This window comes from Monodon monoceros, unplaced genomic scaffold (assembly GCF_005190385.1).
Source record: "Monodon monoceros isolate NGI ecotype Baffin Bay Population unplaced genomic scaffold, NGI_Narwhal_1 Super_Scaffold_21, whole genome shotgun sequence".
In the NCBI taxonomy this organism is placed as follows: domain Eukaryota; kingdom Metazoa; phylum Chordata; class Mammalia; order Artiodactyla; family Monodontidae; genus Monodon; species Monodon monoceros.
Genome location: NW_021703778.1, coordinates 61581026 through 61653114, shown reverse-complemented (window position 1 = coordinate 61653114; position 72089 = coordinate 61581026). Strand labels below are relative to the sequence as shown.

The 72089-nt window shown below is 40.5% G+C and overlaps 1 protein-coding gene across 1 annotated transcript; it reads right to left on the bottom strand.

Annotated features, from left to right (window-relative positions):
• Positions 1 to 13751: 13751 nt before the first annotated feature.
• On the bottom strand, positions 13752 to 49043 carry AQP9 (aquaporin 9). The gene is made up of 6 exons (XM_029239111.1): positions 48566 to 49043; positions 28773 to 28899; positions 23461 to 23598; positions 21947 to 22065; positions 19724 to 19941; positions 13752 to 14749 (listed from the first exon to the last, which is right to left on the bottom strand). The coding sequence occupies exons 1-6, from the start codon at positions 48674 to 48676 to the stop codon at positions 14575 to 14577; spliced, it is 888 nt and encodes a 295-aa protein (XP_029094944.1). The 5' UTR covers positions 48677 to 49043; the 3' UTR covers positions 13752 to 14574.
• Between the last annotated feature and the right edge of the window lie 23046 nt (positions 49044 to 72089).

Below are 72089 nucleotides of genomic sequence, written 5' to 3'. Positions count from 1 at the left end.
ACAATATATCCTCCCATGTTTTTCTCGAAAAGCTTAATAGTTTTAGCTTTTATTCTGAAGTCTATGATCCATCTTGAATTATTTTTTGTGCATTGTGTTATCCTGAAGTAGGAGTCAAGGTTTCCTTTTTTCTAGTTGTTCAGTACCATTTGCTGAAAATAGTTTCCTTTCTCTATAGGATTGCATGGGCTCCTTTACTGAAAATCAGTTTACTGCATAAGCATGGGTCAAAGTCTGATTTCTCTCTTCTGTTCCATTTATCTATTTGTCCCTCCTTATGCCAATAGCATACTGTCTTGATTACCATGGCTTTATAGAAAGTCTTAATATTATATAGTATAAGTCCTCTAACTTTGTTCCTCTTTTTCAAGGTTGTTTTGGCTCTTCTGGCTCCTTTGTATTTACACATACATTTTATTTTTTTTACACATCTTTATTGGGGTATAATTGCTTTACAATGGTGTGTTAGTTTCTGCTGTATGACAAAGTGAATCAGCTATACATATACATATATCCCCATATCTCCTCCCTCTGGCGTCCCCCTCCCACCCTCCCTATCCCACCCCTCTAGGTGGACACAAAACACCGAGCTGATCTCCCTGTGCTTTGTGACTGCTTCCCACTAGCTATCTATTTTACATTTGGTAGTGCATATAGGTCCATGCCACTCTCTCACTTCGTCCCAGCTTACCCTTCCGCCTCCCCATGTCCTCAAGTCTATATCCTATGTCTGCATCTTTATTCCTGTCCTGCTCCTATGTTCTTCAGAACCTTTTTTTTTTTTTAGATTCCATATATATGTGTTAGCATACAGTATTTGTTTTTCTCTTTTTGACTTACTTCACTACGTATGAATCTCTATGTCCATCCACCTCACTACAAATAACTCAATTTCGTTTCTTTTTATGGCTGAGTAATATTCCATTGTATAAATGTGCCACATCTTCTTTATCCATTCATCTGTTGATGGACACTTAGGTTGCTTCCATGTCCTGGCTATTATAAATAGAGTTGCAATGAACATCGTGGTATGTGACTCTTTTTGAATTATGGTTTTCTCAGGATATACTCCCAGTAGTGGGATTGCTGGGTAGTATGGTAGTTCTATTTTTAGTTTTTTAAGGAACCTCCATACTGTTCTCCATAGTGGCTGTATCAGTTTACATTCCCACCAACAGTGCAAGAGGGTTCCCTTTTCTCCACACCCTCTCCAGCATTTATTGTTTGTAAGTTTTTGTTTTTTTTTTCTGTACGTGGGCCTCTCACTATTGTGGCCTCTCCCGTTGCGGAGCACAGGCTCCTGACGCGCAGGATCAGCAGCCGTGGCTCACGGGCGCAGCCTCGGCGGCATGTGGGATCTTCCCAGACCGGGGCACGAACCCATGTCCCCTGAATCGGCAGGCGGACTCTCGACCACTGCGCCACCAGGGAAGCCGTGTTTGTAGACTTTTTGATGATGGCTGTTCTGACTGGTGTGAGGTGATACCTCATTGTACTTTTGATTTGTGTTTCTCTAATGATTAGTGATGTTGAGCATCCTTTCATGTGTTTGTTGGCAATCTGTATATCTTCTTTGGAGAAATGTCTATATAGGTCTTCTGCCCATTTTTTAGATTGGGTTGTTTGTTTTTTTGATATTGAGCTGCATGAGCTGCTTGTATATTTTGGAGATTAATCCTTTGTCATTTGCCTCGTCTGCAAATATTTTCTCCCATTCTGAGGGTTGTCTTTTCATCTTGTTTATGGTTTCCTTTGCTGTGCAAAAGCTTTGAAGTTTCATTAGGTCCCATTTGTTTATTTTTGTTTTTATTTCCCTTTCTATAGGAGATGGGTCAAAAAGGATCTTGCTGTGATTTATGCCATAGAGTATTCTTCCTATGTTTTCCTCTAAGAGTTTGATAGTGTCTGGCCTTCCATTTAGGTCTTTAATCCATTTGGAGTCTATTTTTGTGTATGGTGTTAGGGAGTATTCTAATTTCATTCTTTTACTTGTAGCTGTCCAGTTTTCCCAGCACCACTTATTGAAGTGGCTGTCTTTTCTCCATTGTATATTCTTGCCCCCTTTATCAAAGATAAGGTGACCATAAGTGCGTGGGTTTATCTCTGGGCTTTCTATCCTGTTCCACTGATCTATATTTCTGTTTTTGTGCCAGTACCACACTGTCTTGATTACTGTAGCTTTGTAGTATAGTGTGAAGTCAGGGAGCCTGATTCCTTCAGCTCTGTTTTTCTTTCTCAAGATTGCTTTGGCTATTCGGGGTCTTTTGTGTTTCCATACAGATGGTGAAATTTTTTGTTCTAGTTTTGTGAAAAATGCCATTGGTAGTTTGATAGGGATTGCATTGAATCTGTAGACTGCTTTGGGTAGTATAGTCATTTTCACAATATTGATTCTTCCAATCCAAGAACATGGTACGTCTCTCCATCTGTTTGTATCATCTTTAATTTTTTTCATCAGTGTCTTATAGTTTTCTGCATACAGGTCTTTTGTCTCCTTAGGTAGGTTTATTCCTAGATATTTTATTCTTTTTGTTGCAATGGTAAATGGGAGTGTTTCCTTAATTTCCCTTTCAGATTTTTCGTCATTAGTGTATAGGAATGCAAGAGATTTCTGTGCATTAATTTTGTATCCTGCTACTTTACCAAATTCATTGATTAGCTCTGGTAGTTTTCTGGTAGCATCTTTAGGATTCTCCCAGTATAGTATCATGTCATCTGCAAACAGTGATAGTTTTACTTCTTTTCTGATTTGCATTCCTTTTGTTTTTTTCTTCTCTGATTGTTGTGGCGAAAACGTCCAAAACTGTTGAATAATAGTGGTGAGAGTGGGCAACCTTGTCTTGTTCCTGATCTTAGTGGAAATGGTTTCTGTTTTTCACCATTGAGGATGATGTTGGCTGTGCCTTTGTCATATATGGCCTTTATTATGTTGAGATAAGTTCCCTCTATGCCTACTTTCTGGAGGGTTTTTTAAATTATTAATGGTGTTGAATTTTATCAAAAGCTTTTTCTGCATCTATTGAGATGATCATATGGTTTTTCCCCTTCAGTTTGTTAGTATGATGTATCACATTGATTGGTTTGTGTATATTGAAGAATCCTTGCATTCCTGGGATAAACCCCACTTGATCATGGTGTATTATCCTTTGAATGTGCTGTTGGATTCTGTTTGCTAGTATTTTGTTGAGGATTTTTGCATCTATGTTCATGCATGATATTGGCCTGTAGTTTTTTTTTTCGTGGCATTTTGGCTGGTTTTGGTATCAGGGTGATGGTGGCCTTATAGAATGAGTTTGGGAGTGTTCCTCCCTCTGCTATATTTTGGAAGAGCTTGAGAAGGATAGGTGTTAGCTCTTCTCTAGACGTTTCATAGAATTCGCCAGTGAAGCCATCGGGTCCTGGGCTTTTGTTTGTTGGGAGATTTTTAATCACAGTCTCAATTTCAGTGCTTGTGATTGGTCTGTTCCTATTTTCTATTTCTTCTTGGTTCAGTCTTGGAAGGTTGTGCTTTTCTAAGAATTTGTCCATTTTATTGGCATATAGTTGCTTGTAGTAATCTCTCATTATCCTTTGTATTTCTACAGTGTCAGTTGTTACTTCTCCTTTTTCATTTCTAATTCTATTGATTTGAGTCTTCTCCCTTTTTTTCTTGATGAGTCTGGCTAATGGTTTATCACTTTGTTTATCTTCTCAAAGAACCAGCTTTTAGTTTTTTTGATTTGCTAGTGTTTCCTTCATTTCTTTTTCATTTATTTCTGATCTGATCTTTATGATTTCTTTCCCTCTGCTAACTTTGGGGTTTTTTTGTACTTCTTTCTCTAATTGCCTTAGGTGTAAGGTTAGGTTGTTTACTTGAGATGTTTCTTGAGGAAGGTTTGTCTTGCTATAAACTTCCCTCTTAGAACTGCTTTTGCTGCATCCCATAGGTTTTGGGTCATTGTGTTTTCATTGTCACTTGTTTCTAGGTATTTTTTTATTTCCTCTTCGATTTCTTCAGTGTTTTTTTTGTTATTAGTAGTGTATTGTTTAGCCTCTATGTGTTTGTATTCTTGAATGTTTTTTCCCTGTAATTGATATCTAGTCTCATAGCATTGCTGTCGGAAAAGATACTTGATACAACTTCAATTTTCTTAAATTTACCAAGGCTTGATTTGTGACCCAAGATATAATCTATCCTGGAGAATGTTCTATGAGCACTTGAGAATAAAGTGTAATCTGCTGTTTTTTGAATGGAATGTCCTATAAATATCAATTAAGTGCATCTTGTTTAATGTATCATTTAAAGCTTGTGTTTCCTTATTTATTTTCATTATGGAAGATCTGTCCATTGGTGAAAGTGGGGTGTTAAAGTTCCCTACTATGATTGTATTGCTGTCGATTTCCCCTTTTATGGCTGTAAACATTTGCCTTATGTTTTGAGGTGCTCCTATGTTGGGTGCATAAATATTTATAATTGTTATATCTTTTTCTTGGATTGATCCCTTTATCATTATGTAGTGTCCTTCTTTGTCTCTTGTAATAGTCTTTATTTTAAAGTCTATCTTGTCTGATATGAGAATTGCTAATCCAGATATCTTTTGATTTCAATTCACATGAAATATCTTTTTCCATCCCCTCACTTTCAGTCTGTATGTGTCCCTAGGTCTGAAGTGGTTCTCTTGTAGACAGCATATGATCGGGTCTTGTTTTTGTATCCATTCAGCCAGTTTATGTCTTTTGGTTGGAGCATTTAATCCATTTACATTTAAGATAGTTATCAGTATGTATGTTCCTATTACCATTTTCTTAATTGTTTTGGGTTTCTTATTTTAAGCCTTTTCCTTCTCTTGTGTTTCCTGCCTAGAGAAGTTCCTTTAGCATTTGTTGTAAAGCTGGTTTGGTGGTGCTGAATTCTCTTAGCTTTTGCTTCTCTGTAAAGGTTTTAATTTCTCCGTCGAATCTGAATGAAATCCTTGCTGGGTAGAGTAATCTTGGTTGTAGGTTTCTCCCTTTCATCACTTTAAATATGTCCTGCCACTCCCTTCTGGCTTGCAGAGTTTCTGCTGAAAGATCAGCTGTTAACCTTTTGGGGATTCCCTTGTATGTTAATTGTTGCTTTTCCCTTGCTGCTTTTAACATTTTTTCTTTGTATTTAATTTTTAATACTTTGATTAATATATGTCTTGGTGTGTTTCTCCTTGGATTTATCCTGTGTGGGACTCTCTGTGCTTCCTGCACTTGGTTGACTATGTCCTTACCCATATTAGGGAAGTTTTCAAGCATAATGTTTTCAGATATTTTCTCGGTCCCTTTTTTATTTCTCTTCTTCTTCTGGGGCCCCTATAATTTGAAAGTTGGTGCATTTAATGTTGTCCCAGAGGTCTCTGAGCTTGTCCTCAATTCTTTTCTTTCTTTTTTCTGTATTGTGCTCTGTGGTAGTTATTTCCACTATTCTATCTTCCAGGTCACTTATCCGTTCTTCTGCCTCAGTTATTCTGCTATTGATTCCTTCTAGAGAATTTTAAATTTCATTTATTGTGTTGTTCATCATTGTTTGTTTGCTCTTTAGTTTTTCCAGGTCCTTGTTAAATGTTTCTTGTATTTTCGCCATTCTATTTCCAAGATTTTGGATCATCTTTACTATCATTATTACTCTGAATTCTTTTCTGCCTATTTCCTGTTCATTTGTTTGGTCTGGTGGGTTTTTACATTGCTCCTTCATCTGCTGTGTATTTCTCTGTCTTCTCATTTTGCTTAACTTCCTGTGTTTGGGGTCTCCATTTCGCAGCCTGCAGGTTCGTAGTTCCCATTGTTTTTGGTGTCTGCTCCCAGTGGATAAAGTTGGTTCAGTGGGTTGTGTAGGCTTCCTGTTGGACGGGGCTGCTGCCTGTGTTCTGGTGAATGTGGCTGGATCTTGTCTTTCTGGTGGGCAGGACCACGTCTGGTGGTGTGTTTTGGGGTGTCTGTGAACTCATTATGATTTTATGCAGCCTCTATGCTAATGGGTGGGTTTGTCTTCCTGTCTTGCTAGTTGTTTGTCATAGGGTGTCCAGCACTGTAGCTTGCTGGTCGTTGAGTGGAGCTGGGTCTTAGCGTTGAGATGGAGATATCTGGGAGAGCTTTCGCTGTTTGATGTTACATGGGGCCAAGAGGTCGCTGGTGGACCAATGTCCTGAACTCAGCTCTCCCACCTCAGAGGCTCAGGCCTGACACCTGGCCATAGCACCAAGACACTGTCAGCCAGAAGGCTCAGAGGAAAAGGGAGGAAAAAAAAAAAAAGAAAGGAAGAAGGAAGGAAGGAAGGAAGGCAGAAAGGAAGGAAAAGAAAGTTTTTGAAATAGAAAAAAATGTTAAAAATAAAAAAGTAATAAAAAAAAAGAAAGAAGAGAGCAACCAAAGCAAAAAACAAATCCACCAAAATAACAAGCAGTAAAAGCTATACTAAAAAAAAAAAAAAAAAAAAATACAGTCAGGACCCTAGGACGAATGGCAAAAACAGAACTATACAGACAAAATCACACAAAGAAGCATACACATACACACTCACAAAAAGAGAAAAAGAAAAAATATATATATATATAAATTAAAAAAGGAAGCGAGCAACCAAATCAGTAAACAAATCTACCAGTGATAATAAGCTCTCAATACTAAACTAAGATAAACATAAAACCAGAAACAAATTAGGTGCAGAAAGCCAACCCCAAGTCCACAGTGGCTGCCAGTGTCCACTGCCTCAATTTTGGATGATTCGTTGTCTATTCAGGTATTCCATAGATGCAGGGTACATCAGGTTGATTGTGGAGATTTAATCCACTGCTCCTGAGGCTGCTGGGAGAGATTTCCCTTTCTCTTCTTTATTCGCACAGCTCCCGGGGTTTAGCTTTGGATTTGACCAAATCCTTGCGTGTAGGTCACCTGAGCACATCTGTTCTTTGCTCAGACAGGCCGGGGTTAAAGGAGCAGGTGATTAGGGGGCTCTGGCTCACTCAGGCCGGGGGGAGGGAGGGGTACAGAATGCAGGGTGAGCCTGTGGCGACAGAGGCTGGCATGACGTTGCAACAGCCTGAGGCGTGCCTTTTGTCCTCCCGGGAAAGTTGTCCCTGGATCATGGGACCCTGGCAGTGGTAGGCTGCACAGGCTCCCTGGAGGGGAGGTGTGGATAGTGACCTGTGCTTGCACACAGGCTTCTTGCTGGCTGCAGCAGCAGCCTTAGCGTCTCATGCCTGTCTCTGGGGTCCGTGCTGATAGCCGCGGCTCGCATCCGTCTCTGGAGCTCATTTAGGCGGTGCTCTGAATCCCCTCTCCTCGTGCACCCCGAAACAATCGTCTCTTGCCTCTTAGGCAGCTCCAAACTTTTTCCCGGACTCCCTCCCGGCTAGCTGTGGCGCACTAGCTCCCTTCAGGCTGTGTTCATGCAGCCAACCCCAGTCTTCTCCCTGGGATCTGACCTCCGAAGCCTGAGCCTCAGCTCCCAGCCTCTACCCGCCCCGGCGGGTGAGCAATCAAGCCTCTCATGCTGGTGAGTGCTGGTTGGCACCGATCCTCTGTGCAGGAATTCTCCGCTTTGCCCTCTGCACCCCTGTTGCTGCGCTCTCCTCCGTTGCGCCGAAGCTTCCCTGCCGCTCTCCCCCATCTCTGCCAGTGAAGGGGCTTCCTAGTGTGTGGAAACTTTTCCTCCTTCACAGCTCCCTCCCAGAGATGCAGGTCCCATCCCTATTCTTTTGTCTTTTGTTTTTTCTTTTTCCTTTTGCCCTACCCAGGTACATGGGGAGTTTCTTGCCTTTTGGGAAGTCTGAGGTCTTCTGCCAGCGTTCAGTAGGTGTTCTGTAGGATTTGTTCCACATATAGATGTATTTCTGGTATATTTGTAGGGAGGAAGGTGATCTCTATGTCTTACTCCTCTGCCATCTTGAAGGTGCCCCCCTGCACATACATTTTAGAACCAGCTTGTAAATTTCTACAAAAAAAGCATGCTGAAACTTTGATGGGAATTTCATTAAATATGTAAATCATTTTTATTTTTGATAGATTTTTGGATAAATTTGGTAGCTCTATTAGGCAATTAAGTAGTTTGGTTAGCTTCTTTATTGAAGCTAGACTCTTGTAATTCATGAACTAAGCATGGCCCTGTGCAAGTTCTTTGCACCTGAGTATATGAAGAAAAGTGTCAAATCTAAGTCAGTCATATGACTTGGATTATTTAAGTGTCAGCAAATTTACTCTCCTGGAGATTTTTCTTCAGCGTTTTTTTATGTTAGGAAAGCAAATATACAGCTGAATTTGTAAATGTGAAATAGTAATAGAATCAGCTGACACGAAGAGGAAAGTAAATTCCAGGCTCTGTGTTAAATGTTTCACAGGCATTTTCTAAATACTTCCAATAACACATAGAAAGCAAGTGCTAGTATCATTCCCATTTTATGGATAAAGAGGCTGAGGTTTAGAGGGTCACACAGCTCTTCAGCGGTGGATCAGAATTCAGTCTGGTTGTCTGTAAAGCCTGACCTCTTGAGAACTAGCCACTCAGCCACCAGCCTGTGATTGCACAGACTCCTTCCGTGGTCTTGTTCCAGAGGTTGTGATTCAGCAACAAAACATCTATTCCCTGCCCTTGGCCCCAGGCTAAGAGCAGGCTCCTGGATCATCTTCTGTGGTGCATGGTCCTCTTTGCTCCTCGATCCACAGATGTCTTTTTGGCTATAAATATGTCATCTGTTAAATTAGAATCTAATTCTCTGTATATCAGCAGATGAGATCTGCCAGCTGAGGGCCATCAGAACCTCCTTTGGTAGAGGTAATTTCCTTCATGCAAAAGTTGGGAAGTATTGTGCTGCTTTTTATTAGCTTTTATTTCTAAAGGTCTGAAGTCATTGGGCAAAAAGTATAAACAAAAACAAACAATAAACAGAAAGTATCAAATAAACACCACTACTCCAGGTAGAGAAGCTTAGGAATTTTTAGGTTTTCACTTCCCTTAATCAGTCACTGTGACTCTCTTGCATAGGGCTGCATGGATGTTAAATATTTGGATTTCTTTCTACAGTTTTACCTTTTAAAGTATAAGCATTTTATGGAGTGTGCATTTTTTGATGTAACAAAAGTCACTAAAGACCTTTTCTGCAATTCAGGTAAATTCAAGACTTCCTCTCTTTCTAAAAATAATTTCACTCCTGGCAGATGGCTACTTTTAGTAATAGTAGACAAACACATAAAATGAAAATATTTTGCAAAAATCTTACAGAAGACTCTGATACAAGGGTACAGAATATGGAGAGAAACAGTGGTAGACCTGGTCAGGTTTACTGACTCTCTAAGTCTCTATAAAAATAAATAGGTACATAGCTGAGGTAAACAGAACTGAGGTAAACTTGTGCTACAAACTGAGGTAAACTTGTGCCCCATGTTCTCCTGAACAGTTAGACATCAGAGTAAATCCTGTTTTCAGTTTTCACAGATTCCACATTATTAACTGGGGTTGAAGGACAGTCTCACTAGAAATGTGAACTGTGACTAGATATTTGATGATATTAAGAAATTATTGATAATTATTTTTATGTGTGATAATGGTATTTTGTTTTTGTTTCTGTTTTTAAAAAGAATCCTTATCTTTTAGATATACATATTAAATATCCATGAATACAATTATATCATGTCTGGGATTTGCTTCAAAAAATAATCCTAGGGAGAGTAGTGAGAAACAGAGAGGGGGGTATTGATGAAAGCATGTTGACTATGTGTTGGCAACTGTTGAAGCTGGTGGGGAGTCTATTATACTATTGTACTAGCATGATACTCTTTCCTACTATGGTATATTTAAAAAATCTTCCGTAATAAAAAAAAATGAAGGCAATTCCACTGACTTCTGTTAAAGAGTGGAAAATAAAACTGGATCGTTAAGTATTTGAAAGATAGTTTCTGAAAGATACATGTACCGGAGAATTATTAAACTACAGAGAGTAAGAGAAGAGCTTGTGACCAGATTCTGATTTCCTCACTCTATGTCATCAAACTACAGCACATTAGAATGCCATTAATAATAGTAACAATAGCTGCTGCTACAGCAGCAACAGTTCATATTCATTGGCTCAATATGAACCTTGAGCCTGGAACTGTTTTAAGAACTTGGCATTGATTATCTCACTATTTTTAGCCCCACTTAATAGATGACTAAACTGAGGCTAAGTAACTCGGCTACTGTCCTAGTAGTAAAATCCTGAGAAACCAGGATTTGAACCCAAAGAGTCTCACTCTACAATCCATTCTTTCATTCATTCTCCAAACACCTATTGAGCAGCTACCATGTTCCAGGCACTGGAGCAGCAGTGGTGAATAAAAGAGCAAAAAGTCCTGCAAGCGTGGGGCTTCTATTCCAGTGGGAGGAGCAGACAAAACCCAACATGCTTAATAAGGAATATGTGTGTTTTACTTATTTATTTATGTTTTTAAAATATATTTTTTAAAAATTAATTTTTATTTATTTTTTGGCTGCGTTGGGTCTTTGTTGCTGTGTGCAGGCTTTCTTTAGTTGTGGTGAGCGGGGGCTACTCTTCGTTGTGGTGTGCGGGCTTCTCATTGCAGTGGCTTCTCTTGTTCCGGAGCGTGGGCTGTAGGTGCGCAGGCTTCAGCAGTTGTGGCACGTGGGCCCAGTAGTTGTGGCTCGTGGGCTCTAGAGCGCAGGCTTAGTAGTTGTGGCTCACCGGCTTAGTTGCTCCGCAGCATGTGAGATCTTCCCAGACCAGGGATCGAACCCATGTCCCCTGCATTGGCAGGTGGATTCTTAACAACTGCTCCACCAGGGAAGTCCAGGAATATGTGTGTTTTAGAGATGGTAGTAAGTGCTGTGGAAAAAGATTAAGAAGGGAAGAGGATAGGGAGTGAAACGGTTGTCAGACCTGAAAAATGTGACATTTGAGAAGTCCTGGACAGGTGGTATAGGGAATTTCAGGCAAGAGAAACATCAAGTGCAAAGGTCCTGTGGCAGGAGCTTGTGTGGTGGGTTCAAGGATCAGGACAGAGGCTTGTATGGCTGCAGCTGAGGATAGACAAGGAGTACAATAAAGGCAAGACCAGGGAGACCCACGTATTACAGGGTCTCTGGAGCTTATGGCGCCCCAGGACCTCCCTGGTTCCTTCTCAGAAGGTCAAGAAGGCCCTTTCCTGCTCAGTGCTTGAGAAGGAGAGGGAAGGGCCAAGATGTGGATGGTCCCCATGGTCTCAGGCCTCAGACCTGGCCTCCAGAGTATCCTCACAACTTCTAGGACTTCCAAGGCTCTCCTCTGTTTCCATCCTTCCTCTTCCCTTGGCCGTGTTTCCTGAGACCCCACAGGCAGGGTGTTGAGGACCACAAGGAGGAAGAGGCTGCAGTATGACTGAGCTCTGGGACACCAGGGGGTGTGCTAGAGCCCAAGATGTTTTTAGCAGACCAGGAAAATGTTTTAGTGTCTTCTAACATGATATAAAACATAATAATGTAGTCTAGCTTGCCACCAGTGCAGTCATAAAACATAATTTAAGCAATAAAATTTTCTGTGAGGAAAGGGGCCCATGAGGGCAAACATGCCTAAAGTCTACAAAAGACATAATGTAACCCTGGAGAGGAGATAGAGTCAAACTATGCTTGGACAACATGTCCATCCTCACACAGTTCTGTGGATTCTCTCAGCTAACTCAGTTCACTTATTCATGTTCAGTTTTATGAGGGCCTTCCTTTATTAATCTTGAGACTACGTTTCTTGATAGAGCTACTCCATTTCCAGCAACAAAAAAGAAGTTGGGGCTTGGTGGATCAGTCTGTCTACCTGTCTGTCTGTCTGTCTATCTATCTATGTCTATCTATCTATCTAAATATCATTTATCTATCTATATTTATCTATCATCAGCTATGTACCTATTTATTTTTATAGAGACTTAGAGAGTCAGTAAACCTGACCAGGTCTACCACTGTTTCTCTCCATATACTGTGATAAGTAAACATGTTGTCTCAGAGAACTTAAATTCTCAGTTTGAGAATTGATAAACAACTTGATATAAAAAATTTCTTTGTGGGTGGTATTTGGTAGGTTGAGTAATTCTGTTTAACTTATCTAAATACACTTACCAAGAAGTCTTTGACAAATTACCTGAGATTGAACTAACATCGCTTTTTGTAGGTTCTACACTTGAAACTTTTATAAAAATTTTTAGCAACAACTTGTCCCAAATTCTTTATCAATGGTTTTCAATTGGTGTCCCCCACCACACACACAGAGCTTCTCTTCATATACCCTTCAGTGGCTGCATTGGGGGTGGTGTGTGAGAGGATATCACAGGCAGGATGAAACTCACATCCTCTTCCCTGCCCTCTTTCTATTTATAGCAGCTCTGGTTTACTTGTGGATACCATATAAAATTTTATTTGAACAATAGCTTCTGTGGCTAAACAAAACTTGTAAACCATTCTCCATAAGTGGAAGTTGTAATTCTTTTTCCATGATGACATTTTTGAACACTGACATACCTTTAAATAAGGCAAGTGTGTGTGTGTGTGTGTGTGTGTGTAAGCAATTTAAAGGAAATAATAATTTATATCTTAAAGATTGGATTTTTAAGTGTAACATTTTTACCCCACATATTCTGTTCAACAGCTGAGTGTTAACTTTGGCTCTTAAAGGTTAGAAAAGTCCTACAACCTTTGGCATGCTCTGAGATCTCAACTGGTTGGGGAATCATAGAGAAATTCCGTCTTTGACATTAAAATAAATGCTTCTATTACGTTTTGTGATTGACAAGGAAGAGAGGAGGGAAGATGTTGCAATTCTACCTCCTAAAGAATCTATTTTTTAAAGGTATGTATTTGGCTCTGACTTCTGACACATGTCATTCAACCCTATAGAAATTCTCTTGGATAAGAACCTGACCCAGGCAAACCCACTTGTAAACTGGGGAAGGGGGAGGATTTGAGTGTAAGCACCTTGAACCAGAGGACTTTTTTTTTCCATTTAGAAAAACCTTCCTGGGGTTGATTTCCATAAGTGTACATTTCCTCTTCATAATTCTAGTCATTAATCACCAGGTAGTGTTTAAGAGCACCTGCGTGGATCACAGATTCCACAATCCAACCTGAAAACTCGAATTTGGGATTACTTCTTTCTCTAAGAAGTATAATCCATCCCCCGGGTCTGCCCCCGGCTCATCTGGCATCTCTGCTTTTGAAAGAACTTGGATCAGGGCACAGGATTTCAGTGTCTTCACTTACTCCTCTCTTCTTGAATCCAGGGTCTCTTAACCTCTGCACTATAGACATTTGGGGATGGATACTTCTTTACTGCAGGGGAGGGCTGTCCTATGCATGGTAGGATGGTTAGCAGCATCTCTGACTTCTACCCACTAGGTGCTAGAAATGCTCCTACCCCAGTTGTGACAACCAAAAATGTCCCCAGACATAGCCAAACGTCCCCTTGCAGAGGTAGTAGGTAGGACTGTGAAGGAGCAAACTGTCTCCTACTGAGAACCACTGCTCTCTAATCCCTGAGGATCCCAAAACTGAGAATCCTACCAGGAATTACCCGGTCACCACTAGACATGGTTCTCAAGGATACCCATGTACTTTAACCAAGTCAGTGTTCTCAACACTGGCTGCACATTAGAATCACCTGAGATGTTTACCAATGACCAACTGAGCATTAGCATTTTTTAAAAAGCTCCCCAGAGATCTCAATTTGTAGACAGGACAGACAACCTCTGAACTAAGTGTACTTAGCAATCTTAATACTTATTAAAACTCCAAAATAAAACCTCACCCCAAATTTATTTCAAATAGGAAATGACAAGTAGTTTCAGAGAAACAAAAAAATCCATATATCAATCTATTACAGTCTATTATAGGCCCCTGGAGACATTCACATGTGCTTTTTGTTTTGTTATCATCACAAAGCAGTTGAGAAACTGGATAACTCTGGGAATTCTGAGCTTTATAACAGTTTGACTGAAGGTGAAGGTGCATCACTTGATGTAGAGCAGTTTCTCTGGTGCTTGTAACTCACAGACTTCTTTGACCAAAGTGACAGGGAGGAGCCTGACCAAGAGGAAATTCCTGGAATGTACAGTGTTAGAATTGGCAGAGAAGGAAGATCAAGACTTTAGCAAGACTAAGCGTGGCCTAGGAAGGGAGGCCTGTGATAATGTTCTTCAGCAGATGAAAAGTATGATCTAATGGCTACCGCTTTCCTTTGTTAGTGCTTCAGTAACAGTGGGAATAAAACCAGACAGTGGCGGTCTTCGTAACTTAGGATCCAAAAGAATGATGCCCAGAAGGTGTACATGTTCTGGCAGCTGCCAGTCCCACTTCTGGCCGGCCAGGAGGGGCTGGCCAAGGTTTTCATCCAGTTACTAATCTTCTGAAAGGTATAGGATGCATTCAGTGATGTTCAACTTTCCATGTGACCTTAGGCAGCTCAACTTCCCTGAGATTTTGTTTTCTTATCTGAAAGATGAGCAGCATGATATTTACCCCAGACAGTGACTATAAGGATTCAATTAGATAATATGTGTGAAAGTGCTTTGTGAAGTGTAAAGCCCAGTAGGTAGCCAATTGTAAACCCGGAACTGAGCATGCTATTACATTAGCACATTAAGTTCATGTTTCTCTGGTTTGTCCTCTGGCTGTTCTTCCTTGCAGTCTGGGTTAGGATCCGGGTGGTGGATTTCAATGACAAGAACATAGATGAGGCCTCCAGCCATAGCACCAACAAAAGGGCCCACTACAGGAATCCACCAGAAGTTATTTCCAGCTCTGAAATCAAACAAAGAAATTAGTGATACACCACTTGGCCTTCTTCCTGGTATTACTGCTAGTTATTCACTAAACAGCTAGTCATTTCTCATGCTCATGACTCCCTTTTAAATCAGCAAGAGCTAAGTATAAGGGCACTCACTGTAGCTTGGCAACCATCATCCTAGATTTTGCAGTATACCTGATTTCAGATGATCTATTCCATTGTCCTATTAGTACTTGTGAGAGAAATGTCCCATTTATTTTCCTTTCAGAAAACATAGTCCCCGAACCCATGGCTACAATTGAGGGCATTTAGGGAAAGTTCAGGTTGATTATTCAGGAGTTGCCTTCCCCTCATCCTGAAATAATGAGTCCTGGGGATTGCGAATGGTTGGGAGATGTGGAGAGATTCCTGGACATGATTGGTATATGAGGGCACTTACAAAATAAACAATCAGGAAACATTTGTCAATACGTGAATTAAAAAAAATTAAAGGTAGAGATATGAATTACCTACTAAATATAATTGAATTCAGTACTTATATTTTGAGGTCACAGCTTACTTAAACTTACTCTCTGATAAGGACTTTCTGCCATGTTTCCCTCTCCCCTCCAGAAATCCTCAATGCCAGCACATTGTATTGGAGGTATAGTTGTGAGAGAAAGCAGGTGCCTTTGCGAATTGTCACCATCTCTTTTGGAGATAGAAAATCCACTTAAATAATTCCGTAGAAAGGACCATGAGTGGTCAGAAGCAAGTGAAACTATACAATGTTGTTTAAGGATATGTACGTTTGAGATAAAACTTTTTAAAAGCAGGATAATTATGAACAAAATATTCAGAGTAATGCAGAGGAGGCAGAGGAAACAAGAGGAACACAACTACGCATGGGAATTTCAGTGTTCTATTTGGGGGAAGGATTCATGGCTGCTATTTTTAGTTTTATTCGTAACAACTATACATATTTCCATGGGACCTTTTGTTTGTATTAGTTTTTTATTAGAAAGGGTAATAAAGGAAATAAGCACAAAACAGGGGGCCTGTCCTAGAATTCATGAGATTTAGTTCTAATCTCAGGAGGGTCCAGATGGTCTTTGGGCAAAGTCTCCTCATCCCTGAGCTTCATTCTTCCATCTGAACAGTGGTCCCTTCCACCTGCATCATCCAAGCACTCTCTTAGATCCTGAATCTTAGATCATCAGTGCAGGCTCACAATAAGATAATAAGTCTTAGAGCATAAACGCAAGCTCTGGGGAAGAGCACCATCATTAAGCACAGTGGCCAGCAGATGTCACTCTTACCGCACTGGAACGAGGTCACTGCATTCAGCTGTTCTCACAGCGCCCTTTCCCATGCCTCCAAATCCAGGTGGAATTTTCTATGAGAGGCACCTGAGCTTTAAAGAACTAGGAGCCTTCTCTTCAGGTAAGCACATGAAGCAAGTTTAAGCCACCTTATTTGGTCCATCACTTCCTTTCTTCCATCACTGGTTTGTGGCACATCTCTTACTGTCATTTAACAGATTAGGGTCCAAGATATCTGCCAGCACACATGTCCTCCTTTCACTGGCTGGACCCTCTTGAGCTGGATGTGTTGCACCAGGGTCACAAGGCTTAAATGGAGGAGCTCTGATACGGTTCCCTGCCTGGCCTCACAGGTAAACAAGGTTATTTGCACACAATGATTTGGGGGATGCCAGAAATATGTCTGTGTTAATTGCTTACGGTACCATCATGAGGGATTCATTCCTTTGGTTAAACTATTTTAAAAATTAACAATACCCCTGAGATCTTTCATCCACTAAGTTATCAACACTTTAAAGTGAATTAGTGAAGACCACTTGCTTACATCCTAATACTTAAGGGAAAAGTAAGAGTCAGCCAGGGTCTGTCTTGCCCTTGTCAGACCTGCTGTAGCCCCACTCCCGCTGTCATCCTCACTCCGTGCCACACAGGGGCAAGTGAGGATCCAAGGCAGTCTCGGTTTTATCTGAGACCTTGGGTGTGGATCCAAAGTAGAAAGTCCCCTGAGATGCTTAGCTTGGATGTAGAACCCTGAAAGGATGGGACACTTTAAGGACACTTTGGAGTCCTGTTATACCTCAGCGGTTTCCTTGGGAACTTTTTGGTTGAGGATTGTCAGTCAGTCTAGCTATTTCCTAACTGGTTTCTGCCCCCTCTACTCATTTTTAATCTGTTCTGTATAATAATGTCGGATCAGTTTTGCCAAATTGAAATTCTAAACATGTCAAACTTCTGCCCTAAATCTTTTGTTGCTTCCTATAACCTACAGAAGAGGGAGCAGCAAAAACCCCAAAGTCTCATTCTGGGAATCTAGGTCCTCTAATGGTCTGAAACAATTGCCCTTCCAAGCTTCTTCATGCACCCTTCCAACTAAACTAGATCATGTGTTATTTTAACATTCTGTCTTGGGATACAGAATCCTCTCTGCCTGAAATATCCTCTCTGTCCGCTGTCTAAGCATGTCCAAATACTACAAAATGCCCCTACTTCCACCCCCATAATTCTAAAATTTGGAGCTACAAACCTTCTCTCAACTCTTGGAGTTAATTAGTCAAATCTCTTTAATGGCACTTGACAGCTCCAACCTGTGTAAGAGCCTATGCTCACTACTGTGAAATAGAATGTAAATAAAGCAGTGAAGGGCAACAATGGTGAGGGGCATCTTTAGCACAGGGCCTTGAGTAAGAAATCAGGTAGCTGCATGGATGAATGAATGCATAAAGGAGGGGAAAAGACCCTGATGCTAACAAGGGACATGGTGCTCAGAGTTTGGCATTAGGTGATTTCAGCATTCTCCCACAGACATGGTCTCCTGCCATATACTCAACAAAGCAAAGAAAAGAGGCAAGATCTCTACCTCTTTAGAACCACCATCACTCTTAGAACTTTGGGTGAATCACCAAGCAGGGCTCAAATAGAGGTCACATCACTGTGGGGCACCTTTGTTCTCAGGGTCTGTGTGAAGCTCACAGAGGTGTCTTGATGGTAGGGGCAGTGGTCTCCTGGAGTGAACCTCAGGAAATTGGGATTAAAGGAAACTCATGGGCCAATTCTGGGCTTTGGAAATAAGGAGATCTTTAACGTATGCTTTTGACAGTACATTGGAAGAATACAAATGATCTTCTTAGTTGGCATTTTGTTCAACCTTTTCACGTTCTAGTATGATCATTCTGGAAGAGAGCTCCTCAACTGTGGCACTTTTAACGTATTTGGCTGAATAATTCTTAGTTGTGGCGATCTGTCCTGGATACTGTAAGATGCTTAGCAGTATCCCTCTACTGGCCTCTACCCACTAGATGCTGGTGACAACATCTGCCCCCACCCTCCCCAGTTGTGACAACCCACAGTGTCTCCAGGCATTGCCAAATGTCCCTGAGGGCAATATCACCTCTGGCTGAGAACCACTGCTCTATAAATTCACTGCATTGTTCGTTTCTTAAAGATAGGGAATGTTTCTTGATTCTTTTTTATCCCTCATCTCCTAGGACATGTGTGTCACATAGCATTTATCCATACTTTTATTCAATAGCTTTTATTGAGGCTTTCTATGTGCCAGACCACATCCTAGTCACAGCGGACACAGCAGTGAAAACATGGTCAAGGTCTCTGTCCTCATGATGCTTACGCTATAGCAGCTCTCATGCTGTCTGTGGTGGTTATCAGAATGGTGTCAGTGATTTCAGTAGCTTGTGTTTCATGATGGTGAAGGCAACCCAAACTCTTAAATGAATTCATCACTTGTGTACAGCTATATATAGGTCAGCATTAGGGACACTCAAGTGTTTTGTTCCCACAGCAGACATTAAACTAAAATTTGCTCACACATGTTTTCCCTGCTTCTCTTTCTCCATGTTAGAGCCCTGTTTCCTGGGGAACAAAGGTGGGTGCCTTTCCCAGAGAGAGGTGTGATGAGTGGTTGGGGACTGGCCACCATGACTTTAGCGGGGGACGGTGGGAAGGAATTAACGGGCAAAGTTTGTCCTGGGAGCTTGGTACCAGCAGTTGGCATGTTTCATCAGCACAGTCTGAGGTGTAAGGCACGGGGTCTTGCCACTTCCTGTGCACAGGCTCTCTTTGATGCCTGTTCCGCTAGGAATTTCTTATGCTTCAAGAATTCAAGGACCAGTGATTAGGACTCCGCACTTTCACTGCCGAAGGCAAGGGTTCGATCTCTGATTGGGGAACTAAGACCCCGCAAGCCACATGGCATGGCCAAAAAAAAAAGAAAAAAAGAATAAGCTCAGCACTCACTTCTTCTGTGGTGCCTCCCCCAGCTTCCTCGGGTAGAGGTAGTCACTCCCTCGTCTGTGTTCCCTTAGCACTTTGTTTCAGGGGTTACCAGAGCACTTGTTACATTGCTCAAGGCCAGTGTCTTATCTGATTTTGAAATTTCCTTGCCTAGCACAGTGACCACAGCATAGGTGGTGATTAAGGTAGATCTGTTGAATGAATGAATGAAGTGAAGCTAGCATGGTCTCCTAGAAAGAGCCCTATAGTAGTATCAGAAGATAGAAATTCTACCCCTTCGTCACAAAGTGAGTACGTAGACAAGTTCTACATCCAAAATAGTCACATAAAGCCATATACCAGTTGAGAAATTATTATTATACAGGACAAACGTATCTCTTTGAATCTATCTAGAGCCTCTCTATCTTTCTCTGTCTCTTTGTCCCTCTCTGTCTCTTATTATGTCTCTGTGTCTATCTCTCCCTCCCCCTTCTCTTTCTCTCTCTCTCTCTCTCTCTCTCCCCCTCTCTCCTACACACACACACACACACACACACACACACACACACACACACACCCCGTATCATAAATCACCAGTGATACGTTCCACACTTATGATGAGGATGCACTTAACCTCACCCTCCCATCTGCACTCTCTTGGATCTCCAGGTCAAAGCACAGCCCTCCCCATTGAGGCACAGTGTGAATCTTCCTCCCTCCTCCCTGACCGTTGTTACTTACGTGAAGACCTCAAACCCCCAACCTGCCAAGGCAGTGAAAAGCCTGGGACTCAGGTCTCGAGCTGGGTTCATGGCACAGCCACTGTTCATTCCCAGAGAGGAAGAAATTACAACAATCAGGAAGCCAATGACAATGGGCTGTAGGCCTTTGGGGACTCCCAAGTTTCTTGAGTCAAAAATGGCAAAGATGACAATGAGGAGAAACATGGTGGCCACTACCTGGGGAGGGAGAAAATATACAAGGGATTTAGCTTATATTCTTCCCCCTTGCCCACCTCAAAATTCACCCACTCTCATTAAAAACAAACCTAGTAATAAGTAACATATGCTGGGTGAGCACTCTGTGCCAGACCCTTATCGCAGCAATCCTAGACGTGGGTGCTGATATCATTCTCCTTTACAGATTAGTTACCTGCCCAAGGCAACACAGTCAGTGACAGGCAGGTGTGGATCCAGAGAGTTCAGCTCTAGAGACTGTTATCTTTACTACACTATCCTGCTGAGCTACTACCAGCTAAATGGAGAGCAAGCTACAGGCTGGAAAAATGAACAAAGGGGCTCATTCAAATTGGTGAGAAAAACAGTGTGAGACATCAATAGATGAATGGGCAAAGGAAATGAAAAGAAAATTCATAAAAGAAAAATAGATTTAAGAAACAAATAAGAGGGAAAAACTGATTCACAATGAAAAAAAAGTGCAAACAGTACCAAGTGTTAGGGAACGGATACCACTTCTCTCAGGCTTTCCTAATTAAACTAAGCACATACTACACTTTTGAAAGGCAATTTATCAGTAATTTAGCAACATGCATTAAAAATAATCCGTAAGATTATGTACTGAATTTGACCCAGTTGGATACTTTGAGAACCACATCATGGAAATAATCTAAAATATGGAAACATCATAAAGCAAATATGCAAATAAATAGTTAAACATCATTTATAGTATGGAAAAAGTGGAGTCCACATCAATAGGGAAAGGGCTAACTATATTATGAAGTGCCCATTCTATAGTCTATTATACAGCCATCAAAAACAAATACAAGGGCTTCCCTGGTGGTGCAGTGGTTGAGAGTCCGCCTGCCGATGCAGGGGACATGGGTTCATGCCCCGGTCTGGGAAGATTCCACATGCCGCAGAGCGGCTGGGCCCTTGAGCCATGGCCGCTGAGCCTGCGCGTCCGGAGCCTGTGCTCCGCAGGGGGAGAGGCCACAACAGTGAGAGGCCCGCGTACCGCAAAAAAAACAAAACAAAAAAACAAATATAAGAGCTATCTGGTAACATTTTTAAATGCTTATGATATTAAGAAAAATATGTGCATTATATTTTATACTTGAAAACAACATAAAAACAAGTTGTAAGAGATTATACAAACAATGAGAGCAGGTATTCTGAAGTGGTGTGGTACAGTGGGTGTTTTCCCCACTCTCTAGTTTCTAAAATTTCCAAACTATTATTTTACTTTAACAGCTAAATCATAGCTTCTATTTACCAGACACTTATTATGTGCCAGGTACTTCATATGCTTTTTCTCATTAGAACTTCACACCAATCGGTGAGATAAATCCTATTTATTCACAGTTTACAGATGAGGAAATGTAGATAGAAGGAGGTTAAGAAACTTGCCCAAGGGCACACAGCTCATAAGCAGAAGAATCAGGATGAGAACCAGACAAGTGATTTTAGACCAGAATAGTTGTGCTATTGGCTACACGACAGATGCTTGGATGCAGCTTGTTTAAATGTCATTAAGGCAGAGACACTTCTAGCTGCCTAGAGAGTCTGGATAAACCTATGCACGTGGGGAGACACAGAAGACCTGGGATACTCTAAGCTCAACTACTACACTTCACAGTCCTTGAACTGAGATCACAGTGTCTTTTCTTGAGGCCTCTACGTTTAGATCATGTGCACAAAAGAGACAGTTAGGTGGAACAAACCCCATTTGCCCCTACAGGGGTTGAAATGTCCAGTCGTGCACTTTTCTCTGAAACTTGACTGATGTGGAAGAAGTGTATGTATTAAAGAGGAGGCAGAAAACCCGTAGTGGTATCAACTTTGGCAAGGGCAGAAATTTGTCAACAAAGCTTGGGTTATGCGTAGGGACCTCTGGCTTCGGAAACATAGGCTTTCTTTTCTCATAGGCCTATAATGTTCCTATGCATCCCCCTTATTAGATTATGTCTTTTCACAAAAGTTAGGTCTTTGTTGAATGTACACTTACTTGGTCTGCAAATGCATTCACCAGAGACAGATACGGAGCTGGGTATGTTGCGAAAATGTGTGCTGTTGCGTTTTCTCCCACGACGAGCAGTTTTCCACCAGCAAAAGACAGAAATGCATCTATGGAAGACAGAGCTCTGGCATGTTAGTGTCCTCTGGGCAGGGGGGGACGTAGGCCTATGTCAGGTCTTGTGCTGAACAAGTACAGGCGAACCCTCAGGTTCAGCTAGGAAGATCCATATCATTTGCCTCTTTTCACTTCACAGTATGGTAGCTTTAGAGATACCCAGAGAACTCCCAGGATAGCGGGTCAGAGAGAGAAAGCCCCGGCTGCCCTTGATGGTTCACTCCACGTTTGAGCCAAATCCTTATCCAGTGGGTCTTGGGAACCATTTTTCTTTGAGGGGAATTCTTGGAATTTTCAAGATTGACTAAAAGTGAAAGTGAAGCTTGGACTTGCTCTATGCAGAGCTCATGATTCCCAGAGGGTTCTCAGTAACCCCTAATAGCAGTCCAGAATTTGAGGGCATCAAGGTACAGTGAAGATGCCCTTAGAACAAGGAACACAGCAGTCCCCGACATAGCCAGCACCACCCCCAGGCCTCTCTGGCCACAGCAGCTGGTGCTCTAGGTTTCTGGTCTGGTCTTGAGTAATTCTTTAGTCTTCTTACACTCTAATTCTTAGGATACTCTGTGGGAAGAGGTCCCTTTCCACAATGTACCTCTCAGGCTTGGCTCATAAATTCTAGTTCCTAAGGGCTTCAGTTTGAGAGTCATAAAGTATTAAGACTTACCTTGGGTTAGAGAGAAGGAACTACTTTAACACTTGATTTTATGGAACCCCGAGATTTTTTAGTTTGAAGGGCCTAAGAAGTCACCTACTAGTTCAATTCCTTTATTTTCCAGAGGAGGAAACTGAGACCAATAAGGTCAGATGACTTACTGAAGTCACACAGCTACGTACATAGTTCACATGGAACTACAGTCTGGGTCTTTGATCGTCAGTACTGTGGTTCCCCCAGGACTGTTGCAGAATGGAAGCCCTGGCTACTGGATGGAAGGGAGAAGAGGTTCCCCACCCAGCCCATTTCTCTGCTATGCTTCTTCCTTCAAAGACTTTGTTCCAGATTCCTTCTTTAAGTACTTACTCATCATTCTCCTTGCCACAAGTCAACGGCTCCCTTCCCAGCCAAATCAGAGAAAGCCATGGAGAAGCCAGTGGCCTATTGCTTACTTTGGCATTGTTCACAGTGTAGTGCAGGTTGGGTCTAAAAATATACTTCCTTTAAGTCCTGTCCTCCATTTAAGTTGTGACCATTTTCATTAAGAGACTTCCTGAACGTGCCCTGATGATAATGTTGGCCCCATTATTTAGAACTTAGGACTCTTAGAACTGCGTGTCAAGTGGAGAACGTTTCCTGTTCTTACCTCATCTCACCTCTTCCTACCAAGTTATTCTGACTTTCAACTTATAGCCAGTTCTCCCTAATCTCTGGACTCAGGGGTCCTACTCACCATAATAAATGCCAAAGAGGGTTGCAGCCCCTAAAAAGGCTCCCAAGAGCTGGGCCCCCACATAAAAGGGGAATTTGAACCACTTCGTCCGTCCAAAAAGACACATTGCAAAAGTCACAGCTGGGTTGATGTGGCCACCTGCAAGGAAGATAAGGTGATTAGGAAAGTCAGAGGGCAGGCCAGGGAGAATTATTGTGAAGGAAACCTTATCTAGGGACTGCAGGCAGAATTCAGTCTTCTAGGTGAGGAACTGTATGTGAGGAGACAGAGGTGTGTGTGTGTGTGTGTGTGTGTGTGTGTGTTTGAGTGGAGAGGAAGAGAGGACTAATAATCCTCATGGCATCATTAGACACTGTTTAGGAAGTTTAGCTTTCTCAAAAGAAAGTCAAATATATAAAGAAACTTGTACTCAAGTGGCTCATTTTCTCTCTCTCTCTCTCTCATCTCTCTATCTATCTATATCATCTATCTACTGGGTTTTGCCTAACTATAAAGCAATAACCCCAAAGAGATTGATATAAACAGTTAACTTCAGTATATTTGTAAGTCAATATACTTATACTTGTAAGATCTAAATCTATATCTAGTCATTTCTAAGTCCATGTCCAGAGGATATAGAAACAATCTTAGGACTGAAAAGAGATATCTCTTTAAGGGGAAATGGCCCTTCCTTTGTGGGCTGTGCCTCTCACTGAGGTAAGGGGCTCAGTTTATTTTGAGGTAGTCACAGTGTCTGAGTGGATTTTCTGTAGTTTCTCTGCATAAACGATGTATATCTCACACACACAAATGGAGCAACACTTCCTCCTCCACTCCAGCCTAAAGTCTGACTAGAGAAATCAGCCTCTTTGATTCTAACCCAGTTGCAAGGTCAGGTAGAGGGCTTGCTCTGGGGTAGGTTACTGATAGCCCCAGCTGGCTTTGCTAGTAACAACAGTAACAACAATGCATATTGAACACTTGCCAGATGCTGTCATAGGCGTATTACATGCACTTGATCCTCCTAAGAACCCGGTGAGGTGGGTACTAGTCCAGTTAACTGCTGAGAAAACTGAGGCACAGAAGTAAAGTAACATTTTAAGGTCACATGGCTAATAAGTGGTAGGTCTAGGATTCAAATTCAGGTTTATTTGAACTCTTGGGCCTATGTTCTTTTCTAGACCTTCTTCACCAAGTTTATAAAGGTTTCTCCGCCTTAGAAAGCAGGGAAAAAATTTTCAAAGATCATCTTTGAGCATATGGGCTTGATTCCTAGGGATGAAGGACACTCATATGAAGAGTGCCAATGACATTTGATGTGGAGGGGGGAATTAGAGTAACTGTCAATGTGACCACACTGAAATGTGGACCTCTGGGTTGTGGAAATAGTTGTAAACAAAGGAGTGATGATGATGATGATGGTGACGACACTTTGCCATTTGACCCCCCACAGAACCTATTGGTGAGCTTGTTTTGGGAAGCCTTCCCTCCTCTCCCCAGTGCGTGAAGAAAGCTATGCTTTTCCTGAGTCTCTAAGCCAAAGTGGGCTTGCAGTGGGGAGGGGTTCTGACTGCTGACTACACCGTGAGGGTCCTTTCTTCACCTGCCTCTGCCACTCTGGGGCTAATATGAACAAGAAAATGCCAATATATCAAAGCACAGGTGACTTCCTGAAGGCTTACACACATATCACCTGTTTTGTTTTACTTTTAAATCTAAGAGAGTCATAATTCTGGAGACTGGCAGGAGTACAGCTTCCTAGGGGTTAGAAGAGGGGAGCACCCAGGGCAGTGGAAAGTTCCTGGAGCCAGCCCTGTTCCTCTTCTCCCAGAGCTGGTTGGAGGGTAGCCGCCACCCAGCCAGCCTGGAGGAACCCATTGTGAAAGGACAAGGGGATGTAAGAAATCACCTCCAATCAAAAATGTCTCCCCTCAGATGAGTCCACCAATGGGACAGTTACTGTTTAGCAAGCTCCTCTTCCAAAATAAGACTTGCTGTAGGTAGGTTTATGCTTTTAGCCCCTCAAAAGCACCCTGAGGCAGGAACTATTGTTCACCTTGACCTTGACATGCAGCAAGGCACTTAGTAGGTTTTCAAGATATGAAAGTTGATGTATGTGGAATCTAAAATATGGCACAAATGAACCTATCTATAAAGCAGAAACAGACTCATAGACATAGAGAACAGACTGGTGGTTGCCAAGGGGGAAGTGGGGAGGGAGAGGGATGGACTGGGAGTTTGGGGCTGGTAGATGCCAACTATATTACATTCAGAATGGATGAACAGCAAGTCCTAATGTATAGCATGGGGAACTATATCCAATCTCCTGAGATAAACCATAATGAAAAAGAATATAAAAAGAATGTCTCTATGTGTATAACTGAGTCACTTTGCTGCACAGCAGAGACTGGCACAACATTGTAAATCAACTCTACTTCAGTTTAAAAAATTGAAGAAAAAAAAGATATGAAAGTTGAAGAAATAGTCAGAGGTCTTTATTCAGATAGCTCAGACTACAAAGATCTACAGAGGGAAAGTTGTTTAGGAGTCAGAGAGGGTGTGCCCAGGAGGGTGCTTTGCAAAGCAATGAGGAGAGTTTCTCCTTGGAGAGATGCGTGATCACTTGGCTTACCCGAAGGACAAAGCAGAGCAGTGTAGTGGAAAGAACATGAGTGCTCGAGTCAGAGAAGGCCACACTCACATCTTGGCCCTGCCAAGGTGGTTGTGATGATCAGATTATTCACATAAAGAGCCCAGGGGGATAGCTGGATTCTCCGAGGCCTGAGATGAAAGTCTTACGTGAGCAAGGTGAGCTCTTTCAAGGTTCTGTCCTAGACGAGTCTCCTGCCCCCCACCCACAGACAACTCTGTGATAGAGATCATCTTAACATTTTATTTGTCATTAAGCAAAGCTATTTTGATTTTTCAGTGAATTTTTATTGCTTATAAAAAAAACTACATCAAAAACAACCGCCATAGTCTAGGTACAAGCTGGCAGTGTAAACGCTTTGTGGGGGATGGTGCATAATTAGGGCTTTATGAGTTCTGATTGGCCAGATTGGATTGCCAGACTACTGGCAAGTTCACAAGGGAGCAGGGTGTGGTAACTGCCGTGCAGTAAAGTAATGCTTTATGTTCCACAACCAGATGTCAGCTGACCTTACCAGTCTGGACCACAAAGTGGGATCCCATTTATGTTTATGCGTAATATACATTGGTTATTTTTGGAATTCCCAAAGAGGGCCTCACATATGCCCTCAAACCAGCATGTTAGCTGCAGCCACTGTGAGAAAGTCACCTCCCCTATGTAGTCTTCCTCTCCTGTTCCTGGGCTGCTGAAGCCAATACTGAGTCTGCACTGATGTCATCAGTGGGCCAGTGTGTTGTCTGTGCATGTTCCCCCAGTTCTCAGGGAGCTTGAACATCATTTCCAAACAGAGATGGGGAGATAAGCTCCTTTTCCAACTCAGTGCTACCTTATATCAGCCAGCCTCAGAAACTGCTCTCCTTGCATTTTTTTTTTTTAATTTTTATTTATTTATTTTTGCGGTACGCGAGCCTCTCACTGCTGTGGCCTCTCCCGTTGCGGAGCACAGGCTCCGGACACGCAGGCTCAGAGGCCATGGCTCACGGGCCCAGCCGCTCCGCGGCATGTGGGATCTTCCCGGATCGGGGCACGAACCCATGTCCCCTGCATCGGCAGGCGGACTCTCAACCACTGCGCCACCAGGGAAGCCCTCTCCTTGCATTTTGAGATCTCACAGCCTCTCATAAACAATGTGGACAGCTCCCAAGCCTCACCCAGAAGCAGCCTCTAGTGAAAACAGTCCCATCAGTTCTGGCCCTTACTCTGAGCGCAGGGGCTTAATCCCAGTGTAAAGGCCGGATGGGAAGACTCCACACCATCCTTTACTCCCTCTTCCCCTTCCTGCTGGTCCCTGTCCCTTCTCCTCCTATTGTGACTCCAAATATATCAGTGGATGCAAACAGACATTGACAGTGCTGGTGGTAAAGGGTGTTAGCTACATTGGTAGGGTCTGGGACCAATTTATCCTAAGTAAATATTTGATGAAGTTTAATTCAGGGTGTTATGCAGGTGAAATACTGCAAAACCACATCTCCACTTTAAAAAAATCGCTGAAAACATGCCTACATTTATATTGCATGGTTTGTGGAAACAACACCTGTGTGAATGTAGATGGGAGCGTGAGGGGAGGCAGTGGAGCATCCTGCATGCTTATTTGAAGCCAGGAGTGTGTTGTGTGTCTGGTGTCAAGGCCTGCAACTGTAATTAAGCCTTGGCACATTCAGGGTGTTCCCCTGGTTATTCTTGTGTCTTAGGTAGGTAGTACAGTGCTGGGATCCAGCTGGACCGTACTGCCCATAGGCGCTGCCTGTACTGTCCTTCCCATAGTAGACAGCTGGAAATGTTGTATAATAATGGGGACCTGTGCTTTGCTGTCGTATAGACCTGGGTCAAATCTTTGATCTGTCTCTTTGCCAGCTGTGGGGCTTCTGGCAATTTACTCAATCCCTTGGAGCTCCAGTTTTCTCTGTAGAATGGACAATAATACTGGCCTCAGAGTGCTGCTATAGAAGTGAGAGGAGATAAAGTATGTACAGCACCCAGTACAGTGCCCAGCATGCAGGGGGTCCCTTCTTCCGTTGTCACCAACAGTCTTGCCTTAGTTCTCTGAGCCCCCAGACAAGGCTGCTGAGGATTCTGCAAGCCTTTGGGAAGTGGATCATTTCCACAGTTCCTTCCTAAGGTCCCAGGCTGTATTAAATATCATTTCATTTTGCTCCTCAGAACCTTGAGAATGGCTTCTAATTAACCTACCACTCAGAACAGAATTGGACCAAGACCATCTGACTAGCCCTGCAGCTCCATGAACACACTAGCTATTTTGCAAATGACCTAGGCTCTCCCTGATTGCTGTGGATAAAGGTCCAGGGAATTGCCTCTGTTGGAGTGATATTCACTGGGCTATTCACAGCATATCTGGGAAGTGGTTTCCAAGCGTGGGGAAGAGCTAGTAAAAGACTCTATTGATAGATGAAGAATACTATTCCGTAGCCAGATTTAGGAATCAGTCAGTTCTGAGTTCCAACCCTCATCTCTGTCTTTTGCTAAATGTTGCCTTTGTGCCAGTCACTTAGCATTTGCTGGCCATTTAAATTTTGTCATCTATAAAAATAGAATCAAATACATATTCTTGCAGGACCGTTGAGATCTAAAAAAATTAAGGTCTGTAGAGTACCCAGAACTGTGCTAGTACATTGGAATGGTTGAGTTAATAGTAGCTGTTATTATTATTATTTCTATTACTTACCAGAGACACCTCCAGCAACATAAATGGCCATTACTATTGCCAATGAAAGTCCAGTATTGATAGTGATGATTCCTCCATGACGTCCTCGACTGAGGACAGCTTGGGCAACACAGCCACATCCAAGGACCTGGAATGAAAGGGAACTCAACAAGTAAGTGAAGATGGCCACTATCAAAGACAATGGAAAGTCAGAGTAACAAGAAGCATTTTTCAAGCACACTCATGGCTTGGACTGCCATAGGCCTCGTGCAAATCAAATTATAATCTTCCAGCTGTGCACAGGTAGCAAAATGATGGTCCCAAGGCTGCATCTGGCTTATGGATGAGTTTTGTTAAGACTGCACAGTGTTAAAATGTTGTATGAATTTATAAACCAAGTAATTTGGTAATCATTTCATAATATATACAAATATCAAATCATTATGTTGTAAAACTGAAACTAATATAATGGTGTATGTCAATTATACCTCAAAAGGAAGGAAGGAAGGAAGGGCAGGAAGAAGTAAGGGGGGAAGAAAGGAACATTTGGTGAGGGAGGGTTATTGGGAAAGATGAAACAGTCACATACAAGTTTGGTAGGAAAACAACAGGACAACGAATCACCATCAGCCTTTGTCACTCTGTGGTTGAAAGAGCCAGTGTAGTTGTGGAGGAGTAAGTTCTGGGCTGCAGGATCATTAGATCATTGCTCTTAGATGTCAAGTAGCCACAACTTTTGTAGAATACAGGTTTTGTTTTGGGTTTTATAACTAAAGAAGAGCAACCAACTGGACGGAGGGCTCAGCATCAAGTAATGGATATTATTTAAGGGCATATGAAAAAAGGTTTCAGAAACAAACGTATTTAAGGAACAAGAGATTAAGAATGTGAAGACTTCTTATCAGGAAGATAATAACCAGCTCCTGTGTCCCTTTACAAAAGAATGAGAAAGGAAGTCTGAACCTGAAATATGAGAAGTTGCACATAAGCCATTTCCTGATAGTGATGAATTAATTCTAAATAGCTCCCTTGGGACCCATTTGTGGAGTCCTTCAGAGAAATACAATTTACAAACAATGGATATTTAATACATATAGAATGATTTTGGTTTACTCCTCCCTGAAGGCAGAGAAATTACCTAGATGATCTTTTAACATCCACTCCAGTCCCTGATTCTAAGATATATTGATTTAGCTCTACCTGATAGACAGTAGGGAGAAGTAGGACTTGACATCTCAAGGGGAGCACAGGGGCTGCATATCACACGCACAGGGCTGTCTTTGACGTTAATCACAGACTCCAGACCCTGTACTGAGAGCTAAATAAAGTTGCAGCAGGAACATGTTCCCTTTTCCCTTTCCAAAAGGAAAAAAATCCCTTGGGTTCATTTCACAGCCTACCAATTTCACGTAGGCTTGACATTATTTTTTTCTAGGATCCCTATCTGTTATAATAACTGTCAGAATACCGTATGCTAACACATATATATGGAATTTAAGGAAAAAAATGTCATGAAGAACCTAGGGGTAAGACAGGAATAAAGACACAGACCTACTAGAGAATGGACTTGAGGATATGGGGAGGGGGAAGGGTAAGCTGTGACAAAGCAAGAGAGAGGCATGGACATATATACACTACTAAACGTAAGGTAGATAGCTAGTGGGAAGCAGCTGCATAGCACAGGGAGATCAGCTTGGTGCTTTGTGACCGCTTGGAGGGGTGGGATAGGGAGGGTGGGAGGGAGGGAGACGCCAGCAGGAAGAGATATGGGAACATATGTATAACTGATTCACTTTGTTATAAAGCAGAAACTAACACACCATTGTAAAGCAATTATACTCTAATAAAGATGTAAAAAAAAACAAAAACCACACTGTGTCTTTCTTTTTAATTTATAGCCCATTAAATGCACCTGGCACAACTTCCAAGCTAACTGGCATTTTGGTAGCATCTTCTGAAAAAAGGAAAAAAACATTCCTGACAGCTGAGATGACCTGATTTAGACAACCGGGGGTAAGAAGAGACACATCCAGACACTGGCCAGTCCTGAGCTATTACTACTTTCCACATAAGCTTTTTCCCTCTTTTATGGTCTGATGTTCACGCGCTTGTGATAGTCTACAGGGGGCGTAAAAGCTTTAAATGGCCTGAGTAGACCTGGGGAGGCTTCTGTCCTGTCAAACTTCATTGTGATTAATACCCTCCTCTTCTACCCTAGATGTTGAAATTGCTTTTTTGTTCTTTTCTAGAGAGGATAACTGATGCTGTGCACTGCAAGAAAGGAGCAGATGGAGAAATGAACAAGGTAAGTTATCCTAGTCAGAAATTGTTACTCAGAAGATTTCAGCCCAACTTGACATCACTGCTTCTTAATTTTTGAATACATTCATACAGCCCGAAAATCAATGAGGAAGACAGGTAATTGCCTGCTAGTATCTTTCCTTGCCTGCTTCATCCCAGCTGCATTCACAGCACCAGGGAAGCAGATCTGGATAGAATATCTGGGATATTCTAATGTTATCATGGTCTGATTGCTAGGGAATTGGTCACCCACTCTGGTTTCCCACTGTAATTACCCACTGTAATTTTTTTTCCTTAAAAAAATGAGAGAACTGTTGTTTATGGTATTACTGATAGAATTTCCAGCATGATTCCGTGCTCTAACCTTTAAGAACTGCCATACTTTCCCCCTTCTTAGACACAGAAAGAGCCAACCTGTCTCAATTTTTCAGGTCTCCCTATCTAGAAATCTTTTTTTGGACCCATCTCCCTTTCATATTCTTCTCACTAAACCTAACCTCTTTTCTCTGAAATTCACTTGTACTGTCTGTACTGAACAATTAATACTTAGTTGTTCTCCAGATGCCTGATCTTGATTTCCTTATCTAGAAAACAATCTCTAAGGTTCCTTTACATGCCAACAGGCAACAATATGCTAGTCTATCCTGTTTTGTTCTGTTTCCTTGGGTGTTGTGTTTCCCAAGTCCACCATCCATATGCATGCCATCAACAGACCCTCAGGGTCTCTTCCACCTTCTTGTCAGGATCCAGCACCTACCTTCTCCAGGTAGGTAAAAAAAATCACAAAACCATGTAGGGGAGGGAGGGTATTACAAAGCCATGGATCTAGTCTTCACTGTGCCCCCAGAAGTCTTCGTTCATTTCTCATTCATATTCTCCCAATAGTTTCATCAAGCCTTCTCTTCTCTCATTAGCCCAAGACACCTGAGCCCCTTTCTGCAAATAATATCTCCTTCTACTTGACTCAGTACCTGTAGGTGGCCTTGAAGATCAATGGCAATTCAGAAGATCACATAAACATTGTGTTCCGGTTATTCAGTGCTACGAAACTAACTACTCCCAAACTTAGTGGTTTAAAATGGTAACATTTATTTTGCTTGTGAATCTATCATTTGGGCAAGGTTTGGTAGAGCATCTTACGTCTGCTCCATTTGGTGTCAATTGTGGTGGTTCAAAACTTGAAAGACTGGAATTATCTGAAGGCTCACACAGTCACATGTCTAGTGGTTGGTGTCAGCTGTCAGCTGATGCCTCAGCTGGTGGGTTGGCCAACACATCTACAAATGGTCTCTGTGTGGCTTGGCTGAGTTCCAAGGGTGAGCACTGTACAGCCTTCAGAGCCTGCGTTCTTAAACCCTGCATCATGCTACCTCTCAGCCATAACACTGCTTTGGTTCTGAACTCAATAGCACACAAATTACAACATCTTTAATAGGCATTAACTTGGCCCATGTTGGTTACCTTTAGGAATAGGGAGCTCATTACTACATCAGGTAGCTTGTTCTAAATATTTTTGGTGTTCCAGTGGTTGGGGAGTCCTTCCTTATATGAAGTTGGAGTCCTTTTTTCCCGTAACTTCTGTTCGTTAGCTCCTGGCTTACTCTTGGGACCTCAGAGAAGAAGCCTGTTTTATACACCAGGCACTCCATTAAGTAGAGGGAGCAAAAGGTCCTCCCTGAGTTCTTTTCTGCTGGATGTTTTTCCCTTCACCTTTGATCCCTAGGGCTCCTCAGATTCCCAGTGAGTGTCACGTGGATAAGCTCTAGGTTGTTAGCACCCCTTTTAAGCACGGAGCCCAGGAATGGACACAATCCTCCCTTATTTTTTTTTAAGCTTTTAGAAATGTTTATTAAGACCAAAAATCCTGTGTAGGCTCCTTATAGAGAATATGAGGAATATATAAAAATATAAAGAAAAAACCCAATCACAATGCCTTTACCTATGAACACACATTATAAACATTTTGGCTTATTTCTCCCCAGTAACTTTAAAAATATTTATTTATTTATTAAAGTATGATTGACCTAAAACACGATTCACTATTTTCATACATTACAAAATGATCACCACAAGTCTAGTTACCATCTGTCACCATACAAACTTATTACAGTATTACTGTGTTCCCCATGCTGTACTTTTCATCCCTGTGACTCATTTTGTAACTGGAAGTTTGTACCTCTTAATTTCCCTCACCTATTTCACTCATCCCTCCACCGCCCTCCTGTTTGGCAACCACCTGTTTGTTCTCTATATCTGTGAGTCTGTTTCTGTTTGTTATATTTGTTTATGTATTTTGATATTAGATTCTCTGACTTATTTTACCTAGCATAATACCCTCGAGGTCCATCCATATTGTCGCAAATGGCAAGATTTCATTCTTTTTATGGTTGAGTAGTATTCCATTGTATATACATACCACATCTTCTTTATCCATTGCTCTATTGATGGACTTTTAGGTTGCTTCCATATCTTGGCTATTGTAAATAATGCTGCAGTGAACATAGGGATACATATAACTTTTCAAATTAGTGTTTTTATTTTCTTCGGATAAATACCCAGGAATGGAATTGCTGGATCATGTGGTAGTTTTATTTTTAATTTGGGGGGAAACTTCCATCCTGTTTTCTATAGTGGCTGCACCAATTTACATTCCCACCAACAGTGCATGAAAGTTCCCTTTTCTCCACATCCCTGCCAAACTTGTTATTTGTTGTCTTTTTGATGATAGCCATTCTAACAGGTGTGTGGTGACACCTCATTGTGGTTTTGATTTGCATTTCTTTGATGATTAGTGTTGTTGAGCATCTTTTCATGTGCCTGCTGACCATCTGTATGTCTTCTTTGGAAAAATGTCTGTTTAGGTCCTATACACATTTGTTTCTTTGATGTTGAGTTATATGAGTTCTTTGCACATTTGGGATATTAACCCCTTATCAGATATATCCTTTGCAAATGTCTTCTGTTTTGTAGGCAGTCCTTCCTTATTTGTGCATCACATTATGACATGGTAATTAATCATGTACCTTCTGCTCCTTGCTTGTATTGCTATCTAGCGGAGCACTTAACCACAGGATGTAATTCAACTGTTCACATATTAATGCCTGGTTTTCCCAATTTTGTAAGATGCTTACGATTGTGTAATCAACGTATTTGCCTTTCAACAGCATCTAGTATACTGGACGTAATTAAATAACCAGATCCTACATGTTATTTCCAGTTATGACACTTGGTGTCTGTGTAAATGAACATGTTACTTCTCAGCCTAAGCTTGCTCATTTATTAAAAAGTAATACCTGCCAGACTTGTTTCATAGCATTGTTCAGTGAAGGTTCAAATGGGGTAACCTTAATGAAGGCACTATTTAAACAACAAAGGACAATAATAGATGCAGGATATTATTGCCTTTGGTATAAACTCAAAAGGAAAGCCCCAATTCAGGGTGAATAAATTGAAACAAAGGGACTCATGAACTTAACCACTAATGCGCTGCCTGGCAATAAAAATGGGGCGAAAACACATCTATGACAGATATTAGAAATAGCTACTATTTCATTCCAAACATGAGATCAAAATTTTGGGGGGAGAGGGGAAGTGAGAAACTGACGAGAACTTCAAGGTGTTTTGCGTATTTGTGATTACTCTTGAAAGATAGGCCGTTGCATAGATGGCAAGATTTTAGTGCTTTTGGTAGTAAAGCAACACTAGAAAAGAGGAGGGGGTAAATACCGTTGTTATCAGGTTCCTTGCATGGCAGGAGTGGGAGAAAGAATTTCAGTGGAAAAGGAAGAAAGACATTTGAAAGGCAGAACTCCTATAAAAGATTGATTGGTGAGTGAGGTATCCCCAGTCATTCCCAGTCACCCAGGCCATACATTCTGGAATCTTTTGGTATTCCTTCCTCTTCTCTCTCTTGGCTACCCATAGTCAATCATTCCCAAATCTTCGGAGTCTTCTTCTGTGGCCCCTGACCAGGGTCCCCACTTCCAGTGTCTCCCCACTCAGTGACCATGCCAGATGAAGCACAACATACATACTCTCCCACCCCCGTTGCTCAGGAATTGCCAGCATACCGAATTGCCCCTTAACCTGGTACTCAGGGCCTTGCCTCACAATCCCCAGCTACTTTCTGCCCAGGGTTCTTCAGCATAGGTCTCTGCATCAGCCAGTCACTTGGAGTCCTTTGAGCTCATGACACTCATTTCCACCTCTGCACACCTGCTCATGCTATACCTTCCAGCAGAATATCTCTTCTGCATGTTTCCCAATCAAAACCGATCTATTCTTAACCCTGAGCTAAAATGCTACCTTTCCCCTAGGGCTTTCTCTGGCAACTGAAGCCCTCAGAGTTCTCTTCTGCTTATTGTGCCATGTCTTTACAATGTCATTTCATTTCACCTTGCCTCGTGGCACCCCACCAAGGCTGTAATGTTCACCAGGGCACTCATGCTTCTTTGTATTCCGTGCTCAAACAATACTTATGAAAAAAATTAAAATATCTAAACAAGCAGGAAAAAATCCTGCGTAAAATGCCTTTTCAAGAGAAGAAGTTAATTTGAGGGTAAGATGTAAAAAGTGGGAGGTATAATTTCTAAGACACACCACTTGGGACTGCTGGGAAGTTCCCAACTGAGCCATGAACCCTATGACAGGCTGATTAATGGACACAATGAAATGCTGGAGATGAGGAGAGAGGATAATGAGTCCACAGATTTTATTTCATTTGAGCCTTCTCAAATCCCCTTTGCATATACTACCTCCTTTAAAGTGAAAGCCAAGATGTTCTGAGCACAGAACAGAGTGCAAAACAGGCACTCAAAATATTTGTTCAGTGAGTATGTAAAAACTGAGCCCTTTCAGAAAAGCAGTTAGCGAAGGTTAGGGATTACTTAGCAAAATGTTGGCAAATGCATGCACCCTGGAGCCAGGGATCACCTGGGAACCTTCTAATTATCGCAAGAGGTCTGTGATTCCCTGTGCACATCAACGTTATCCAAAGAAGGAAAAAGTTAACATGCCTTGTATCTACCTTTCTGTTTCAGTATTTTCAGAATTAATGGATACTAAAAGAACAGTTTCTATCCTATAAAGCTCCTGAAAAAATTTTAAAGTCGAAAGGAGCTCCTTGGGATACGTTGTCATAGACTTTGGAATAAAGGCTGTATGAAACGTTAACTATCTTTACTCATCTGTTTAGGGTAATGTGAGTAAAGGAATACAAATACCAGCTACCATCTATTTGGTGTATGCTTTGTGCCAACTTCCATGCTAAGTGCTTTACCTGTATTACTTCATCATTATCCCATTAACTTATGATCACCCTGAAGGGGAAGTATTATTATCTCCATTTTATGGATGAGGAAATTGAGGCTGGGAAAAGCCAAGCAATTTTCCCAATGTTACATAGTAAAAATAAAGGAGACAGAACCAGGATTTGATCCCAGGTCTTAGTCAGAGGACTGTGCTCCTAACCATGATGTATTGGGCAGAGGAAAAGGTCATCAGAACCAACCAATGCCCCCAAGAATTCATGGAAGTTTCAGGGAGGACACTGGGTTTTCCACAGGAAGTGAGATGGGGCACCATTTTTCCTATCTGCGTACTAAGAGTAAAGGCTGTCTGGGAATGTTGAAGGACTTGGAGAGCCCAGGCAGCAACCATCTGTTACCATCCACCCAGTATAAAAGGCCTCCCTGCAGACCAGATACAGTCTGAGGAAAAAAGACTGAGGTTGAAGCTCAGTTAGAAGCCTCCTTGTAGAACCTGCTCTTTGTGCCAGGACAAGTGGCTTTTCTGCTGACAACACATGTGATCACTCTAGTTCAGAAAAGTACCCAACACTTGTACTTTTTCTCTAAAGCTTCCCATGACCTAGAGAAAAATTCTTTTCAGCCCCATTTCCCTTCCTTTATCAGAGATCAAAGAGACATGTTGGTGATTAAGTGCAACTTTTTAGTTTATGCAAAACTTTTTTTATGGATTTCTGTTTGCTTGATTTCTAGCTCCCTTTGCAGAGACAACTTCCACTAGATGACCAAGTGCTCACCGGGGAAAACTAGACCTGAAGGCAGAGTTAAACCTTTTCCTCTCTTGTTCTCTTTTGCTCATTTTCTTTCCTCATAGTGTCTCCCAATCTTGTAGTCATCAGCAGAAATCACACTCCTCCCCCTAATGCTGACAAAACCTGCTACTCCGGGGAGTCAGTGGGCTGAGAGAAGGTGGGGTGGGCCTTTTCTACACTTACAAACCACACCCATGAGCCATGTGGATTTCTTGTGGAGCTGGCCAAAATTTAGGGCACTTATTTAGCATTCAACCTATTCACAACACCAAGACTCAAGAAGTCAACCAATTCCACCTCTTCCTCTCCACCCCAAGTGCCCTGTTAGTACATTTTACTGAAAAAGAGCCAAAAAACTAACCCAGGTGGCCATTCTAAACTGCTCCAGTATCTCCAAAGCACGCCTGGCTAGTGTTTATTTACTCTTGTTCTTTTAAAAATGTATCTAGGAAGCCAATATCCTCCTTTAATCCAGTAATGTCAGTTTGGGTCATGTTTGCTGTGTGCCATGTGGGCAGCAACAACGTGACCCAAGACATGAACCATGTATGACTATTTACCTTATGTTGCTGCAGGTCTTCTTGGAAATAGGTAAGGAATATATTTTGAATGAAAAGTATTCTTCAGTAGATAATTTGTCATTAAATTATGTAAATATTCATAAAACAGAAGTCAGCATTAAAAGGGCATATCTGTGGCAACATCTATATTTTAAATAAACTGAGTTGTATTATGTGTAGGTGGGTGAGTGTATATGTATACACACACACACCCACCCACATATATATATAGATACAGATATGTTATAAATAATCTCGTTTAGTCCCAATAATAACCTAAGGGGGAGGAAAACTCTGCTGTTTTCATCTAAAGAAAACTTAGGTCAAAGAAATTAAGTAATTTGCCTGAGGACTATAGCTAGTGAGAAGATCGTTTTGAACCTAAAATTAACATTTCCGTCCAAAGTTCATGTTCTTCACTTACATAAACAGCCCTCAAGTGTACCTGAGCCAAATAAGTCATTTGTCCAGATTTGTACTTCAGAAGCCTTTCAAAAAATCAAATTGTGGGAAATGAAGATCTCCAAATCTACAAATACCTCTCACTGGGAATTGGCATTCACTTTTCTTCATCCATTCCTCCCTGTTCATGTACAATGAAAAATTCTAAGTGCCATGCACAGTGCCTGGCGTCATAGGGATGCAAAAAAACAGACACAGGGCCTCCAAAGTTCACAGACCAGTAGGAGAGGTAGGAGCTGGGAACTGGTAAGAATCACAAGAACAGTATGAAGTGATTCCCTGTCGTTTTATGTTATAATCCTGTTATTCGTGGATGGTTTAAGTATTTATGCCTAGGGAAAGTGTGCATGGGGATGTGGTTTCATAATTCAGCCTTACTAACTAGGTGATGGAAATTTTGACATTTAAGTCTCCCCAAATTCTTGAATTACTTGATTAATACCCAAAATTATTGAGCCACCTGACAATACTATTAAGTCCAAGATGTATTAATATATCACGAGTGTATAACAGATTGGCCTCATGAGGAACTTGACTACGATAATATAAGATCAAGATTTATCTTCTGATATTGCCAGAAATAAAACTGTTTTCACCCTATTGCCTCAACCAGTTTTACCAGGGGGTAGGATGGGAAAAGGAAAGGACCACAATCTTGCATGTAGGACTTAGATTTCTAATAGCCAGGGCCCCTGTAAACAGACGATATTGGACAGTAGCCCTCACAACCTCTCCATTTGCGCTTTTGTGGTGAGAATATTTTGTCTTTGTAGAATGTGGTTAAGGACACCTTCAGGGCAGAGTCACAAACTGGTGGTCCATGGCTAAAGACAGCTTATGAGTAGGATTGACTCAAAGATGTGTTTTGTTTGGCCCACATGGTGATTTTTTATAATTTTAGAAATTGTTACCAGTATTTAAAAATAGAAAAATTGTGCTTCCCTGGTGGCGCAGTGGTTAAGAATCTGCCTGCCAATGCAGGAGACACAGGTTCGAGCCCTAGTCCGGGAAGATCCCACATGCCGTGGAGCAACTAAGCCCGTGCGCCACAACTACTGAGCCTGTGCTCTAGAGCCCATGAGTCACAACTACTGAAGCCCGTGCGTCTAGAGCCCATGCTCCACAACAAGAGAAGCCGCTGCAATGAGAAGCCCGCGCACTGCAGTGAAGAGTAGCCCCTGCTTGCCACAACTAGAGAAAGCCCGCACGCAGCAGCAAAGACCCAACACAGCCAAAAAAAATACATAAATTTGCTAAAAAAATAGAAAAATTACACATAGAACTCTGGATTACTGACCATTCTTGAAAAACTGGAATATCTGATAAAGCCTTACCCCATTCCCACTTAGCCACAGTGGAGACGGTCTGGGTGGCAGCTGCCCCCCCAGGACATGGCATACACTGTCCACTTCCTCCCTAACTCCACCATGCCCATGTCACTCAGATATCTTACCTGACTGGTCTCAATAAGCTTTGGGGCTATTGAGTACAATCTTAAGTCCTAGAAAGAGAAACCCATTGCGATTTTGGGGCCAGTGACTTCCTGGCCCCACAGATACCATGGGGATAACCTACCTGGGCTGAGATGCAGGACAGCCTCCCACTTCCTGGAGGAAGGATTGTTGGCTACCTTCAAGTGAAGGAATGACTATGGGCAAAGCTTTATCTAGGGAGGTAGTAACAGGGAGACTGAAAACACAGTCCTATTCTTGAGAAGAAAGTCATTTTGGGGCCTGCCACAGGCTCTCCTCTCCCTGTAAGCGTTGTGTCTTTTGTAATTGGAGAGGAAGAACAAATCCCAACCTGTCAGTACACTGGTCTCTGCACACCTTGTCCCTCCGACCCATGCTGTAGGTATGTGTTACCAGAAGTCCCACCTCCTACTCTATCTGTCTGTATATACCTATTTAGTTTATGTAACTGTGTCCATTGGAACATGTAATGATAGTAGTAACAACAAGAACAACAATAACAAATACTACTTATTGAGTATAATAGCATACATTAGCCCATTAATCCTCACAAAGACCCTACGAGTTAGGTCCTCTTAACTGTCTCCACTTTACATATCAGGAAACAAAGCTTAGGGAGGTTAAGAGGTCAAGAGAATTCCTCACATACACACAGGCAGTATGTGATAAAGCCCAGGTTTGATTGCACATAATTTTGGCCGCTGGGTGGATGAATGAGCAAACATTTACAGCATGTATACTGTGGGCCAAACATGCTCACTTCTATTACTTCCGTTATTCCTCCCAACACTTAATCCTCATTTAAAAAGTGAAAGACTGGATGACTTAGCAAAAAATCCTATAGCTAATAAGTGGCAGAATCTGAGTCAGGAGCCAGGTTCTCTGATTCCCAGTCCTGTGTTTCTCCTGAGACAACTTCTGCTACCTTGGTGGGGCTGCTTGGTTTGTTTATTAGGACAGAATGCCTCTTCAGGCACGGCTTTCCAGTCAGTTAGTTTTCCAACTGGAAAATAAAACTTTCTCAGTCATAACAAAAATGGTCACAAAGAACCAAGACTGAAATCTGGACATTCCAGTTAAAAATAAAGTATTGGGTGGCATGTAGCCTGACATAATATCAGAATGTGATCAGTGACCTCTCAAGAACCAGCTGTACTTCAAAAGAGATGATATTAAGGCAGGTTCATCAAAAGAGAGGAATCTGAGATTTGAGAAACAGGTGAATGGGCAAATGGCCAATTTTATAGGTCTCCAAATAGAAAAGAGTACCAAGAACCAACACAGACCTCAGAAATGAGAGATGACTAAACTCCACTATTTCCACTAGGCTGAAAAGAATAGTACTCTCCTTTTCTGATCTACACCAGGCATTCACTACTCCCTCAGCTCATCCCAAATAATGTTAGCTTGGACAAGAGCTTGATCATGATCCCAGGGCCAGAATAAGAAACTAATTATTGATTAAGGTGTGTGTGTTCATATCAGGATAACCATGGGGCTGAGTGTGCTGGGTGTGGATGGGGGGTTGCTGAGGACAATTCTCTCTTTATTCAGAGTGGCCCAACAAAGTCAAGTATACCTCGGGTCACCCTCAATCTGGAAGATCACTGAAGATGGAGGAGTTTTGGGCACTGATTTGTTTCTTAGGTTCATTCCAGGGCTTGCAGTTCCCAAAGTGTGTTCCACAGTTTATTGGTTCTGTGAGGTGCTCCTCAAAAAAAGTGGTTTGTGGTCAAGTAAGTCTGGGGACAACTGTATATTCTAGTCCCCTCTTAGAAATTTACAGTGAAGATTAAAGGCTCTGATAACTCCTACAGTTAAGAAAACTACTTAGGGCTTCCCTGGTGGCGCAGTGGTTGAGAGTCCGCCTGCCGATGCAGGGGACACGGGTTCGTGCCCCGGTCTGGGAAGATCCCACATGCCACAGAGCGGCTGGGCCCATGAGCCATGGCCACTGAGGCTGCGCGTCCGGAGCCTGTGCTCCGCAATGGGAGAGGCCACAACAGTGAGAGGCCCGCGTACGGCAAAAAAAAAAAAAAAAGAAAAGAAAACTACTTGGTTTGGTTTAACCCAGTGTTTCCAAAGCATATCTGGGAAGGACGGCATATTTTCTTTCATGTAGTTCTTGTTTGCATTTCACAGAACTAGTGTTCTTCAGAACACAGTTTGAGCATCTCCCTAAATCACTTGGAAGGGATAAATTCTGCTGAATGAGCTCTTTTGTGGGAGCAGAGAGGTGAAGAAAATATACATGAACATTAAAAAATTTTCAGTTACAAAGGGTATATGATAAAATACAAGAATTCGTGGGACTTTCCTGGTGGTCTAGTGGGTAAGACTCCATGCTCCCAATGCAGGGTGCCTGGGTTTGATCCCTGGTCCGGAAACTAGATCCCACATGCATGCCACAACTAAGAGTACACATGCCACAACTAAAAATCCCACATGCCGCAACTAAAGATCCTGCATGCTGCAACAAAGATCCCACGTGCTGCAACTAAGATACAGCACAGCCAAAATAAATAAATAAGTAAATATTAAAAAAACAATAATCTGTGTCCTTCCCACCCCAGATTTCATATTTTATCCTCAATAGGTGACTAATATCAATACTTTCTGGTGTATTCTGTTAAACGTGTGTATATGTGTGTGTGTTTATACAAATGGGAGTTTTTATACATACCATTTTCTGCCTGCTTTTTCACTTTAAAAGCTTAGCGAGTCTTTCTATATTAGCATTTAAAGGTTGACCCCATTATCTTTAATGGCTGCATAAGAGTCCATTGCAGCAATGCACCCCAATTTCTTTAACCAATTACCTGTTGATAGACGCATAGGTTTTTTTTTTTGTTTTTTTTTTTCGGTATGCGGGCCTCTCATTGTGTGGCCTCTTCCGTTGCGGAGCACAGGCTCCGGACGCGCAGGCTCAGCAGCCATGGCTCACGGGTCTAGCCGCTCCGCGGCATGTGGGATCTTCCCGGACCGGGGCACGAACCTGTGTCGCCTGCATAGGCAGGCGGACTCTCAACCACTGTGCCACCAGGGAAGCCCAAGGCATAGGTTTTGAGGGGAGGTTTCCTGCTAAGAAAGTTTTACACAGAGACTAAGCCATGTGGGCCAATTCTAGGACGAGAGGGACTAAGCCCTTGGGTCCTTTTTGGTCTTCGCTGACCATCCCAGACCTGTACCTTAGAGCATATCAGCCAATCTATCAAGATGGCTGAGGGGGGGCGGTGCATATTTTGCTGGCATATTTTCTTTTAAAGCATTTGCTTTTCTTTCCAGGGTCAGTGAACGTAGCAATCCTACCTCAGTTGTGAAATAAGGTGCCCACTAGATGCATGGAGTCACTGCTGGGCTCTTTCAGCATCTTGATGTATTGTATGGGTTGTCTCACTTCTGTGAGGCTTCCCTTCCTCAAAGACCTCACTTTATGCCATATCTCCATCACAAGGCTGATGAGTAAGGAGGAGCCAGCTTCTGCTCTCATCCCATGTTCTCTTTTCTTGTCAAATAATGAGAACATGTTGTAGAAAACTTTGTCATTAAAGAAAAACTAAGCAACTCCACTTCTGGAAAGTAAAAACAAAAATACTTCCCCTTTGAAAGTAATGAAAATAGCAAGTTTTCTGGGTCAAAATTAAAACTCAGGGATCACAAGCACAGTTTTGTTTGCAGAATCAGATTTGGCTTCATGAGTCTGCAGCCCTTAGATCAGTGACTCAGAACAGACGTTTCTCCCCAGGTTCTTTGGAACTCTGAAATTTCCCAAGTTAGTCTGGCCCTTCATGTTCACTGATGATAAGGGGAAGCCCACAGGAAAATCCTTCTTCAGCTGATACTGACTCAGGGTCTCAGGACTTGAAGAGGATCAGCCTCATTTAGAGAAAGCATGGGGTTTCCTAGTCACTCATGGTCACACATCCCATGTGGGAGAAAGGGAGCAGAGAGCTGTTCTCTAGAGTGAGTGCTCTTCACCACCACACCCACATTCATCAGTCTTCTTTTTTGTCAGTTTTCCACCTCACAGTAATCATTTCTGGTTGGTGATATACCTGGACACCCTAGCAAAAGCAAATGCAAACCTGTTCTGGAAGAGCAACTCCACAGGTTCAGGCCGTACAGATTTCCCACACTGAATAATAAACCTTCCTGAAGAGCTTACAATACAAATTTACAAAACACTAAAGGAAATGATCCTTTGTGAATGAGACAGTGGATAAAATAAGCAAGATGATTAGCAACTCCAGAACTTGAGATGATGGAAATAAAATATCATAAAATACTGTAAATATGTTAGGCTTTAGTAAGTTAAACAGATTAAAAATAAACACATAAGGAGGGAAAAGAAAAGCAATTAAGTAAAAGAACCAAATAGAACTTCTAGAAATGAAAACATATTAATGAAACTGAAGACTTAATGAATGTATTAAACAGAAGACTAGATATAACTGAATAGGAAATTAGTGAATCAGAAGGCAGATTTAAGAACACTACAGAAAATTCATCATAGAGAGGTTGAGATAGATTTATGAAAGAATGGTTAAGAGACATATAGGAAAAAGTGAGAGGGTCAAGCATATATACAAATATAATAGGAATTATAAAAGGAGAAAATAGTCTGGAGAAGAGGAAAGGTGATAAGCTGAGAATTTTCTAGAATTGGTGAAAATTGCAAATCTTTACATTGAAGATGAACAGTGAATCCTGAGCACTACAAAGATTCATTCCTAGTCATATTATAGTGAAGTTTCAGGAAAAAGAAGAAACTTGTAATAGTAGGCAGAGAAATGCAGGTTATTAAGGACAAAAATTAGACCAGTAACAGACTTGTCAATAGCAATAATAAAGACATTGGGATGACACCTGCAAAATGATAAACAAAACCAATCATCAACCTAAAGTTTATCAACTAATTTATCACTGAACCTTGAGAATGAAATAAAGACATAGGCAAACAAAGACTGAGAAAGTTTATCCCTAACACACCCTTCCTGAAAAATTTCCTTAAGAAAGTTTATTTTATTGCACAAAGAAAATTGCACCTGAAAGAAAGTAATGAATGGATGCAGTAATGATTAGCAGGTAAACTGGTAAATGATAGTAAATTTAAATAAGTATTCACTCTTAAAAACACTAATATTAATAATGAGAATAGAATATTAGATAACAATGGCATAAGATGGAGTGGTTGATTACAATGAGGCTTTTAAAAAGTTTTTGTGTTGTTCAGAAGCAAAGAGATATTAATTCACTTTAAAATTTGTGAATGCAATAATAACATTTTTAAATGTAAGGATAAGCACTTAAAGAATAGAAAGTGTAAGCAGAGGAGAAAAGGGAGAAACAAAGAAATCTGATCAACTCAATGGGAGAATGTAAGAAAGGTCAAAGCAGAAACTACTAAGTGGAAAACAAAGAAACCACATTAAAAATTAAAGGGCATCACCACAGGTACAGAAGAGATTTTTAAAAGCTGTAAGCAAATACTATGAAAAATCATCTCAAAATTACTGCTTTCACTATGTTAATTTTGAAAGTATTAACAATTTTGAAAAACTACATTTGAAAACAGAAATGAAGTGTACAGTTCCCTAGGAAAAAAATAAATTGCCAGAATGGAATTAAGAATAGAAAATCTAAATGAGACATAGCTTTAGAGAAGCCTTCTCTCACACATCTCTCTCTCTTTTTCTCTCTCCTTCTCCCTTTTTCAGTTCACATGCTAAGTAATCTTTAAGAAACATAATCCTCATTTTATACAAAATGTTCCAGAAAACATAAAAAGAGGGAAAAATTGCAAAACATTTCATGAAGCTAATATAACTTTGGTAGTAAAACTAGACAAGGGCAACATAATAAATGAAATTATAGTTCAGATCCTTAATAAGACATTGCAAACTGAATGCTGCATGAGTAGGTGGGAATTAATCTCAGGAATGTAATGATGATTTAACCCCAAAATATTTATCAATGTAATTTTCTTTATCAACAGATAAGAAGCCCTTGTGCTTATTTTAATAGATGTAGAAAGGTATTTTTTTTAAAATTCAACAATCTTTCCTAATGAGAGTTTTAGTAAATGAGGAACACACAGGAGTTTCCTTTCTCAAATCAAGAATGTCTACCAGGGCTTCCCAGTTGGCACAGTGGTTGAGAATCTGCCTGCCAATGCAGGGGACACAGGTTCGAGCCCTGGTCTGGGAAGATCCCACAAGCTGCCTAGCAACTGGACCTGTGAACCACAATTACTGAGCCTGCGCGTCTGGAGCCTGTGCTCCGCAACAAGAGAGGCTGCGATAGTGAGAGGCCCGCGCACCGCAGTGAAGAGTGGCCCCCACTTGCCACAAGTAGAGAAAGCCCTCGTACAGAAACAAAGACCCAACACAGCCATAAATAAATAAATAAATTGGGAGTATCATTCTCTGTTAAAAAAAAATGTCTACCAAAAACTTACAGAAACTATCACGTTTCATGGTAAAATACCAGAAGCAGATTTTTGAAAGTTGGGAATAGAACAAGAATGCTGCAATTATAGCTTCTAATAACATTGAACAAGAGGTTTTAACCACTATAATAAGATAGTAAGAAGAAATTAACAATTTAAGGACTAAAAAGAAAGAAAATAAAAACTCTCATATTCTCAGAAAAAAGTATTATCTGTGTCAGCACAGTCCAATAATGCATTTTTCAGTGAGAGAAAAGTTCTACATCTGTGTCGTCCAATATGGTAGTCAGTAGTCATATATGGCTCTTGAGCACGTGAAGTGGAACTAGGAAGACTGAGGAACTAAATTTTTAATTTTATTTAAGATTAATTTTAAGTAGCCACATATGGCTAGTGGCACTCAAATTTGACGGCCTTGATCTATACAGAATAGCCAAGATAATGTATAAACTTGTTTGAATTAATAAGAGAATTACCAAGTTTGCTGAATGTAAAATCAATATACAAAAATCAATATTGTTCTTAAACCCTAGTAATAACCAATTAGAAAATATAATTTTTAAAAGGTACTATTCACAATAGTGATAATAACCATAAAGTAGCTAAAAATATATCAAACAAATATTTCCCTGGCACTAGCAAAGGCATAAAGGCTTACCTATCCCAATGTCTAAAAGGCCAAATTAGAGCTAGTTTTTTAGCTTATGACTTAATTATTGTTGTTTTTAGTTGTAGTATACAGAGAATTTTTCATGGACCTGCTCTTTCCTTAGTGCTACGAGTAGCCCTTATTAGTCATTTATACCACAGTGTGAGTGAGCTTGAGATGCTTCCCTTAAGAGCAGTTTTCGAGAAGAGGGAGGCAAATGGCATCAGACTCCCAGTGTCTGGGGGAAAACTAATTTTACATATGAAAGACCAGTGGGTCCTGCATATACTCTGTCATCTTTTCAGTGCTCCCTCTGCTCCATGCCTTATCAACATGCAAAGCTTTTTACTAGAGAAAGTCAGGCAAAATGCACATTTTCTAATAAAGCAGAAACAATTACTTTGAATAACCTTTGAGAAAAACCATGTAGATTTATTAAAAATTAAATTTTTAATTTACATGTATATTAAAAATTGTGTTTTTGCAGAAGTTTCTTGTTTACACATCCCCACAAGCCTCAACAAAATTGAAGATTATACTCACCATGAAAGATTTCATCAGGGTTTGTTTTAGAACAGTATAAATAGAAATCAAACCTTTCAGGAAATTATTGGCTTTAGCCAGACGATACAAAGTTTAACTTTTCAGCATACAGTATTAAGATATTTCTTTAGCTCCCACCTTGAATAGTAGGGGAAGACACAATACTATTTGCATGAGTAGAATAGTGAATGGCTAAAAGCCACTTTCCTTTACTTAACTCAGACAGGATGGGATCATGAAATAGGTTCTTGTTAAGAAATAAAGAGGGTTTTAACTTTTTTGGTTACAAAATACATAGATGTTTAGTTCACTTCCTTTTCTGTATTATTTGCAGAGCACTTAGAATTGTAACTGAATTTGCCTCACTTCTCTATACCACAGATCACCTTGAGGATGAAGTTAGACCTGGGGCAGTAACCACTCTCCCCTTTGGGACCAGATTATCAAGTAACATGACCCCAGGGTTTCTGTCTCCCTGAGGGCGATTTTCCAGTAAAGAGTGACGAGAATCAGAAGAATCTTGGACTTTTATTTTCTCTCTCTGTTCCTTCCAATGCCCTTCTCCCCCACACTACCCCTGCCTAACAAGTCACCATAGATGAGAGGTGAGGATGGTCAAGAGGGAATGTATTTTCAACACCTTGAAAATACTTGAACAAATCAGGTACAAAGAGGTTTTCAGAGACCAGAAAACGTATTGCTCTCTCTTATTTTACACTAGTTCCATTTTTTGAATTCACATTTGTTTCTCAGTGTTGGCTTAGTCTCCTAAAGTATTATGTATTTACCCAATGCAAAGAACTTTTAAAAAAATTAGGTATAATTAGCATATAACAATTTGTTTCAGGTGTACGACGTACTAATTCAATATTTGTTTATATAATGAAATGAGCACCACAATAAGTCTAGTTAACATCTATCACCACACATAGTTACACTTTTTTTTTTTTTTTTTGCGGTACGCGGACCTCTTACTGTTGTAGCCTCTCCCGTTGCGCGCACAGGCTCAGCGGCCATGGCTAACGGGCCCAGCCGCTCTGCGGCATGTGGGATCTTCCCAGACCGGGGTATGAACCCGTGTCCCCTGCATCGGCAGGCGGACCCTCAACAACTGCGCCACCAGGGAAGCCCAGTTACACATTTTTTTATCTTGTGATGAGAACTTTTAAGATACACTCTCTTAGCAATTTTCATATATGTAATATGGTATTATTAAGTGTAGTCACCATGCTGTACATTACCGAAGAACTTTTAATGTACAAAGTTTATGGACAAAAATAACTTTTTGTTATTTTTTTATAACAAATCAGAGAATACTCACAATCATTATAAATGTGCCCAAGAACTCGGAGAGCATTTCTTTAGCTAAGCTGCTCTTCAAGACCAGTCTCTGCTTCAAGCTTTTTTTCTTTTGTTCCATCTCAGGCTGCATCTTGGGGCCTCTACAAGGACCACCCTTTCCACCAATACCTGCTTCTTCTGGTCCCTATTTCACTGGCACATGGAAGTTTTAACAACTGCTCACAGATTCCTGGAGATGCCTGATTAGATAATATGGCTGTACAAATCCAGTCCCAATTAGAGCCTGTGGCTTAATCCTCTTCTGGTGAAATCGTCATTCCCTGTTTGCTGCTGTTTATTTGAAATGGCATATTAGAACCTGAAATCCTGAAAACAGTCTTTTTTGTACCTGATGGATTAATCATTACCTTTATTTTCAAGGTATTTTTTTTTCTCTGTTGGGTTTTTTTTCAAGAGATGAGAAAAGATATATTTTGGTTGCGTTGCCAAACCACAGTAATGGGCTCCAGTCCAGGAGAGATTTACATGTTGCACAATTGCAAGCTTCTGATGTTTTTTTCCTATTCAGAATTGGTTGGTTGACGTGTAGTTTGGAATTGTCAGATCAGGTATATACACATCTAATGTAAACATTCTTTTCTGAAGGAGCTTTCATGCAAATTGGAGAACAAGAAGAAAAATAAGATGTGTTGTTCAACAAGATTAATCACTCTTTTTTCTTCCAGTAACATTTCAGTGATTTAATTACACCTCCCTGAGGGTGTTAAGAACCACTGCATTCGTTCTAGAGATGGAGAAATTAACATACAGAGACACCATTCCAAGTCTCACATGGCAAGTCTGTAGGACAGGATGGGATCTACTCCTCTGTTACTGTAGCTGGGGTTCATCTACTGAGGATAGCTTGGGATCGAGAATCAGAAAGATGGAGAAGCCAACTTCTTAAGAAGCATTCTAGTTTGAAAACCAAGTTACTCTCCTTCATTTTCCATGAAATATTTAGGCAAAATACATACAAATAAACAATAGTAGCTTGAAAGACTATACTGCTTGGAGATCACTAAGCCAGAAGGAGATCAATCTGAGTATATGTCACCCCAATTAAACAAGAAAGGGAGTAAACATGCCTAAACAAGGCTCCTAGATTATATCTTTTAAGTTTGATGAATTAACATCCTTACAGGCAACAAACTGTGTTCAGGACTAGCTTCTCATCATGTCAAGTATTCAAGCCTTGTTTTTCAAAACTAGTTTGTGAGAGGAGGTAGAATCCAGCAGTTGTTTCTGAATACCAAGGCAGTCCCATGGAATTAGTACCCTTGCTGTGTGCTTCCTCCCAGTCCTCCCACAGAAAAGCCTGCTCTTTTTCAGACCCTCCCCTATCTTTGCAGGAGGCCCACAGTCACTCCCAGTTGAGGAGGCAGGCTGGAAGAGGGGCCTGGAAAAAACAGCTATAGAGATTTCAAGGACAGAAGACATACCTAGTCTGTAGGTGAAATCAAGTGTTAAGGCCTAAAGAGGTTCTAACTTGCCTGAGGGCATGCCATTGCAGAGCCAAAACAGGAATGAGCATTTTGACTGTAACTCCTGGTTAACTTATGGATACCATCCCACTATTGGGCATATACCCTGAGAAAACCATAATTCAAAAAGACGCATGCATGTACCACGATGTTCATTGCAGCTCTATTTACAATAGCCAGGACATGGAAGCAGCCTAAGTGTCCATCAACAGATGAACAGGTAAAGAAGATGTGGCACATATATACAATGTGCCATAAAAAGAAATGAAATTGAGCTATTTGTAGTGAGGTGGATGGACCTAGAATCTGTCATACAGAGTGAAGTACGTCAGAAAGAGAAAAACAAATACCGTATGCTAACACATATATATGGAATCTAACAAAAAAAATTGTTCTGAAGAACCTGGGGGCAGGACAGGAATAAAGACGCAGATGTAGAGGAATCAACTTGAGGACACAGGGAAGGGGAAGGGGAAGCTGGGACGAGGTGAGAGAGTAGCATTGACAGATATGCACTACCAAATGTAAAATAGATAGCTAGTGGGAAGCAGCTGCATAGCATAGGGAGATCAGCTTGGTGCTTTGTGACCACCTAGAGGGGTGGGGTAGGGAGGGTGGGAGGGAGACATAAGAGGGAGGGGGATATATGTATGCATATAGCTGACTCACTTTGTTATAAAGCAGAAACTAACACACCATTGTAAAGCAATTATACTCCAAGAGTTATTTATGACCATGCTATTCCCAGGTCCCAGTGGATGGACCAGAGAGACAGGACTTCATTGTGATTACAACTAATACCACACAAGGGTGTTCTGTGGTCTCTCCATTCCCTCACCTAACAAATACTTATGGCATACTCATTATGTGCCAAACACTGTACTTAACAAAAGCACATGGGGTTCTTGCCCCTTATAGAGCTTAGAGTCTCATGAGGGAGAGAGACGTGAGTGAACTAATCATAAACACAGAAATATGAAATTACAACAGAAATGTATGCTCTGAAGATAGAGGACATATTTCTGTAAGCAGATGTAAGAGGGGGATTTCATCTTGCCAGAGATCTCTGATAGCTTTTCCAAGGACATCATGTCTGAGCTGAGATCAGGAACAAGTGTAGTGGGGAATGTCTTGTGGGCTGGGGATGGGAACAGTATGATGTGTATCCAAGAATGAAAGAGAGGCAGCAAAGGAGCACAGTGCGGAATGAACCTGGAGCCGTGGGCAGGGATCGGACCATAGTGACCCTTGTAAATCAAGTTTAGGGTAAGAGCAATAATAAGTCACTGAAGTGGTTTAAGCAGGAGCAGGACACCATCAGATTTGAGTTTTAAAACTCATGTCCATGGCACATAATGTTTGAATAAACATACGTTGAGGTAGGGAGTGAGGAGAACCCTCATCCTAGCTGTGAGGTGGAGAGGGGATTGGTGGGGGCCTAAGACATTGGGGGATATTCCAGAATTCCAGGACTAGGTGGTGGCTTTCACAATGGAGAGAAATGGAAGGACTCGAGAGTTCTTTATATCTTAAATTGGAAGGACTTGATGGATTGGTTATGAAGGATGAGGAAAAGAAACTCAAGTTTGATGGCTGTATTCCTGGCTTGTTGGGGAAGGAGGTGCTAAGCCTCCAGAGAGGAAATGCTGGAAGAGGACCAGGACTGCAAGGGAAGGTCATGAATTCTGCTTGTGCAGGTTGAGACCTCAGGGCCTCTCTGATGCTTCTGAGAGAAGATGTCAAGTAGGAAGTGATATAGGTCTGTATTTAGAGGCAAGGTTCTTGTGCTCATCGAGGTGATAACTGAAGCCATGAATAAAGATGAGGTTACCTAAAATTAAGTTAAATTTTTAAAAATCATAAGGTTACCTGAGGGGAGAGTTTGAAGAAAGCACAGGTTAAGCTTGTGGTACTGAACATTTCAGGCTTAAGTGGAGGAGATGAAATATTTATCATTTCTTTCAGTCTACCTTCAGAGGACAGTTACACTTTTTACCTGCATCACCATGAATTCATCATCAGACCTAACTCACTCACACCCCCCTTTGCAAAGCACCCTCATGCCAAAGTTCCTGTTAGAAATATGGAGCTGCTTAGTTTCTTTCCTTCATTCAGAAGAACCTTTTATTATTTACCATATGTCAGGCACAGCATTAAGCAGTAGGGATTCAAAAATAAGGAATACAAATCTCTGCTTCTAAGGAGTTATATAGTCTGTGTGACAAGTACCTCCAAATGAACACATCATATGGTAAAATAGAAGCATGCACAAAGTACTGAACCAGAAGTCCAGCTATCACTGCATGGATATCCTAGAGGTTACCGTGCTGCCAACATATTGACTCATCCTGCCACCAACAGTCCTAAAATTGTGCTTACCTAGACACAGTGCCATGCTGAATCTATGGAGCTAGCCTACCCAGCTCTTTTATTTATTTATTTGTTGCCTCAGTTTCCTCGTCTTTTATTTTTTTAAATTTTTATTGGAGTATAGTTGATTTATAATATTGTACCCAGCTCTTTTATTGCTCCCTGACTCTGTCCCTCCGTGACCCTGACATTCTCTTCTCTGCTTTTGCCTTGAGAAGAGAAACCATCTTTGCCTCCATCATGGGATTCAACAAATCTGTTGTTCGTAAGGATAATCATCTCACACTCTGACCTTTACTCCCCAACCTCTTCTACTCTGGCCAAATTTATCCCCACTCTAGTTCAGAAGCCCCTTTCATGGCCACTGTTGGAACTGTGTCACCATCTCCTCTCTCAAAATCTTTCATACCAAGACACATCCCACTGACTAAAACTTCCAGTTCCCGCCTTTCACCCACTCTCTTTCACAAATCTGCTTTACATCCTCTTCATAGATTACAGTTTCTCAACTCCTCCCTCTCCACCCAGCCCTTACCTCACTGTCACCCGGGTTAATGATGCGCTTACCAGCGTCTCTGGTTCCATTGACCCCTTGACTTTCTTCTACACCCACATTGCCAAAGCCCAACTCTGAGTAAATCCAGTGATCGATTTTTCTCAAATGCTCTCTTCCCACACTGTGAATAATGCTGGAAAAATTATATAAATGTGTCGATTGACCCTAGAGGTAGTTGCGATCTAGCATCGGCAGTGGTCCCATATCCTTAGTTAACCTTTTATTTCAAAGGTTCCAGACTTCAGGGTGCATTCGGACACCCAGCTTCAGAGGGTATGATTTGGTAGATCTGGGATGGAGCTCAGGAATCTCACACATATACCTGATACTCCAGATACCATGCACTATTTCATTCTCCACAGCAGTAATACACCTCTTCCATGCCCCTCCGGCTCCCTGTCCCGGTCCTCCTACTCAGCTGATGACCTTTTCTCCCAATCCACTGGGAAAACAAATGGGTTCATTAGCTATAATACTTTTGTACCTCTTCTCCTCAAAAAGTTGCCCTAATTTTATTTATATTGTCCTTTCCCTTCTTTCTTTCTAAAGTTAACCCTGATGCTGGTGTACTGTCCCAGCCCCTCTGAGATCTTGGCTGATTAACATTCTCCTCACTCTCTCAATCTCTATCCCCCATTGGCTTCTTTCCTGGGGCCTAAAAACAAGCTTAAGTCTTGACTATCCTGAAAAACGTTCCTTCAGAATTGTTTCACCTCAAATTCCACAGTCTTAGTCAATTTGGGCTACTATATCAAGACCTGTAAACTGGGTGGCTGAAGCAACAAGCTTTTATTTCTCACAGTTCTGGAGGCTGAAAGTCTGAGTAGGATACCAGTAAGGTTGGGAGAGGGTGAGAGCTCCTTTCCTGGGTATAGACAGCCACCTTCTTGTCGCATCCTCACATGGCTGAGAGTTCTAGTCTTTTTATCCTCTTTTAAGAGTACCAGTCCCACCATGGAGACTCTACCTCCATAACTTCATTCAAAACCAGTTTCCCCCAAAGTCCCCCCACTGCAAACACCACCGCATTTGGAAATTAGGGCCTCAGTGTATGAGGACACGAACATTCAATTCATAGCAACCATTTCATGTCTCATGTGCTTTTTTTCTTTTCTAGTTGGGGTAAAAGATAACCACTTTACCTTGAGCAAAAAATCATACTAAACTGAAAAAAAATCAAAAGTATTTAAATTAAAACAAAAGTCTGTCATAATCCCAGCTCTCATAGATAACCACTGTTAACAGATTGAAATATATCCCTCCAGAATTTTTTTCAGTAGATCTATATAAATATTTTTTTTCTAAAAGTGGGTTATATTATACATACTAGATTAATGTGTTTTCTCTTCAGAATTTCTGTCTTCTTTCTATGCCAATGTATAACTCATCTTTTTAATGACTGTAATATTCAATTGTACAAATGCGCCATAATTTAAACAACTTCCTTTCAATAGACAATTGGTTGTTGCTATTTTCACCCCATTAAATGAACATCTTAGTGTATATAATTATCTATCTATCTCTTAGCACAATGGCCTAGAAGTTGAAATACTGATCAAAGAATATGCATATATTCTGGGTTTTAAAAGTACCTATTTCTCCGGGACTTCCCTGGTGGTCCAGTAGTTAAGACTCTTTGCTTCCACCGCAGGGGGCACAGGTTCGATCCGATTCTGCATGCCGTGTGTGGGGGATTCTGCATGCGGCCAGGGGGGGAAAAAGTACCTATTTCTCCCATTCTCTTTAATATTGGTTAATGTAAATTCTTTCTAATTCTTTTCCGACTATAGCAGTTAAAAAATTACATTGTTTTAGTAGGCATTTCTTTGGTTAACAGTGAGGTTGGGCATCTTTCATGTGTTAGCTATTTGTGTTTATTCTTTTATACGTTTTAAATTTATGTGTGTTTATTCTTTTATACATTTTAAATTGATGTCCTCTACCCCTTTTTCATCCATTTCATTTTTTATTTATTAATTTTTGTCACTCTTTATAAGAATATAAATCTTTTATCTGTTATATGTGGCAAATCATTTTCCACTTAATCTTTTATCTTTAATTTATAATGATGATGTGTGCGTGCAATAGAGAAGTTTATAAAATTTGTGTACTTAAATCTATAAATATTTTTCTGTATGGTTACCAAATTTGTTATTTATGCTAAAAAGGCCTACTCTATCCCCAAATTACAAAAATATTAAACTTTGTCTTATTCCAATATTTTCATGACTTTAATTTTCACACTTAAGTTTTTAATATTTTTAGAATATATTATGATGTACAGTATAAGGTAGAATTCTAATATATTTCCAAAATATTTTGACAAGTTTTGCAACACTATTTGGTTTGAAATTCCATCTACGCTATATAAAAAAATTCCTGAAAGTAGAATTGTAATTTTTTTAACATCTTTATTGGAGTATAATTGCTTTATAATGGTGTGTTAGTTTCTGCTTTATAACAAAGTGAATCAGTTATACATATACATATGTTCCCATATCTCTTTCTCTTGCGTCTCCCTCCTTCCCACTCTCCCTATCCCACCCCTCTAGGTGGTCACAAAGCACCGAGCTGATTTCCCTGTGCTTTGCGGCTGCTTCCCACTAGCTATCTGTTTTATGTGTGGTAGTGTATATATGTCCATGCCACTCTCTCACTTTGTCACAGCTTACCCTTCGCCCTCCCCATATCCTCAAGTCCATTCTCTAGTAGGTCTGTGTCTTTATTCCCATCTTGCCCCTAGGATCTTCATGACCTTTTTTTTTCATTCCTTTCTTTTACATTCCATATATATGTCTAAGTATTTGTTTTTCTCTTTCTGACTTACTTCACTCTGTATGACAGACTCTAGGTCCATCCACCTCACTACAAATAACTCAATTTCGTTTCTTTTTATGGCTGAGTAATATTCCATTGTATATATGTGCCACATCATCTTTATCCATTCATCTGTCGATGGACACTTAGGTTGCTTCCATGTCCTGGCTATTGTAAATAGAGCTGCAATGAACGTTTTGGTACATGACTCTTCAAATTATGGATTTCTCAGGGTATATGCCCATTAGTGGGATTGCTGGGTCGTACGGTAGTTCTACTTTTAGTTTTTTAAGGAACCTCCATACTGTTCTCCATAGTGGCTGTATCAATTTACATTCCCACCAACAGTGCAAGAGGGTCCCCTTTTCTCCAAACCCTCTCCAGCATTTATTGTTTGTAGATTTTTTGATGATGGCCATTCTGACTGGTGTGAGATGATATCTCATTGTACTTTTGATTTGCATTTCCCTAATGATTAATGATGTTGAGCATTCTTTCATGTGTTTGTTGGCAATCTGTATATCTTCTTTGGAGAAATGTCTATTTAGGTCTTCTGCCCATTATTGGATTGGGTTGTTTTTTTGATGTTGAACTGCATGAGTTGCTTGTAAATTTTGGAGATTAATACTTTGTCAGTTGCTTCATTTGCAAATATTTTCTCCCATTCTGAGGGTTGTCTTTTGGTCTTGTTTATGGTTTCCTTTGCTGCGCAAAAGCTTTGAAGTTTCATTAGGTCCCATTTGTTTATTTTTGCTTTTATTTCCATTTCTCTAGGACGTGGGTCAAAAAGGATCTTACTGTCATTGATGTCATAGAGTGTTCTGCCTATGTTTTCCTCTAAGAGTTTTATAGTGTCTGGACTTACATTTTGGTCTTTAACCCATTTTGAGTTTATTTTTGTGTATGGTGTTAGGGAGTGTTCTAATTTCATACTTTTACATGTACCTGTCCAGTTTTCCCAGCACCACTTATTGAAGAGGCTGTCTTTTCCCCACTGTATATTCCTGACTCCTTTATCAAAGATAAGGTGACCATATGTGCGTGGGTTTATCTCTGGGTTTTCAGTCCTGTTCCATTGATCTATAATTCTGTTTTTGTGCCAGTGCCATACTGCCTTGATTACTATAGCTTTGTAGTATAGTCTGAAGTCAGGGAGCCTGATTCCTCCAGCTCTGTTTTTCTTTCTCAAGATTGCTTTGGCTATTCGGGGTCCTTTGTGTTTCCGTACAAATTGTGAAATTTTTAGTTCTAGTTCTGTGAAAAATGCCATTGGTAGTTTGATAGGGATTGCATTGAATCAGTAGATTGCTTTCAGTAGTATAGTCATTTTCACCATGTTGATTCTTCCAATCCAGGAACATGGTATATCTCTCCAACTATTTGTATCATCTTTAATTTCTTTCATCAGTGTCTTATAATTTTCTGCATACAGGTCTTTTGTCTCCTTAGGTAGGTTTATTTCTAGATATCTTATTCTTTTTGTTGCAATGGTAAATGGGAGTGTTTTCTTAATTGCACTTTCAGATTTTTCATCATTAGTGTATAGGAATGCTAGAGATTTATGTGCATTAATTTTGTATCCTGCTACTTTACGGAATTCATTGATTAGCTCTAGTAGTTTTCTGGTAGCATCTTTAGGATTCTCTATGTATAGCATCATGTCATCTGCAAACAGTGACAGCTTTACTTCTTCTTTTCCTATTTGGATTCCTTTTATTTCTTTTTCTTCTTTGATTGCTGTGGCTAAAACTTCCAGAAGTATGTTGAATAATAGTGATGAGAGTGGGCAATCTTGTTCCTGATCTTAGTGGAAATGGTTTCAGTTTTTCACCATTGAGGATGATGTTGGCTGTGGGTTTGTCGTATATGGCCTTTATTATGTTAAGTTCCCTCTATTCCTACTTTCTGGAGGGTTTTTATCATAAATGGTGTTGAATTTTGTCAAAAGCTTTCTCTGCATCTATTGAGATGATCATATGGTTTTTCTCCTTCAATTTGTTAATATGGTGTATCACATTGATTGATTTGCATATATTGAAGAATCCTTGCATTCCTGGGATAAACCCCACTTGATCATGGTGTATGATCCTTTTAATGTGCTGTTGGATTCTGTTTGCTAGTATTTTGCTGAGGATTTTTGCATCTACGTTCATCAGTGATATTGGCCTTTAGTTTTCTTTGTGACATCTTTTTCTGGTTTTGGTATCAGGGTGATGGTGGCCTCGTAGAATGAGTTTGGGAGTGTTCCTCCCTCTGCTATATTTTGGAAGAGTTTGAGAAGGATAGGTGTTAGCTCTTCTCTAAATGTTTGATAGAATTCACCTGTGAAGCCATCTGGTCCTGGGCTTTTGTTTGTTGGAAGAATTTTAATCACAGTTTCAATTTCAGTGCTTGTGACTGGTCTGTTCATATTTTCTGTTTCTTCCTGACTCAGATTTGGAAGGTTGTGCATTTCTAAGAATTTGTCCATTTATCCAAGTTGTCCCTTTTATTGGCATAGAGTTGCTTGTAGTAATCTCTCATGATCTTTTGTATTTCTGCAGTGTCAGTTGTTACTTCTCCTTTTTCAATTCTAATTCTATTGATTTGAGTCTTCTCCCTTTTTTTCTTGATGAGTCTGGCTAATGGTTTATCAATTTTGTTTATCTTCTCAAAGAACCAGCTTTTAGTTTTATTGATCTTTGCTATCATTTCCTTCATTTTGTTTTCATTTATTTCTGATCTGATCTTTATGATTTCTTTCCTTCTGCTAACTTTGGGGCTTTTTTGTTCTTCTTTCTCTAATTGCTTTAGGTGTAAGGTTAGGTTGTGTATTTGAGATTTTTGTTAGGTTGTGTATTGAGATGTTTGTTGTTTCTTAAGGTAGGATTGTATTGCTATAAACTTCCCTCTTAGAACTGCTTTTGCTGCATCCCATAGGTTTTGGATCATTGTGTTTTCATTGTCATTTGTTTCTGGGTATTTTTTGATTTCTTCAGTGATCTCTTGGTTATTAAGTAGTGTATTGCTTAACCTCCATGTGTTTGTATTTTTTACAGATTTTTTCCTGTAATTGATAGCTAGTCTCATAGCGTTGTGGTCAGAAAAGATACTTGATACGATTTCAATTTTCTTAAATTTACCAAGGCTTGATTTGTGACGCAAGAAATAATCTCTCCTGGAGCATGTTCCATGAGCACTTGAGAAAAATGTGTATTCTTTTGTTTTTGGATGGAATGTCCTATAAATATCAATTAAGTCCATCTTGTTTAATGTATCATTTAAAGCTTGTGTTTCCTTATTTATTTTCATTTTGGATGATCTGTCCATTGGTGAAAGTGGGGCATCGAAGTCCCCTACTATGAATGTGTTACTGTCGATTTCCCCTTTTATGGCTGTTAGCATTTGCCTCATGTATTGAGGTGCTCCTATGTCGGGTGCATAAATATTTACAATTGTTATATCTTCTTCTTGGATCGATCCCTTGATCATTATGTAGAGTCCTTCTTTGTCTCTTGTAATAATCTTTATTTTAAAGTCTATTTTGTCTGATATGAGAATTGCTACTCCAGCTCTCTTTTGATTTCCATTTGCTTGGAATATCTTTTTCTATCCCCTCACTTTCAGTCTGTATGTGTCCCTAGGTCTGAAGTGGGTCTCTTGAAGACAGCATATATATGGGTCTTGTTTTTGTATCCATTCAGCCAGTCTATGTCTTTTGGTTGGAGCATTTAATCCATTTACATTTAAGGTAATTATTGATATGTATGTTCCTATTACCATTTTCTTAATTGTTTGGGGTTTGTTATTGTAGGTCTTTTCCTTCTTTTATGTTTCCTGCCTAGAGAAGTTCCTTTCGCATTTGTTGTAAAGCTGGTTTGATAGTGCTGAATTCTATTAGCTTTTGCTTGTCTGTAAAGGTTTTAATTTCTCCATCAAATCTGAATGATATCCTTGCTGGATAGAGTAATCTTGGTTGTAGGTTCTTCTCCTTCATCACTTTAAATATGTCCTGCCAGGCCCTTCTGGCTTGCAGAATTTCTGCTGAAAGATCAGCTGTTAACCTTATGGGGATTCCCTTGTGTGTTGTTTTTCCCTTGATGCTTTTAATATGTTTTCTCTGTATTTAATTTTTGATAGTTTGATTAATATATGTCTTGGTGTGTTTCTTCTTGGATTTATCCTGTTTGGGACTTGCTGCGCTTCCTGGACTTGATTGACTATTTCCTTTCCCATGTTAGGGAAGTTTTCAACTATAATCTCTTCAAATATTTTCTCAGACCCTTTCTTTTTCTCTTCTTCTTCTGGGACCCCTATAATTCGAATGTTGGTGCATTTAATGTTGTCCCAGAGGTCTTGGAGACTGTCCTCTATTCTTTTCACTCTTTTTTCTTTATTCTGCTCTGCGGTAGTTGTTTCCACTATTTTATCTTCCAGGTCACTTATCCGTTCTTCTGCCTCAGTTATTCTGCTATTGATCCCATCTAGAGTATTTTTAATTTCATTTATTGTGTTGTTCATCGTTGTTTGTTTCATCTTTAGTTCTTCTAGGTCCTTGTTAAATGTTTTTTGCATTTTCTCTATTCTATTTCCAAGATTTTGGATCATCTTTACTATCATTATTCTGAATTCTTTTTCAGGTAGACTGCCTATTTCCTCTTCATTTGTTAGGTCTGGTGGGGTTTGCCTTGCTCCTTCATCTGCTTTGTGTTTTCTGTCTTCTCATTTTGCTTAACTTACTGTGTTTGGGGTCTCCATTTCGCAGCCTGCAGGTTTGTAGTTCCCGTTGTTTTTGGTGTCTGTCCCCAGTGGCTAAGGTTAGTTCAGTGGGTTGTGTAGGCTTCCTGATGGAGGGGACTAGTGCCTGTGTTCTGGTGGATGAAGCTGGATCTTGTCTTTCTGCTGGGCAGGTCCATGTCTGGTGGTGTGTTTTGGGGTTTCTGTGGCCTTATTATGATTTTAGGCAGCCTCTCTGCTAATCGATGGGGTTGTGTTCCTGTCTTGCTTGTTGTTTGGCATAGGGTGTCCAGCTTTCTGGTCATTGAGTGAAGCTGGGTCTTGGCGTTGAGATGGAGATCTCTGGGAGATTTTCGCCATTTGATATTACGTGGAGCTGGGAGGTCTTTTGTGGAGCAGTGTCCTGAATTTGGCTTTGCCACCTCAGAGACACAGCCCTGATGCCTGGCTGGAGCACCAAGTGCCTTTCATCCACATGGCTCACAATAAAAGGGAGAAAAGAAAGAGAGAGAGAGGGAGAGAGGGAGGGAGGGAGAGAGGGAGCGAGGGAGAGAGGGAGAGAGGGAGAGAGAGGGAGAGAGAGGGAGAGAGAGAGAGAAAAGATAAAATAAAATAAAGTTATTAAAATGAAAACTAATTATTAAGAAAAAAATTTTTTTAAGTAAAAAAAAAAAAAATACCACAGACAGAACTCTAGGACAGATTAAAAGCAAACCTATACAGACAAAATCACACACAGAAGTATACATGTACACACTTACACAAAGAGAAAAAGGGAAAAACAATATATATATATATATATCTTTGCTCCCAAAGTCCACCGCCTCAATTTGGGATGATTCGTTGTCTATTCAGGTATTCCACAGATGCAGGGTACATAAAGTTGATTGTGGAGATTTAATCCACTGCTCCTGAGGCTGCTGGGAAAAATTTCCCTTTCTCTTCTTTGTTCACACAGCTCCTGGAGTTCCACATTGGATTTGTTGCTGCGCCTCTGTGTGTAGGTCACCTGAGGGCGTCTCTTCTTTGCTCAGACAGGATGGGGTGAAAGGAGCAGCTGATTCAGGGGCTCTGGCTCATTCAGGCCGGGGGCAGGGAGGGTACGGAGTGTGGGGCGAGCCTGCGGCGGCAGAGGCCGGCATGATATGCAACAGCCTGAGGCGCGCCGTGCGTTCTCCCGGGGAAGTTGTCTCTGGATCATGGGACCCTGGCAGTGGTGGGCTGCACAGGCTCCCAGGAGGGGAGGTGTGGATAGTGACCTGTGGTTGCACACAGGCTTCTTGGCAGCTGCAGCAGCAGCCTTAGCGTCCCACGCCCGTGTCTGGGGTCCGCACTGATAGCCGCGGCTCGCGCCCGTCTCTGGAGCTCCTTTAAGCAGTGCTATTAATCTCTCCTCGCACACCAGGAAACAAAGAGGCAAGGAAAAGTCTCTTGCCTCTTCGGCAGCTCCAGACTTTTTGCCAGACTCCCTCCTGGCTGGCTGTGGTGCACTAGCCCCTTCAGGCTGTGTTCACGCCGCCAGTCCTCTCCCTGGGATCTGACCAAAGCCCGAGCCTCAGCTCCCAGCCCCCGCCTGCCCATCCTGGCGGGTGAGCAGATAAGCCCCTTGGGCTGGTGAGTGCTGGTCGGCACTGATCCTCTGTGCAGGAGTCTCTCCGCTTTGCCCCCCGCACCCCTGTTGCTGTGCTCTCCTCCGTGGCTCCAAAGCTTCCCCCTCTCCGCCACCCACAGTGTCTGCCCGTGAAGGGGCTTCCTAGTGTGTGGAAACCTTTCCTCCTTCACAGCTCCCTCCCAGTGGTGCAGGTCCCATCCCTATTCTTTTGTCTCTGTTTTTTTTTTCCTTTTGCCTTACCCAGGTACGTGGGGAGTTTCTTGCCTTTTGGGAGGTTTGACGTCTTCTGCCAGCGTTCAGTAGGTGTTCTGTAGGAGCTGTTCCACATGTAGATGTATTTCTGATGTATTTGTGGAGAGGAAGGTGATCTCTGCGTCTTACTCTTCCGCCATCTTGAAGCTCCTCCTCTGTAATTTTAATTACTCTAGTGTTGCTATACTTTTTGATGTTTTTGGTAGTGTAGGACCCTCCCAATTACTGTTTTCAAATATTTATTATGTAGGTGAACTTTAAAATCATTTTAAAATTTTCATATCCTCCCAACTCTAATTAATGAAAGAGCATTAACTTTATGGATAAACTTATAATATTGAATTTTCCCTTCAAAAATATAATTCTCATCTCTCCATTTATTCAAGCCTTTTTTATGTTCTCAAGTAAGGTTTCTTGTTTTCTCCACTGGGTCTTGCAAATTCTTAAATTTATTTCTAGGCATTTGATATTTAGTTGTCTTTATTTTTGGAGTTAGGATGAGATCCCTGTTTTAATTCTGTTTTCTGACTGACCATTAATTATAAGCAAATTTCTGCATGTATATCTTTTATCTGCCCATTCTAATGAACTTCCTTATAGTTTTAAATAGGTTTCTAGTTGACATTGTAGTGAACAGCATTAGTTGCCTGCTTGGAATCTCTTAAGCTCCCTTTCTCATAGGACCAGATTTTTATTTGGACATCCACCTTTTTTTCTAGGCAATTATAGGCTTTGGGTGGAACACTGAGTAAGGGTAAATATAGGTTTAAGGTTTAAGGGTAAAAACAGATTAGTCTAACCTATGAAAACCATTTTTCCACCTTGAAACAATGCCTGGTTCAGAAATAACAATGTGGTTTAATTTGGGCCAATGAAATTTGACAAGAAACTTTCAGAGGCTTTAGAAAGGAATTCCTCAACTCTCTGAAAGCTGTAAGAACCCAATTCTCTGTCATCCCCTGGACATGAACAAGGAAGCTTATAGCCCCAACTACTGTAGACACCCATCCTATAACTTTAGGGGAAACTAGCCTTTCAATTAAGCTGACACAGGAACCAGGACATGAAGGCAGAATGCAGCTGAGTCCTTGATGATATCACTGAATTACTGGATCAATCAACCCTGAGGCCCATGCCATTTCTGGGCTTTCAGTTATGTAAACCAATAATGTTTAATATTTTGAAAACCAGTTTGAACAGGATTTCTGTTAATTTCAATGTTGAAGAGCCCTAACTTGTTTGGTGTCTTAAATTTTTAAGATAGAATATAATATGAGCTATAAATAATCATCATTTACTCTCTTTTTTTCTTCTTAATCCTTATATTTATTTCTTTTTCTTCCCTTATTATATGGGCAGAAATCATTACAAAAATACTGAATCATAATAATAAAAACAGGCATCCTTGTATTGTTCCTTAATTTACTGACAATGTCTTTAGTGGGCCATTCATTAAGTTTCATGTTTCCTGTTTCTCATGATAAGACTTTTAAAAAAAAATTTAAGCAATGTGATTTTAAAAACAAGAATGAGTTTGGATTTTATCAAATGTCTTTTGAATATTTAATGAGGATATTGCATTTCAAAAAATTCTTCTGTTTCTTGTTATGTTATTACTTAATTATACTATATTTTAAATGTTCTACTGTTGAGCTAGCCTTGTATTCCTGAAAAGACCCCTATTTAGTCATGATATACATATTCATATACTGCTAGATTTAATTTTCCAGTATTTAGTTTTTGATTTCTTTTTGGCTTGGAAATTATAAGTAGGTGATTTGTGTTTTATTTGTCAGACTTTGATATCAAACTAATACTATACATGAACAAAAGAACTGGAAAGATTTCCATATTTCTCTAGCCTATGGAACAATTTAAATAACCCAAGAATGATCTGTTCCTTAAAAATAATGTGTTCTATTTATATACCGATATGAACCAACCTCCTCTTTGGTTAGCAGATCTTGGAGAAGGTTTTAGTATCTACTATAGTTATTGTTGTTTATGTGTCTTAAGTAATTTTTGATCAGTTATGCTTTTCTAGAAATTCTTTTATTTGATGTAGATTTTTAAAATTAGTAATACTGATGTAGCATACAATTTTAAAGCATCCTTTTTCATTTCAAAAATTATTTACTTATATTTTCCTCTCCTTTTTCCTTAGTCTCAGTTGCTAGAGGTGTATCTGTTTTCATAGTTATTTTTGAAGAATGATGCCTTGATTTTTGTCAGTTAGTTTTGTTTTATTTAAAATCAACTAGTTTCTTATTTTTCTTAATATATTTCCCCTGATTTAGTTTAATTTCTTTCATTGTTCTTATTTATTTCTTTAAGTTTACTGATTTTAATTTATATTCTTCCTTGTAGAAGTAATTCAGGTTTTGAGTTTTCCTCTTGAGAACTGCTTTAGTTGTATAAATATATTTTGGTATATTGTGTTTAATTGTTGTTAATTCTTAGAAAAATCTGTCATTTCTGTTTGATTTCCCTTAGACCAAATAGTTACTTGTCAGTGTGATTTTTTAATATAGTATCCAAGGAAGTTTTATTAGTAGTATCTAACTTTATTGTAGAATATTCAGAGAATGTGTGCTAAGATTTCAAATTTGTGGGAAATATTGTAAATGTCTTTGTGGCCTAATATACAATCAAAGTTTTTAACAGTCTGCAAGCTTTTGAAGAATATCTTTGCATTGCACAAAGTTATATATTTATATAATCAAGATGAATGCTTATGTAAATTTGTTACTTTATTATACTTATATTAGTTTTCTATTATTGCATAACAAATTACCACAAACCTAGCATCTTAATACAACACAAATTTATTATCTTACAGATTGTATGGGCCAAGATGGCATTGACGGTTCCTCTGCTCAAACCTCACAAGGCTAAAATCAAGCTGTTGGCCAACCATCAGCCAGTGTCCTTACCTGGAGGCTCGACTAGAGAAAGCCATTCTAAGTACGTCAGGTTTTTGGTAGAATTCTTTTCCTTTTGGTTGAAAGAATGTTTCCATTGTGTTGCTAGTTGTTGGTTGGGAGCTGCTTTCAGACCCCAGGGTTGCTTTCAGGTCCTTGCCATATAACCCCCTCCATAAGCCCTCTCTGACTTTCAAATTTCTTAGTTTGGGAACAGCCTTGTTCATTTTAAGGGTTCCTCTAATTAGATCTAGCTCACCCAGGATAACCTCCCTTTTGTTTAACTCAAAGTCAACTGATTAGGGATATAAATTATAGTTGCAAAATCCCTTCAGCCATTAACATAATACAATCACAGGAGTGATATCCCACTGTATTCAAGCCTGGCCCATGCTCAAGGAGAGTGGACTATAGCGAGTGTATATACCTGCCGTGGGAAACTTGGGGACCAACTAAGAATTCTGTCTGCCACACTTAACCTATCAAATCCTGAGGAAACTATGTTCAAGTCTTCCGCCATGATAATGGTTTTAAATTCCTGTGTTATTGGAAGGTTTTACTTAATATATGTCTATATTATGCTTTGTTATTTGTTGGGTAGCTTTGCACTGTGTCAGCATGGCTGGGCTCAATGCATCTCCCCAAATTCCCTTTTCTGTATATTTCTGGTTGGGGTGGAGCCACCAGAGAGATTCTCACACAAGTTGTAGAGGACAGAATTAAAAGGGTAGGCATTTTGTAGCTCACATGTGTTGCTGCTTGTCTGCTGATTCACCGTGTGGGTGGGAGGCAGCAGCCAGATTGCACCCACTTCACCTCCCCTGGCTCCTCCTTCAGCTTGTCTGATTCCTGCACTAGGGGTGTGTTTATGTGTGTGTGATTCCACGATGAAGTGTCTCAGCTTCTGTGGGACATCCAAACCACCATGGTCAGGGACAATAAGGGCTATGAGTTTTCAGCAGTTGTCAGTCTGTCCTTGTGGACTCCTGATTGTGTTGGTAGTTTCTGGCTTGTTCTTGTTCTCCCTTACTTTTCATGCATCTTCCCTTTCTGACTGCCTGCCCTATGGACCTCAAATATGCTCCCCTGTGCTAGTTAACTGAACAAATGCAAATTAAAAACCCCAATAAGATGACAATTCATGCCAATCAGATTGGCAAAAACAAAAAATGTTATAGTATCCAGGGTAAGCCAGGATTTAGATCCACTGCAACACCAGTACATTGCTGGTAGCAGTATAAATTGATATAAAACATGAGACAACACCTAGTTTGGCATTATCTAATAAATTTGAAGGTGTGGGTACCCAATGACCCAGCAATTCCACACCAAGAAATACACCCTGGGAAAATGATTGCATAAATGTACCTAGAGAAATGTACAAGATGGCTCCTAGCCGCACTATTTCTAATAGTAAAATAATTAGAAACAACCAGATGCTAAACAATAGTTAAATAGATAAATAAACTGAGTAAATTTTTTTTTGTGTGTGTGTGTGTTACGCGGGCCTGTCGCTGTTGTGGCCTCTCCCGTTGCGGAGCACAGGCTCTGGACGTGCAGGCTCAGTGGCCATGGCTCGCAGTCCTAGCCACTCCGCGGCATGTGGGATCTTCCCGGAACGGGGCACGAACCCATGTCCCCTGCGTCGGCAGGCGGACTCTCAACCACTGCACCACCAGGGAAGCCCCTGAGTAAATTTTTATAATGGGATACCATAAAGCAGTTGAAATTAATGAATTACAGTTACAAAAAACAACATAAGTGAATCTCAGAAATAGAATGTTGACCCAAAAAAAGCATGTTGCAGAAGAATTCATAAAGAACAACTCTTTTTACATTAAGGAGAAAACATAGAAAATTGTCCAACAATTTTTAGGAACAAAGTCTACGTGGTAAATCTATGAAGAAATGCAGAGTGATGCTAAAAATAAAGCTCAGGATTATCAGGGGTTATGTCTCAAGAGAGGGGGAGAAGAAGGGGATTTGAGGGACCAGGCAGGGGACAGTAAGGTAATAGTCCTATTGCTCATCATAAGCTGGGAGATGGGCTCAGAGGTGTTCATTGTATCATGAATTTTTGTACCTTGCATTTGTTTTATTAATAAAGAAAGAAAGTAAAACATTGAAAAAATAACAGAAGAAATGAGCTCTCTGCTTCCCTCTGCTCACTGATTCACCCTGTATGTCTTTGAGAGAGAAGTCTTTTTTTTTTTTTTTTGGCTGCACTGCATGGCTTTCAGCATCTCAGTTTCTCCACCAAAGGTTGAACCCAGGCCACGGCAGTGACAGCACTGAATCCTAACCACTAGGCCATCAGGAAACTCCAAGAGAAATCTTCTAAAAACATGATTTAGTTACAATTTTCCCTTTCCTATAGCTCAGTGATTCCCCATTCTTTAAAGAGTGAAGTCCAAACTCCCTAGACAGATATTCAAGGTCTTTCACAAATCTGGCTCCTCCAGACCTGCCCAAATATGTATGTCAATATCCCCCCAAATTAAACACTCCATTTCTTCTGGAAGGGCCCATAAGGGTCCCACAAAGTGCCTTGCTCATTTCCGCCCACAGGTTCTTCCTTGTGCTCTATCCATTCACCTCAAATGCCCTTCCTCTGCCTCTCTTCCCGTTCAAACCCTACTCACCTTATCTTCCTAAGGCCATGACTACTTGCTAACTCATTTATGAACCCTTTCCTCTCAATTCCACTGAACAGTGAAATCTCTCACAGTCAAATGCCTATCCCATTCATGGCATGAATTACTTATCCCTTAATTATATACAGCTTCTTACCTTTTCTTGTCTGTGTGTGTGTGTATGTATGTACACATGTTTTTTTATCCCCAAATAGATGACAGACTCTTCAAAAATAAGAATTATGCTTTATATTTCTTGGTATGGCCTAAAGGGCTTAGCACAGTAAACATTTGTCATAAATAAAGAAGCTTTCTTGGAGACCTTCAAGATGGCAGAGGAGTAAGACGTGGAGATCACCTTTCTCCCCACAAATACATCAGAAATACATCTACACGTGGAACAACTCCTACAGAACACCTGCTGAATACTGGCAGAAGACCTTGGACTTCCCAAAAGGCAAGAAACACCCTCCCTAACCCGCCTGGGTAGGGCAAAAGAAAAAACAGAAACAAAAGAATAGGCATGGGACTTGCACCTCGGGGAGTGAGCTCTGAAGGAGGAAAAGCCTGCAAAAGGAGACCCCAAACACAGTAAGTTAAGGAAAATCAGAAGAGAGAGAAATACACAGCAAATGAAGGAGCAAGGTAAAAACCCACCAGACCAAACAAATGAACAGGAAATAGGCAGTCTACCTGAAACAGAATTCAGAGTAATGATAGTAAAGATGATCCAAAATCTTGGAAATAGAATGGAAAAAATACAAGAAACGTTTAACAAGGACCTAGAAGAACTAAAGAGCAAACAATGATGAACAACACAGTAAAGGAAATTAAAAATTCTCTGAAAGGGGTCTTCCCTGGTGGCGCAGTGGTTGAGAGTCCGCCTGCTGATGCAGGGGACACGGGTTCATGCCCCGGTTCGGGAGGATCCCACATGCCGTGGAGCGGCTGGGCCCGTCAGCCATGGCCGCTGAGCCTGCATGTCCAGAGCCTGTGCTCCGCAACGGGAGATGCCACAATAGTGAGAGGCCTGCATAACGCAAAAAAAAAAAAAGAAAAGAAAAAATTCTCTAAAAGGAATCAATAGCAAATTAACTGAGGCAGAAGAATGGATAAGTGACCTGGAAGATAAAATAGTGGAAATAACTACCACAGAGCATAATAAAGAAAAAAGAATGAAAAGAATTGAGGACAGTCTCAGAGACCTCTGGGACAACATTAAATGCAGCAACATTCGAATTATAGGGGTCCCAGAAGAAAAAGAGAAAAAGAAAGGGACTGAGAAAATATTTGAGGACATTATAGTTGAAAACTTCCCTAATATGGGAAAGGAAATAGTCAATCAAGTCCAGGAAGTGCAGAGAGTCCCATACAGGATAAATCCGAGGAGAAACATGCCAAGACACATATTAATGAAACTATCAAAAATTAAATACAAAGAAAAAATATTAAAAGCAGCAAGCAAGGGAAAAACAAATAACATACAAGGGAATCCCCATAAAGTTCACAGCTGATCTTTCAGCAGAAACTCTGCAAGCCAGAAGGGAGTGGCAGGACATATTTAAAGTGATGAAAGGGAAAAACCTCCAACCAAGATTACCCAGCAAGCGTCTCATTCAGATTCGATGGAGAAATTTTGCATTACAGACAAGCAAAAGCTAAGAGGATTCAGCACCACTAAACCAGCTTTACAACAAATGCGAAAGGAACTTCTCTAGGCAGGAAGCACAAGAGAAGGAAAAGACCTACAATAACAAACCCCAAACAATTAAGAAAATGGTAATAGGAACATACATATCAATAATTACCTTAAATGTAAATAGATTAAGTGCTCCAACCAAAAGACATAGACTGGCTGAATGGATAAAAAAACAAAGCCCATATATATGTTGTCTACAAGAGACCCTCTTCAGACCTAGGGACACATACAGGCTGAAAGTGAGGGAATGGAAAAAGATATTCTATGCAAATGGAAATCAAAAGAAAACTGCAGTAGCAACACTCATACTAAACAAAACAGACTTTAAAATAAAGACTGTTACAAGAGACAAAGAGGATACTACATGATGATAAAGGGGTCAATCCAAGAAGCAGATATAACAATTGTAAATATTTATGCACCCAACATAGGAGCACCTCAATACATAAGGCAAATGCTAACAACCATAAAAGGGGAAATTAACAGTAACACAATCATAGTAGGGGACTTTAACACCCCACTTTCACCAATGGACAGATCATCCAAACTGAAAATAAATAACACAAGCTTTAAATGATACATTAAACAAGATGGATTTAATTGATATTTATAGGACAGTCCATCCAAAAACAACAGAATATACTTTCTTCTCAAGTGCTCATGGAACATTCTCCAGTATGGATCATGTCTTGGGTCACAAATCAAGCCTTGGTAAATTTAAGAAAATTGAAATCATATCAAGTATCTTTTCTGACCACAATGCTATGAGACTAGATATCAATTACAGGAAATAAATCTGTAAATAATACAAATACATGGAGGCTAAACAATACACAACTAAATAACCAAGAGATCGCTGAAGAAATCAAAGAGGAAATCAAAAAATAATTAGAAACAAATGACAATGAAAACATGATGACCCAAAACGTATGGGATGCAGCAAAAGCAGTTCTAAGAGGGAAGTTTATAGCAAAAGAATCCTACCTCAAGAAACAAGAAACATCTCAAGTAAACAACCTAACCTTACACCTAGAGCAGTTAGAGAAAAAAGAACAAAAAACGTCGAAAGTTAGCAGAAGGAAAGAAATCATAGAGATCAGATCAGAAATAAATGAAAAAGAAATGAAGGAAACAATAGCAAAGATCAATAAAACTAAAAGCTGGTTCTTTGAGAAGATAAATTGATAAACCATTCGCCAGATTCATCAAGAAAGAAATGGAGAAGACTCAATAGAATTAGAAATGCAAAAGGAGAAGTTACAACAGACACCGCAGAAATACAAAACATTCTAAGAGACTACTACAAGCAACTCTATGCCAATAAAATGGACAACCTGGAAGAAGTGCACAAATTCTTAGAAAAGCACAACCTTCTGAGACTGAACCAGGAAGAAGTAGAAAATATAAACAGACCAATCACAAGCACTGAAATTGAGACTGTGATTAAAAATCTTCCAACAAACAAAAGCCCAGGACCAGATGGCTTCACAGATGAATTCTATCAAACATTTAGAGAAGAGTTAACACCTATCCTTCTCAAACTCTTCCAAAATATAGCAGAGGGAGGAACACTGTCAAACTCATTTTACGAGGCCACCATCACCCTGATACCAAAACCAGACAAGGATGTTACAAAGAAAGAAAACTACAGGCCAATATCACTGATGAACATAGATGCAAAACTCCTCAACAAAATACTAGCAAACAGAATCCAACAGCACATTAAAAGGATCATATAACACGATCAAGTGGGGTTTATCCCAGGAATGCAAAGATTCTTCAGTATACGCAAATCAATCAATGTGATACACCATATTAAGAAATTGAAGGAGAAAAACCATACGATCATCTCAATAGATGCAGAAAGAGCTTTCAACAAAATTCAACATCCATTTATGATAAAAGCCCTCCAGAAAGTAGGCATAGAGGGAACTTACGTCAACATAATAAAGGCCATATATGACAAACCCACAGCCAACATCATTCTCAATGATGAAAAACCGAAACCATTTTCTCTAAGAACAGGAACAAGACAAGGTTGTCCACTCTCACCACTATTATTCAACATAGTTTTGGAAATATTAGCCACAGCAGTCAGAGAAGAAAAATAAATAAAAGGAATCCAAATTGGAAAAGAAAAAGTAAAACTGTCACTGTTTGCAGGTGACTTGATGCTATACATAGAGAATCCTAAAGATGCTACCAGAAAACAACTAGATCTAATCAATGAATTTGGTAAAGTAGCAGGATACAAAATTAATGCACAGAAATCTCTTGCATTCCTATACACTAACAATGAAAGATCAGAAAGAGAATTAAGGAAACACTCCCATTTACCATTGCAACAAAAAGAGTAAAATACCTAGGAATAAACCTACCTAAGGTGACAAAAGACCTGTGTGCAGAAAACTATAAGACACTGATGAAAGAAATTAAAGATGATA

What these genes read in the sequence shown, in the direction of transcription:
- AQP9 (XM_029239111.1), bottom strand. Translation starts at nt 48,676, where the DNA reads ATGCAGCCTGAGATGGAACAAAAGAAAAAAAGCTTGAAGCAGAGACTG. An exon ending in TGAATGCATTTGCAGACCAA is followed by an intron (nt 19,942 to 21,946) that starts GTAAGTGTACAT and finishes CTCCCTCCCCAG; the next exon opens with GTAGTGGCCACCATGTTTCT. An exon ending in TGGGGGTTTGAGGTCTTCAC is followed by an intron (nt 14,750 to 19,723) that starts GTAAGTAACAAC and finishes GTTTGATTTCAG; the next exon opens with AGCTGGAAATAACTTCTGGT.